Here is a 69,397-nt window from a genome sequence, read left to right as displayed (position 1 = left end):
TGTTTTTTATTATTATTATTCTGGTATAAATCAGGGCAGAAATAATTCCATTTATTTCTGATGGATGAAAAATTTTGGATACACAGCGCATGAAGCAGCGGTGTAGTCTAGGTTGTACTGTAACAACCCCCCATATCTCTGTTCTCACTAATACGTACGTTGCATGTGTTCACATATACAAAGGGGGGAACATTCTGAAAGATTGAAAAAAAATGTTACTGGATTTCACCTCTTTAAACGATATATTATAAGTAACATTTGACATCTTATCATAATGTAATATAAATATATATGGTATGCAAAAAATGCTGTAAATTGAGGTATTGGCGTTTTAAGAGTGGAGTAGATTGGAACTTGTTTTAAAAACTGAAAAACAGCAAACAAAAACATACCAGCTCATCTGGTATAATCATATATCGGCTGGTTGATATTATCAGCATATATTGGCCTATCGCAGATACACTATATTACCAAAAGTATTCGCTCACCCATTCAAATGATCAGAATCAGGTGTTCTAATCACTTGGCCTGGCCCCAGGTGTATAAATTCAAGCACTCAGGCATGCAGACTGTGAAACAAGACATTTGTGAAAGAATGGGCCGCTCTCAGGAGCTCAGTGAATTCCAGCGTGGAACTGTCATAGGATGCCACTTGTGCAACAAATCCAGTCGTGAAATTTCCTCGCTCCTAAATATTCCACAGTCAACTGTCAGCTCTATTATAACAAAATGGAAGCGTTTGGGAACAACAGCAACTCAGCCACGAAGTGGTAGGCCACGTAAAGTGACGGAGAGGGGTCAGCAGATGCTGAAGCGCATAGTGCAATGAGGTCGCCGACTTTCTGCACAGTCAATTGCTAGAGAGCTACAAACTTCATGTGACCTTCAGATTAGCCCAAGTACAGTACGCAGAGAGCTTCATGGAATGGGTTTCCATGGCCGAGCAGCTGCAGCCAAGCCACACATCACCAAGTGCAATGCAAGGCGTCGGATGCAATGGTGTAAAGCACGCCGTCACTGGCCTCTAGAGCAGTGGAGACGCGTTCTCTGGAGTGATGAATCACGCTTTTCCATCTGGCAATCTGATGGACGAGTCTGGGTTTGGAGGTTGCCAGGAGAACGGTACATTTCAGATTGCATTGTGCCAACTGTGAAATTTGGTGGAGGAGGAATTATGGTATGGGGTTGTTTTTCAGGAGCTGGGCTTGGCCCCTTAGTTCCAGTGAAAGGAACATTGAATGCTTCAGGATACCAAAACATTTTGGACAATTCCATGCTCCCAACCTTGTGGGAACAGTTTGGAGCGGGCCCCTTCCTCTTCCAACATGACTGTGCACCAGTGCACAAAGCAAGGTCCATAAAGACGTGGATGACAGAGTCTGGTGTGGATGAACTTGACTGGCCTGCACAGAGTCCTGACCTGAACCCGATAGAACACCTTTGGGATGAATTAGAGCGGAGACTGAGAGCCAGGCCTTCTCGACCAACATCAGTGTGTGACCTCACCAATGCGCTTTTGGAAGAATGGTCAAAAATTCCTATAAACACTCTCCTCAACCTTGTGGACAGTCTTCCCAGAAGAGTTGAAGCTGTAATAGCTGCAAAAGGTGGACCGACATCATATTGAATTCTATGAGTTAGGAATGGGATGGCACTTCAGTTCATAGAATGAGTAAAGGCAGGTGAGCGAATACTTTTGGTAATATAGTGTATATCAGGGTATATATCAGCCATCAGCGGCCACTATGACATTTTGGTTTTATCAGAAAGAATGCAGGAAAGAATGCATGGGATTTTAACAAAGCTTACAGATTCAGTGCTCCAGTTTCATTCTAGACAACGTTTATTGTTAATATTTAGAATGTCTTCCCTCAATGTAATGTCTTTGTTAAGTGTTTAATAACCACATTTGAGAAATTGCTCCAAAAATTGTTTGTATGTTGGCCAATTTATCAATATCATTATATTTTTACAATCTAATATCGGTATCGGCCCCAAAAGTGGTGTATCTGTCAGGCCCAAGTATGCGCGAATGCTTTTATCTTAGCGGCTACTGTGAAGATTTCAGCTTTAAAAATGGCGTTAATAACTTTAAAATCATCAAGTGCCAATCTACTTTAGCTGTTTAGTAGAATGCTGAAGTAGTGTTTCAAGTGGCAAGGAAAGATGAGGAGAGTCTCTCTGCAGTTTGCTGTTACGTCTCACAAAACTATTTCATTTCGGCATCCACGCACATCATTCAGTGTGTACACATCTATCCTAAAGCTTCCTTAGTGGCTGCATGGTATATACTTTGATTTCTTGTAGACTACACCATTGGTTTTTGGATGGTTTTAGTAGTAGGGCTTTAGCTAAAAAGCAAATGATAACTGACAATACAATCTGAAGCTTCCGCCGGTTAAATTTTCCCCTTGATTAAATTTTGGACGAACACAGTCCACAGCCGGAATAATTCAAACGTATCCCTGCATCTCAGCTGCCCATGCTACAATATCCACACCTTTGTGTGTTGATCACAGTGGTAATCAGACAGGTTGTGTTTCATCCAAGTTTCACAGGACTGCAACCATGACTGTCCTTTGCCACTTCTCTGTCTCCTGAGCACAGTCTGTCTCTCTCTCCTTCAGCTATCTGTCAGATAAATTCAGGAGAGTACCTCTACCTAACTTCTAAAGACTTTTTTAGTGCTTGATTGCAAAGTCTTTGCTCAGAGTCTCTATGGTCCAGACCAACTTTAATACTCGCCAACTCCTTCATCTCAAAGGTCACATCAGTATCAACTCCCTCAATATAATGACTCCACTCATTTCCGACCGAGTTCCTTTTGCAACTATTTGAGGAAACAACCTTGGAGTGAGACCTCATTCCAGTCTTTACGGGTTGAATCTTTACCTAGGGAAGCATGCCATTTGAATTAGTTTTGCATTGTTTGACCTTGCAGACATCGTCGGAGCTTAGGGTTTTATACACCCACCATGTTGGTCCAACGCCTCGCCATGCCATATGGCTGCAAATGATCAAAGATCCTATATTTGACTTTGAGATTTCTCCAGAGGAAAGCAGCGCTACATCGGAGAGGAATTCACATTAAAAAGTCTCCAGCTGAATCTAATTGCTCCCCAGCTCCCCTCATTTCTTTAAGATGGAGCTCCTGCCATGCTGTGTGTGTGTGTGTGTGTGTGTGTGGTGGAGTTGGGTATGTGAGTGTGTGTATGTGTGCAAAAAAAGGGGGGGATTCGGGAGGGGGGCTGAGGAATATTGGTCCTATGGTTTGGTGGATATTACATCCCTTAATAAAAGGCTGATGCCACAGGCACAGAGGGGCTGGGCAGGGGAAAAAAGTGGAAAGAGAGGAAACCGATGAGGAGAGGGGAAAACGTTCTTCACTTATAAGATGACTTTGTCTGCTATCACCTGGAAGATAGAAAAGACCTGACAAGAAAAATAATGAAATAACAGCCGACGACGAGATCAGACATCGAAATTAAGTCTGTGATATTAAAATGATTAATTAATTGATTACAGAAGAAACTGGCTCATAGATAAGACAGAGAGAAAAGGGATGCTGTTATTTATCCCACCAAGGAGATTCTAAAAGATGATTTTCATCTTCAGAGTTGGGCCGACAAGATGAGATAATTAATTCAATAATCCTGCAAATGAAATAGTGCTGGCCTCTTCTTATTGCAAACTCTGGACCAAGCTGTCTTTTTTTGTGCTTTGACATAACCATTATTTCAAAACAGGTCACGGGAGCATAAGAGGCAAAGCGTTTCCATCTGCGGATGACTCGTTTCATTTAAGAGACACACAAAACCACTTCAGTGCGCAGATAGCCAATGTTACAGAGGATTGATCAGTCTATCAAAAGGCTTGCATTTGTGTTTCTCTTTGAACACAAAAGGCTTTTGCAGAGAGCCAGTTTAGCTTGAAAATTACAGGAGCGTTGGAAGGAAGTTCCAATTTAGGCATGATCCTAGGGAGGTTGTATTTTTGTCAAGCAGTTGGATAGCTATGATCAGTGCATGTGTGATCATCTTGCACTGGCAAGTGTTGTTATAACTGTCTTCACACCGAGTACAAACGTCAGAACTTCTAACAGTCGGTCAAAATAAATTAGTATTCCTAATGACTGTCATACTGTGTTAACAATCAGATTTTCATCCAGCTGGTCTGATTTGTTGTGTTGAGATAAGAGTCATTTGACACCAGGCTGGAAAGCAGTGACCACACCCAGCATCACTGATGGTGTGATTGGGTGGGTGTACAGTGATCAGAGAGGGAATTCAGACCTGATATTAACAACTCTCTGAGCATCAGTCTGAGTGGTCCAATCACAAGTGGACACCTCGGCCTGTCAGCTCACACCTGAAGGTAACGTGCGTATCCACTGACCACTTGTGATGGGATCTCACCTCCCTGCTCTATGTGCAAATAAAAACATTTATAACTGGACTTTTTTTTTTACCCAAAGTAAGGAAATATATCCATGTGTAACATTTGCTGAATTGACAAAAAGCCCCAAATGGAATGTGGGATCGACAGCGTTTCTCACAAAGTTTATAAAGTTTCTCCTAACTCGACAACTCACAAAAATGAGCATGGGCATCGTAGAAGTAGAAGTAAATTGGTTACCATTTACTGTTTTTGTTAAATTTACCATGTTTACAGTCAATAAAATGTTTTCTTCTTTTATAAAGTTTGTGTAAATGATGAAATCAGTTGAAACAGTGTTCAAACAGCTGCTAAATGTTCCCTGGTAAGACGCGCTTCAGACCCAGGCTGGTGCAGTGGTGCCGCACCAAACTGACACTTTCTACAGGGAAATAAACAACTTAATGAATTGCATTTATAATTTATAACGGATGTTTGAATGATTTAGAAGTTTGTGACATTTCTCTTCACTCAGCATCTCTCAAAATCAAGCAATTTGTAAGGCAGTTTGAGGATATGGAGGTGTCTGACTGAGGGATATTCACACCTGTACTCAGAGCTGTCCACTTGTGATCGAGTCACTTGGGACACATGCTGATACCAGGTTTGGAGAGCCTCCTAGTAAGGTGGTCACCGTAGTTGAACCCTCAGTTGAACCCATTATCACTCAGGGTTACCTCTCAGGATCCTGGAGTCCACATGTGCTTCACCACAGTGAGGTGATGAGTTAAACCACTGGGGTTCAGCAAAGACGAGATATTAGAGATATATTGGGCATTTGCCACAACTTTTGATCCAGTGGCTGTCACTGTCGTAACAAACACATTTTAGTATAATTTAAAACCTGGTAACGTCAATAACAGCAGCAGTTTGAATCAGGGATCAAAGTGTAAGCGTACATTCAGACCAGATCCGGTGTTGTGGCGATACGCTGCAGGTTGGTGCGGCAGTGTGGGAGTGTCCTTCCATGGTCCATGTGTGTGACGTGTTGGGAACCCTGCCGACCAGTTTGCCGAAAGGCGAGCTGCTATATTGTTGTGCTACTAGCATGGTGGTTGTACAGTTTTTGTAGTGACAGCCATGGAATATTGTACAAATGTTTAATCAAGTGCAAAAGTTGAAAATGGCTTTGGTGATCCCCTGACCTTTCCTCCATTCCTATCATGACTTTTCATGAGAGATTTCTTGACAGATCATGAATCTTTGTTCCTGGTGACTTTGTTGACCCTTCTCCTAACTTGCGGTTGACATGTGTGCTTCTGAATATGTCTTGGAAACTGTTGCAACAGACATTAATGTTCCCATCAGGATAAATAGTTTAAACATTCTTGGCTGATCTAAGATTATCGATGCATCTGATAGTGCCTTGTTGGTGCTGTTCCAAGAACATCATACTTGGCCCAGACATGTCTATTATGATGTTCCAGGAAGAATGTGACAATGATATTTGACTGTCATCAGTTCAAATCATTGATTAGTCCAATACATTGGTTTATGACCAAATACCTGAAAAACTAATGACATTTCCCATTAGCCTCATGTGAATATGCTAATCAAATCATGTTAGCATGCTAATACTCAGCTGAGATGCGGGTTATATCTTGGCATTTTCTTTTAGACTCACTCCTCACAGTGATTCACAGTCACAAGTCTACTTTCTTTTCTTGAATACATGTAAAGCCCTTTGGTATTGATTCAAGTGTATGAATTATGCATATAAATACAACTGCTTAAAGGGGATCTGTGAAACAATATCTAGCAATTTACATATATTAATAACTTTAATTATGGCCATTCGCTATCATTCCCCGTCTCTCAGTTGTCTGTACAAGCTGGTGGGTGATGTGTTTAAGTTGTTTGATGCTGTGGACTGTTGAATTCATTGTGAAGAACTCGGGTCGGATTTTCTGCGACGTTAAAAAAGGGAGTGACTTTGTGCACGTTCTCAACGCCTCTTCCTGCTGCGCTACAAGAGAGCAACAGTGGCTAATGTTGGTACAGAAATGCTAACATGAACTAACAATCAGTTACTCCAGTGCAACACAGTAGTTCCACAGAGCCCCTTTTAAGACGGTGAACACATCTGTTAAAGGTCGGGATGTTAGCGTTCCCATTGTGAGCACGTTAGCATGCTGTCGTTAGCGGTTAGCTCAAAACACGCTGTACTGAAGTACAGTCTCACAGGGCTGCTAGCATGGCTGTAGACTCAGGGCTGCTTGTAATACGTTCATTAACCTTGCCGTGGCTAGACATATTTATAATTAGTCTGTGTAATAGAAATAAAAAAATCTTTCCTGCCAATTAATCTGCATTTCTGAATATCTGATATACAGGAGTCAGAGTTTCACTGCCCATCCACAGTCATTAGGTGGCCTGATTAAATTCTGGGAAAAGATTCTCGACACTCAAACATGTTGCACAAATGTTTTGCTTGCTGTAATCAAAACCTATTGTTAGGAATGTAATGAGGCAGAACTGCAGGTAACAAGCGCTCGCATGATGCGCGCACACACACACCGACGCGCCGCAGATAAAAGAAGAAACACACTGATGAGCATCCCGTGTGTCGAGGCTGCCAAGTGCTCACCCATAATTAGGTGGTGATGTAGTGGCTTTTGTTCTCTCTGATTAATTATCAGCAGCTTTCAAAGTATGTGGAAGCAGCCAATTAACTTTATCCAGGTTCTCATTCAATTACTTAGACGCTACATGCAAAAGGTCGGCAGAGGTTGGGCTGGGGTTGGTCGGAGTCAAAAACAAAGAACAAGAGAGGCACTTTTCAGGCCTGTGAAAGGGCACGAGGCAATTTGCTGATCCACTTATCATCACGCCGCGCTGTTTTTCCCATTTTCCACTCAATCTGCCTGTTACATCAATAATAGAGTGCTTGAAAAACAAGCAAAGGCGGCCCAGCGTCATGCACAGTGCAGGAACACATCCTGTGAAGTGACGCGCTGTCAGGCCTTGTTTTTGATGTGAACTTAAAAGCTATTTTCCGCCTGGGACTAAATGGTTTTTCTGTGGCCATCAATTCCACACGTCCAGCACTTCTGAAAAACAACAATTAATACGGCAGAGGAAAGGCAAGAAAACCGGGTGGGAAGACTTTTAATTTTATTCAGTTAATTTTGTGTCCTGTCAGAAACTATTAGGCTGCAGAGGCGCCTGATTGACTGGAGGAGAGACTCTTCGGTTTCGGCTGCGGAGTTAATTAGATAGATTTACTGGAGGAAGGTGATTGTGGCAGACCGAGATGATCAGACCGCTGTCAGGGTCAGTGGTGGTGTTATTTACGGAGAAATGTGTGTGTGCTGGGATGTCTGCAAGTGTGTGTGTGTGTGTGTGTGTGTGGCCGCATGGAGCACAAGGCCCCTCATTACCTCCTCTCTCCAATCACAGGGTGGATTTATGGCCGCCGCGGGGAAGGCTGTGAAAGCGCCGTGCTGAGGTAGTTAGGCGCTCCAACACATCCACAGCCATACACATCACCTTTATGGTCACTCCTGTCCTATTCTGACATCACAGCCAGCCGTAGTGGGGCTCTGAGTGCTTGAGAGCAAACATCAAACGGCTTTAATTAAGGCATCCCAGCCGGATTCGCAAGCTGAATAATTCTGAGGACTATTTTTATGCCTATGTTACATTTTCTGCAGGGGAAGCGTGACAAGAGGTTAGGTCGATAGAGCTGGTATTTCAGGGATCATGCACGGCGGTAGAGCTGAATGTGCTCCATTGTAAATAGAAAAGGAAGAGCCACAGTGGAATCTCCCTTGACAGTCAAGGACTTTAGAGCACCTTGCCGCCATGTGTTAGTCATAGAGAGTCTAAAAATAAAGACACAAACGTCCTCCGACGGCAGTTCGCAGGCGAAGCGCAGGTAAATAAAAAGCACTTTGAGTTAACAGACCCTATTGAGCCGCTTCGACCAGGCCGAAATTGGCTTGCGAGGTTTAGTCCGGAGGAAGTCCTCCAGAGCCACGTGTTCATCAATTACAGTGTGTGCGCGATAATTGTGCCATATTGATCTCCCTGCCTCGTCTACTCTGCGAGCGTCCCTAAGTGTTTTCTGAGGCAAGAACACTCCCCCAAACCCCTCCCCCCCGGCCTCTCCCTCTGCCTACCTCCTGCCTCACTCGTTGGTATCAGACCGGTGAATTACTCGGCCCACGCTGTGACATCGCTGCGCCATTTCGCGGGATCATTTGTCTCGGCTGAGCACAGCACGAAGACAGAGGAGGACGAGGGTGTGGGTGGAAATTTGCCCCCCCCTCCGAAGTGTCACTCAGGGTTTGTCTTCAGAATGATGGACTGTTGCACCATCAGGTATACACAGATTTGAAACTCAGGAAGAGGAGAGCACTTTGGATCGCTAGCTTGCTGCTATAGTGCTCAGCAGGAGACATTTCCATATAGACTGCAGGGAGGAAGTATTCAGAGTCCTTACTATGCTCCATTACAACTGAAAGTCCTGCGTTCCTAATTTCACTTAAACACAAGCACAGAAGTATTTATCATTTATGACATTTTTAGAAGATGCTTTATATGTAAATACTGGATCTGAAAAGTAACTACAGTCTACTGGATATCTGTAAAATAAATGGGGTGGAGTGGAAAGTACTTTACTTCTGTTTGGACTGCAGCGGAGCAAAAATAAAATAGCATTAAAATGGGATATTTGAGTAAACAAAGAGAAAAGAGGAAACGGAGCCCAGAGACACACAGTTACTAATATGAAGCCTGTCAAAGTAGAGAAGCTTTCAGTTTACTTTTGAGCGTGCCGAGAGGAAATGACCTCACTAGCCTGACCTTAGAAGAACCCTCACAAGATGTTTGTCTCATTTCAAACCTTCGTTCGTGTGCACTTTCGGGGGAGGTTGAGTATCCTTGAAAAGAACCGGTGCCGTGGAAAGTACTCATCCAGTCGAAAAAGGACTAGGGAACGCGTTTATGCCTCTTCCAAACAGCCACACTAAAAGGCTTGGCAGACAGTCTGCCTCTGAGACACTGCGAATCGTAAAAAAAAACCTGATATATAAGGGCTCACTTTTGGACAGTCGCTCCCTGGAGAAGTTCAAACCTTGTTTTTTTTTTGTTGTTTTTTTTGTCGTCTCCGCAATCTCCCAATCCCTCAGTGGAGATTTCAAGATTGATTTAATTGTCATTCCACAATACAAGATGGAATAATGAAATGAATCAACTGTTTCTACCTAAGACACAGACACACACAAAAACATGTCTGTCGATCTGACACGTTGAATGAAGCATACTGACTTACTTACCTTTACAAAAACCACAATATGGTATCTAAGAAATCTGACTGACTTGTGAGATTAGGACACAGGGGACACTCCAGCTGAAGAGTCAGATGTGCAGTGAGTTCCTAGCAGCTCTGTTCTTCTCGAACGAAAAAGTGGCTGCCTCATTTGCTCGGCGACAATGTCATTTTTAGCCTCGGCTTTCTCAGACCGCCGCGACAGATTCGCCCCTCCGAGTCTTTCATCCTGAGCGGTGAAAGTTATGCATTAGTATTCAAACGGTTTGCCACAAATCTCCCTCTTACACGCGAGGAGTGATCGAATGATCCGCGAGAATATTCCAAAAAAAAATCCCCTACTCAGCATCTTACTTATCGGCCCCGCCACCTGGTAGATGTCAGCGAGCCACCAGGAGACGGAGAGGGGGGGAGCGAGGGGGGCGGCCGTCAGATAAAGAAGTAAGGAATGGACAGCGCTGCATGGATTTTCAACACTATATTATGAAGACGTATCTCCTCTTCTCCATTCACGTCCCACATGCACTGACACACTGCTCTCTCCACGCACTATCCTCCCCATGGCGTTATCTCTCTCACCCTTTATTACTCTCACACAAAGCGTTCAGCACAGAGCCTTGCAGATGTTCTCTCTCCCACAGGCGGCCCAGCCACGCTCTCACATTTCAGCGAACCAGCCTTATTATCATATTGGGTGTAATTGAATTAACTGAGCAGTTTAAACTGGGGGGTACATTTCTCGCAGTCAAATAAGCACAATCAACACTAAAGTGCTTCTGACGCCTCATATTGAGTTTTTACCCAGCAAGCGGGCTCCCCGGTGCTGTCGGCCTCTTCATGTGCCCCGTGTTATTTTTTTGTGTGGGAGACACGAAATGCACTGAGCGAAGTTTTGGCTTGTTTTTTTTTTGTGTGTCGACCTGCAGAGATCTGAGTCCTGCTTGATGTCTTGCCGGGGATAGACTGATGTAAAACAGGGGATCCATTTAATGAAACCCCTCGGCTGGATGAAGTGAATGAAAAGGGCTCATGTGAACAGTCAAAAGTACATCGCAGCTCTTTCAAATGCAGCGCAATCTGTACAGATGTTGCAGGAAAAACGAAATTTGATCAACGAGCACTGTGTGGGCTTCTCACAACGTAATACTCATTTTCGGTGAAATTGCACTTTTTCAACATCCAGTCGTGCTCGATGAAAACGCAACATGTTTTTTCCAATATTGCTGACTCAGCTTGGATCGGGCAATGGCCACTAATGAGGTCGGGCACGGGAGGTCCTCCTGTTTGTTGATTCACATCTGCTTTTTCTTGATCATTCACAGCAGCTTCAATGAGGGTGAAAAGGGTATTGATTGTCATGTTTATCACATCTACATTAGCAGCTGATGGTGACCGAGCCCCGTGTGCTTCAGTTTTAAAACCCTTCGGTTATACGCCACGCTCGGCTCTTATGATTCCATTACAGAGGCAGTCTTCACTCTGTGGCATTGACTAATGGATAGCCTTTGCTGCTCTGCAAAGTGTAGGCTGCTGTATGATGTGCTTCAGCAGGCCCAGAAATGAGAAAGGTAGAGAACTCACAAAGGAGGGCCGTGTGAAATCCGACTCGATGAGCCCCAGTTACAGCCCTGCAGGCTGGATCTGAGAGCATTTGGATGCTGCCTCTGTGCCACAAATTGGTCCTGTGTTGTTTGTGTTATTTGATACCAGCGGAGAGCTGCAATCTCGCGAGCGGCGTCTTTTGATTCATCTCCGTGCCAGCACACCTGCTGAAGGCTGTGAATTCTCAGCTCAAGGCTCGGCTGAGTGAAGCTCAATCCGGAGCTCCTCTGCGAGAGCATGGATCTACGAGCGACATTTGTTCTTGTCCACTAAGAAATTGTAATAATAGGAAAGCAACTCAGCAGCGCAACAGTTGACTTGCCCTCTCACACCCGTTCTAATAGGGGGAAAGAGCCAGCCTGACAACAGTGAATACCCTATTACTTACTCTTTATTTGTACAACATTGCCCCCTAAAGTTTTTCTCTGGTGCGTCTCCCCAGGGCCCCTCGGGGGCTGTGTCAGAGGACAGCGCAGAGTCGCAATATAGTGCAGTAATTTACCACTACATGCTCCCAGCCAATTGACCATGGGTGCACCTCACCTGTATTACTCTGTCATAGTCACTTTGAGGAAAAACACAGGGGAGCCATAGCTACACACACACACACACACACACACACACACACACACACACACACACACACACACAAACAGTGAGAGAGAGAGAGAGAGAGAGCATTTTAAAACCAAAGGAAGATATGCAGATTCCAGACAAAGGGCAAATGTCAGAGGATGAGAATTACAGCGCGAGGGGGACACAGATGATGTGAAATTATTAATTAATAATTTGTCACCCCACCACCACACTAATAACTGGTACAGTACATTGTTGCAGTACTTAACCGGTGAATGAATGATCCGTGTTAGCGATTAGATATGTCTGAAGATTAAATAAATCCAGTCCTAAACTGATTGTTAATGTATAGGGCTGGTATTGTATGGAGGCTGCACTGGCTCCCTGACTGTATTTTGTGAGGCAGGCGCGCCCCCTGCTGGCAGGAAGTCGCCATTATATTTTGACGTTTCCGTCTCCGGCAGACATATTGCTTACAGGAGCAAATTCTGGAAAGCTAGAAGACAGAAAGGATTTCAAATTGGTTTATATCTTCACGACCTGACACACTCAAACCACATAGGACACAATGGGTAAGCTCTTCGGCAAAACGAGAGTACAGATGTGTGTTCAGGTGGTAGATGTTTCGGCGGTGTCATCGGGAATAAGGATTATGAAATCCTCACCCTGTCACTGTTGTTCAGCTAGTTAGCTAACTCATTAGCCAGATAACGATGCTACGTAGTAAGGCAAGATGACTTGCTATTTTACGCCAGTAAACAAGCAACCTTGTCTCGGGGCAGTGCTTCTTCTACTATGCGATGTTGTACAACGTGTGTCAACATAATTCCAGCTCGAGCAAAACAGTGCCATTTGTTAGCCAACTTAGGGAAACTTAGCTAATGGCTAACCACGTTAGCACCGCGGTGTACCGTGGTTTGTTGGGTGGGAAGGCACAGGTATAGTCTATGTCTAAAGTTAGAATTAGTGTCATATCAGTGTTTTTATATCAGTATATTGACTTGTTTATCGGTTATTGCGAATGAATATTCGCTAGTCTCTCTTGCTCAGGTGTCTCTTTAAGCGACAGATGATTATAATTTAACGTTAGCAAACCGTTGGGGTTCAAATGCAACGCTAGTGTTGCTCAGTGGAGATTTCAAAGGTTTTGCTCTGTTTGGTGTGTATGACGTTTGTAACTTGACACGAGGTTTCCGACGACTCTCAGAAATTTAAGTCATCGCTTGTAAAATGACATAATAAGCCATATAGTCATGCACAGATTTGTGCGCAGTGGCTAGCGCTAACGGTAGTTTTGCTATGCTAGCTCTGTGAGTCAATATTCTACTTCAATCCGATCGAACTACACTGTAGTATTAATATAATTTTAAATTAATCGTTTTGATATAATATTTTTTTAGGGCGGGGGGTGTGAAAATCGACGAGCTAGTAAAGTTCACGAGAAATGAACAGTTGGGTCATGGGACATTTTTGAGAGCTTGCTATCATCAGTGAGTAATAGTTTTGGTATATGTGACGGCGCACTCAGAAATCACCGAGTACATGTGACACCAGGGGTCCCCATGTTTTCCAGACTCTTCCCGCAGAGTATTACGCTCGCTTTGTTTGTCTTATGATGGACGTTTCATTTGTAATTTACTGTATCATTACTGGAGGTTACATGTCTATAAATAGGACTGAAAGAGGGGCTGTTGTATGTGTCGAATGGAAATATTACGATCATAAATCAAACCGGTCCAAAGATCTATGGTCATGAAATTGTGTTATTGTAACAGGGGCTACTGTTCCTCCCTCTGTCAGGCTCCATTAGTTGATTTGTTAGGCTGTTGTGCTTCACTTAATCAGACTTAATTAAAGGGTCAGCTTAGTTCACCAGCATTGGCACACACAAGAAATTATACTATAAAGCTATACTGACAGTTTCAGAGTTATTTGCAGAGGCTGTGATGTGTTTGCTATTGAGATATTTTCCACCATTCTACAACAGTTTGCGATCCACGCCTTAATCCAAAACCTTGATGAATAAACTGAATCTATCAACGTGGTTAGATGTCAGGAAGTGTATGTTGGAATGTGATTTTAGTCACCAAGCACTGCCCACTGCCTTTCCTTGCTGTAGGTACGCTGTCCTCTGACATGCCGATGAAGCGCTCCCAGCGGGGCTATTTCTGTGCCATCCTGCCCAAACAGCACAGTCAGTGCAGTTCACATACAGCAGCTAATCTAGCTGCCACAGTACAGAAATGAAAGCATCCAGCCGCAACCTCTGCTCGTGTGTCATCCACGCCTGTGGCTTTACCATCTGGGCACATTGCACACATGCGTAAGCTTTTTATGAGGCGCGTTGTGCTAATGGCCCCCAAACCATAACATGACCTCAATTTGAGCCACTTGTTCTGATATTTAACCTCGGAAACCCCCGCTGTTATGACGGAGGGCTTTTGGCACAGACAGTTGGCACCGTCCTGCGCCGATGGCAGGTTTCAATGATGTCCCACACCTCTCCTTTCTCTCCCCTGTAGCCCCCGGGTGACTCGGGGATCTGCCCCGTGCCCTGTTCTGGTGGCATGACTGCACAAATGCTGAGAATGGGCAGTTTGTCCTGTGTGGGCACCAATTTATGCTAACTCTGCGATTTAAGTCCTCTGAATAAATACGTTTGTTCTGCCTGCCAGCTGACTGGTTGATGAAGAGCTTAGCTGTGTTTGTTTGCACGTGTGTGTGTGTATTTTTAGGTTGTGTTGTCCAGTTTCTATGGGCATGTTTATACTGGGACATTTATATGCTTATATTCATGAAATTTCATCATCATGACCTATTATTAGGGATGTCAGGGGGAAACATAAGCAAATATCTTGTGCACATCAAGTTCGACTTTGATAAAGCAAGTGTTGCACAACTTTGATTCCTGCTGTCTTATGATTTGTTCACCTGATTTGTCTGTGGCCCATCAGAGCCGTCAGCCAGTCCGGCCAAAGATAACTACAGGATGAACCGCTACAAGAACAAAGCACTGAACCCAGAGGAGATGAGACGCAGGAGAGAGGAGGAGGGCATCCAGCTCAGGAAACAGAAACGAGAACAACAGGTACTACATCAAATTTTTGAACTCCATGTTTGAGATCATATCAGCTTGTAGTCCTTGTTTGATAAAGACTGTCTGGCTTGACTGTGTATCTGTGGGCTCTGCTGATTTTTTTTAATCACAGCTTTTCAAGAGGAGGAATGTGGATGTCCTCAATGAAGAGGAAGCCATGTTTGAGAGTCCGCTGGTGGACTCGTACCTCAGCTCTCCAGTAACAGTGAGTGTTTATATTCCTAATCCCACTCACACAACGTTGACAAAGAGGGACTCTGGCAGGACCCGGCGGAGAGTTATTATTCATTACATTTCTGGGCATTTAACCTTTTGTTGTCCAGCACCATTTTCCAGACTGCAGGCTGTGAATGGAGGACTTAATGCTAAGTGCTTGTGCACGTATTGTTGCAGGAAGGAGTCATCACCCGAGACATGGTTGAGATGCTTTTCTCGGAGGACCCAGAGCTTCAGCTTGCCACAACACAGAAGTTCAGAAAACTACTTTCCAAAGGTATTGCTTGTGTACTGTTAAAGTAACTCTGCATAACTGTGGTACAAAACATGATGTCATCACAGTCCAACCAAAAGCACTTACATTCTCTGTTCATTTCAGAGCCCAACCCACCAATTGATGAAGTTATAAACACAGCAGGAGTTGTGGAGAGGTTTGTGGAGTTCTTGAAGAAGAGTGTCAACTGCACGCTACAGGTCAGTTTGTGGGTCAGGAAATGTCAGACCTTAAAGTTTCAGATTGTCCATTACTCCTCTGTTGTGTGTGTAAACCTACCTACATGAAGTACTATTGTAAAAAAGACTTAAATTGAAATGATCAGGTTGAGGTGACCCAAAGTTCCAAAAAGGATCCTAAAGTTTCCTTTCATTGGGAAAAAAGACATGTAAAAATTTGTTTAAAATGACCTTTTTTCTGTGACATTTGGTGCCCCTGCAGTTTGAAGCAGCGTGGGCACTGACCAACATAGCATCCGGCACATCCCTGCAGACAAAGACAGTCATTGAGGCTGGAGCAGTGCCAATCTTCATAGAACTCCTTAACTCTGACTTTGAGGACGTCCAAGAACAGGTAACTCACAGTGTGACTGACAGAATACATTGTGTCCATCTTGCTGATTGTTATGCTGGTTTGTCCTCCCTAGTTCCATGCTTTTGTACCCACTGTCCACAGGTAACAAATGTTTTCTTTTGTCTCATTTCCTACAGGCTGTGTGGGCCTTGGGGAATATTGCAGGGGACAGTGCAGTGTGCAGAGACTACGTGCTGAACTGCAACATCCTTCCACCATTATTAATGTAAGCCCATTTTCTCTGCCTCTGTGAAGGGAATACTTAATCTGGCCTCTGCCATTCTATAATAGCGTATTGCTGATGCTATCTTATGTGCTGAGTTTTGCTTTCCTTTATTTCATTTCAGGCTTCTGACCAAATCCACTAGATTGACCATGACTAGGAATGCAGTTTGGGCTCTGTCTAATCTCTGTAGAGGAAAAAACCCACCACCTGCCTTTGAAAAGGTATCACCTTGACTCATGAAGTCAACATCACAAACATTGATAGTTTGAGATCTGGCCAGCTGCATTTCTAAGTTTCAAGTGTGGCTGTCAGAACGCTTGCCAAGGTAGTTGGCGTTAACCCTGTGTTTGGACAGACACCAATTGCCTATGATTACTCGACTTGACCACTGTAATTATCCTTTAATTTTTCTAATTAAAAAAAGAAGGTTTGGGCCGCCATTTAGCTCAGTTGGTAGAGCAGGCGTTCCCATAGGCAGAGTCTTTGTCCTCGCTGCAGATACTGCTCAGACTCACAATCAGGTGCAGGATAAAATCTGTTTTTGTCACTATCCTTGCCGTTCATGCAAAACCTGAGTCTACAACTGAAGTTGTATAGTTCTCATTGCTTAACCAAAGAAGATATAGATACATTTGTAAAACTTAGCTATCAGCTTTCACCTCAGCTGAGCAGTTATGACATTATTTACTCTGAAGATCGAGTGTTGCAGTGCAGCAAAAGTGTTGTAACTTTATAGCATTTCTTTTCTTAACCTGGGACCTTTGGGCACCTTATGAAAAAGTAATTTAATGACTTACACACAGCAGTCAGGTTAAACATTCCCTGCGGTTTAGAAGAGGTTCCCACAGCACAGTTTTGTTACCTGTATTTATCTAAATTAACTGTAAGGGTCACAATTATATGTATTTGAATACACCTTCTCTACAGTCTCATAACCCACACTGTTACATTTCTAAACAGTGAGTATATGCTTGAGACTTGGGAATTCTTTCAGTTGGCATAATGAATAGCAATGTACCAAGCTCCCTTTTCAACCAACTGCTGAAAACTTTGGCTCTATTTCTGTGTAATTCTTGAGGTGTTGTTGAATTCCTCCTGTTTCTCATTACACATACGAATTATGTCTGTGCTGTCTAGGTGTCACCCTGTCTGCCAGTGCTGTCCAGGCTTTTATTTAGCAGTGACCCAGACTTGCTGGCAGACGCCTGCTGGGCGCTGTCCTACCTCTCAGACGGCCCCAACGACAAGATCCAGGCTGTCATCGACTCTGGCGTCTGCAGGCGCCTTGTAGAACTACTCATGTAAGTCCAGCAGTAGTACCTGTTGTCTCCGTCACACTAAGTATGGCCTGTAAGTACCCACAATTCTCTCTGTATTAAACCTCCCTTTCCGCAGGCACACTGACTATAAGGTGGCCTCCCCTGCCTTGAGAGCTGTTGGAAACATTGTCACTGGAGATGACATCCAGACACAGGTGAGCATGTGCATCAAACTTTTAGTTTCATAACTTTAAATAATGGGGTGGACAAAATAATAGAAACACCTGTCAGTATAAAAAGGCACAATCCACAGCCAACTTCAACTTGATCATGAGGTTGAAACCACACCTCTATAAAAATATCACCTTCATAAAAGTAGTATTTAATGTAGAACTGTTGTACTAGATAGCATTAGTTTAAGATTGGTGTTACTAATAAACTGGCAACTAGGTGGATTTTATATAAATTTATATAGTGAGTGTAGTTTTTACTCCCACTACTTGGAGGACAGAGGGTAAGTGTAGCTATATTTGGCTGTAAGGAGGAATCTGTTATTTTTTTAGTTTATATACCTCATAAACCTTTCTAGTAAATGTTTTGTCCCCACCCTCTCACTATTTGTAGGTGGTGTTGAACTGTTCAGCCCTTCCATGTCTGCTGCACCTTCTCAGCAGCGCTAAAGAGTCCATTCGCAAAGAAGCATGTTGGACCATCTCGAACATCACAGCAGGAAACAGAGCACAGATACAGGTGATGCAACATACAAAGCTCATCAACTACAGTGACCTACAAAATACCCACTTTACCCATGAAAAATTAGTGCATTTGGTTGAGTCAGTTGCGGGGAAAAAAAGTTAAAATAACTTACACTGTTCTCAATTAACTTCTACATAAAACAGCTGCTTCTTTCTGGCGCAACATGTCCTAAAACAATTGCTGTAATTGTACAGAGACATAGTTTCTTTTTCAGTGAAGGCTTATTACAGATGCTACCCTTTTTATTTCTGCTTGTACATAAACAGATGATATCATGGCCTGTTAACATAGTGACATTTTGCAAACATACTAACTGTAGTCTATGATGATTTATTGTAGCCACAATATAATAAATATTTGCTGCAATTTCAGGCACTTTACCAATTTTCACATGTTCATATCTATAAAATGTCACTGATTTATTACTGCAGTAATGGAGAGTGTGCACCATCAGTAATAAGCTCATTAGTTATTCTTGATACCCCACTATCCAACATTTTCTTCTAACCCCCCCTCCCATCCATGGCATCACAAGTCTTTACTTTTTTACATATATAATTTTCTGTTTAAGAAGAACATGAATTATGGTTTGACCTAATCTTTTATCATCTAATCGGGGTCAGTCAGTGGCACAGGCTCCTATCTTAAACAATTTTGTCACAATAATACAAGCACCGCCTGTCTGATTTCCGAGGTGATTAACAGACCTTGAAATGCAAGAGTTAAAACTAACAGCTCTGTTTAAATGAGTCATTTTGTCTGACAGATCAGTAATTAAACATCATCTAAATACAGGCCACGTAGAGTTTGATGTGAGATCAGTTTCTGAAATAGACACAGAGACTGATTCATTATCAATTTGTCACAGCCCTCACAGGCCTGTGATACTGTAGCTGACAGGACAAGGGCTTTACCCTTTCTTCTAGTGTACTTCTGATCCCCAGGGTTTGGTTTTGTTAGTTTTGAAAATGTCAAAACTATGTTGTAGCTGCTCTAAGGGACATGCCCCTGATGCCGTCTGTTATCCTACTCCACAGACGGTAATTGATGCCAACATCTTCCCAGTGCTCATCGAAATTCTACAGAAAGCCGAATTCAGGACCAGGAAAGAGGCGGCCTGGGCCATCACGAACGCCACGTCTGGAGGAACACCAGAGCAGATCAGGTCAGATTAACAAAAAAAAGAACCTGCAGTGCATTGCAGTATCCTCTCAACTCAAGATTATCTCTTTTTTTCAACTAAATGGGCTGTCAGTTTAACATTATGATGGTCTAGAACCTAAGTGATGATTTAAGTTAAAGATGTAGTGAAATAAAATCTAATGTCATTTTGTGAATAGCCCTTCCTATTATCTGTTAGTTTTTGAAAAAGGTTGATTGGACATTACAAGCCTTTAGTTCTGTCAAATCTGTACGCAGACAGCAAGTTTACAGTTTGCATACATTTGAGCTCTATTTCTTGCTTATATTTGTTTACATTTTGGCAAACAGGCGCCCTTAGCAGTTAATGTTTTCAATGAACGTATCTTTGCACAGACAGCTATTGCTGGATTTTTGTTTTACAGAAGAGAACTTAAAAATTTCTTGGGTCTCAAGCAAGTTCTGGAGTTAAAAGACCTGTCCTTTTTCTATGATCTTTAAGTGGAAAAAGGGACATTTGTTTACATTCAACATCATATGTGGAGTAAGATTAAAAATACACACCAGGGACCAAATCTGAAAAATATGTTTTTATGTCTGTTTGCAAATAGATATCTGGTGAACCTGGGCTGCATTAAACCACTGTGCGATCTGCTGACAGTGATGGACTCTAAGATCGTTCAGGTGGCTCTCAACGGGCTGGAAAACATCCTGAGGCTGGGCGAGCAGGAGGCCAAGCAGGAGAACAACGGCAGTGGAGTTAATCCTTACTGCAGCCTCATCGAAGAAGCCTATGGTACTGTACACAAAGTCATTCCCAACACATGCATACAGAAAGTCTGTATAATGTGGGTTTATATTCTGTAATGTGTATCACACAACACTTTTAACTAAAGTTGATACAGTAATAATGTTAAATATATTGGATCTACAAAATTGCTTCAGTAGGTCTGAGTAAAAATACACTGGTCTAATGTTACTTGTTGTTTTAGGCCTGGACAAGATAGAGTTTCTCCAGAGCCATGACAACCAGGAGATCTACCAGAAGGCCTTTGACCTGATCGAGCACTACTTCGGCGTGGAGGACGAGGACAACAGTCTCGCCCCTCAGGTGGACCAGGCAAACCAGCAGTTCCTTTTCCCCCAGCAGGAGGCCCCCATGGAGGGCTTCCAGCTATAAGTCGGCGCCGCTCTCCTCTAAAACACACCACACCCCCTCCATTCCTCCCATATCATGGAGGGCCCCAACATGCCTGAGTTATACCTTTACACCCTCTCCCCTGATCTGCCACTACTATCACCACACACACACACACGCCCCACCCTTTTTGGAGGGAAGCTAAAACTGTCCCACTCTCCAGCCTAAAAATGCCCATCACCCCTCTCCTCAGCCGGTGGACTGACTTGTTGCAGGGCAGACTCGCGTGTTATCTGGCCAAGGGGAGCAAGCCACACAAACTACATTACACTTAGAAGTGTGAGTCTGCCCTGGCTTAAAACGCACACACAGACATCTTCCTGCCATGTGATAGCCCTTTGATTCTCTCATTGGCAGTAATGGTGGTTTGTTGGTTAATATCGTTATATATACATTAATTTCTTTTCCAATGGGACATTCCTATTTTCAGGATTACCCATGCATCCCCACGCAAAGTCCACAGACTGGGGGTGCTTGAGGTGATATTTGCCTAGTTCTCGATGTCAGTTTTACCGAGTGCAATTCAAAGAAAAAACCTGGTAACAGGACCCATTATTGTTTTATGATTATCCCCCAATCCTTATTTATCTGCTCCTTTTTTATTAGTGCTTGTGATTTTTTTTTTCTTCTTTTTGATTGGCTTGGGGCTGATCTGCTCATGGAAAAAAATCATCTGAGTCTGATGCCCAAGCTAAAACGTGTGATTTATTATATTTTTTTTCCTTGATCAAGACTTTTTTTTCTGTTCCTTTTTTTTTTTTTTTTTTTTTTAAGCAAGACAAATTTCTGGGGGTGGGGGGGTTACAAGACTTGTAAAAAAAAAAAAAAATGTAGAAAACTACCTGAACTAAGGAGAGGCTCTGAGTGAGATATTGGAAAAAAGGATGGGGTTTTAGAGGAAATGTTTAAGGATCTATATGATTAAAAAAAAATAATAATAATCAAGGTTTTGAGGTTGGTATAGTTAGAGATCCAATGTTCGTCGTGTGCTGTGTTATTAATAACGATACATTTGAATTATGAAGTGATCTAACTATTAAACCAGGCCTAGCTTGGGGTTTGGGGGAGACGAGCCAGCAGCAGCAGCAGCAAACTTAACTTATTTTTATATTGAGATGAATTGAAGGAATATTAGATGTCATGGGACATTTTCTAGTTTGAATTTTCTGATTTCAATGAAGCTGGTTGCTACTGGTTTGCTTGGCCCTGTGCTCCTCCGTCCTCAGATTTACGTGGTAGGGGTTTTGCATGGTGTTCTATTACCCTGCCTACAGTCACTGAGTATCCCTGGCCAAACACACATGCACACGGATAGAGAAGATAATACTGTGTGACACAACAGCAGGAAGTGGGCCACAAGTAATTGGTTTGGTGGCGTTAACAGTGATAGTGTAGTAGCGATGGTGGTGTTTCGTATAGTGGTAGAGTTGATATTTAACCTATGGCATTCTAAATCGCAATTTCTAAGGAATGGGAATAACACCTGTTGATGGTTCTGCATGGGTCAGTTGTTATGGTATGATATGTTTAGGTATTGATGTAAATAGCCGATCCTCTGCCTGGCTAAGAAAATCTGCGCCGCTTCTTCGTGGGTCTATAACAAGCAGAGTTTGGCTAGGGATACACGTCAGACAAGTGACGAGCCTAACTGCAACAAAAAATTCAAGTATAACTACATATTTGGATTTTTATGTATTTGCATTATATATGATATATAAATATATATATTTGCGCACACTTCATGCACACTTGCATACAACACCAGCAGACACTGTATACACACCTCACACAGATGAGTGGCTAGAAGCAAGTAAAATAGTTTCCATAGACTTTGGAGTGTAGTTTTATTTTGAAGTTTAGCTTTCCTTTAAGTGTGAAAACTGCCACTTGGCTGTTTTTGTTTTTTTGTAGATCACTTAGTATATTTTCTTTATTAATGAAAGTGTTTCCCTCGGTTCAGTTTTAATCAAAATTGTTTTCTGTTTAATTGAGACAATGAAAAGAGATGTTTCTGGAATTCAGAGGTGATTCAGAGCACACGTAGGTCTTATGGAAACTTTTTTTGTCGTTTCTAGCCACATGACTTATGATGGCTTAAATTAGCCCCGTAAACCCTGATCATGGATCAGCTCCAGTCACGGCAAGAGCTGATCAGAGGTCAGGGTTGTTAGGCTCTGTGGATGGAGCAGAACTGTGGTCGTGTGATGTTTTGACTGACAGGCACTGTGTGAGGAAGAGTTTGATAGACTCTAAGACTATGTCCCCATCAGAGACTGGGAGCCCCTGTTCTGTGGATTACTGAAGCAGCCTGATCATTGAATCATGGAACTGTGGACACAAACATGTTGCAACAAAAATATTACAGATCAGTTGGGTGAATATTTTGTATATTTGGAAAAATAATTGCATAAAAACTTTTTTCTCATCATTTTGGATGGACAGACTTAGTTTTCCATTTGGTTTGTTTTAAAGCTCTTACATAATACTCAGTTTCAGATTATTTTATTTTCGGTGGCTACAATAAAATCTTAATTATCCGTTACTGCAGCACCCATATTCACCCTCTGTCTGAACAGTCTGTCTTAGTTTGTATTGCCCACTTAGTAGAAATGCCCACTCTGCTCTGATTGGCCAGCTTTCACAAGCCAGAGCAGACACCACCCACCATGTCTCTGTGTCAGCTCTACTATTTGTTTCAAGCGCAGTTGTGCTGGGGGTGTGGCAGAGGTCCTGACGGCTCATTTAAAGGCACAGTGTCAGAATACAGGCTGTGTGTATTTCTATTTATATAGCACCTAGACCTTATAATAAGAAGAAAATAAAGAGAAATCATGAAATCTCACTCTGTCCAATTTGATATCACATTTTTACCTCTAAATTCCTTCATCAGCACAGAATATTCTATAACAGGGAAGGCTTTAAGCTTGAATAGACTGAAGAGCAAGAGGTTCTCTGTTTTTGAGTTTGTGATGTTATCCACAGAACACGTGCGCTCCGAGAAGACATAAGAGTTGAAATCATGATTATTGAGCAACAAGAACTTAACCCTCTACAAGACCGATGTGTAGAGAAGCATTTATAACTGAAGTCTTCGATTTCATGGCCAATTCTGTGCTTGGCCTACAAACAATGCCAGAATTGCAACGTTTGAAGAAAAAAAAAAAAAAAAGAATCGGTGCATCAACCAGGAAAAATATTTATATTTCTGACAAATAAAAATGCACTCCTATTCACAAAAGTGCCAATCCGACCAACAAAGACTGGAGGTTTCTTATGTATCTGTCTTTGACTTACAGGTGATTTTTCTTTATATCTTTTATTTACTTGAATGTGCACACATTTTGTGCAAAACATTGCTGCTCTATTTTCCTTATCTTTAAAGTTACATTATTTGCCATTGTTTCTCTCGAAAAGTGGCATTCTTTACTGTGGGCACCTAAATAGGGAATTGAGATAAGGCAGTGTAATTGTCTAGGGGAGGGGGTGGGGGGGATACTTGATTAATTGCATAAAACTGGTCTTTTCCAGCTACCTGTTGTCCATTGGTGTGATGGTCCCCACTATTGCAGTCTTCTAATGGTTTTCACTGTGCAAAACTGAGCTGCAAATGTTTTGGAATCGAAGAACTGATTTCAGTAGAGAACAATATTTAGCATATTGTAGAGGAGGCTGCCTGTCAGAAGTCCCTCCTCAAAAAGAAACTCTGCTGCACTGAGAGAAGAATTTATATGTGGCAAATGATGCAAATTGAGGAACCGTAAGCGACTATCATAGACAACTGCAGGTACTAACCTTATTGTCATAGTTTACCAAAGTTTAGTCATCCTGAAGGCTGGTAAAGAAAAAAAAAAGAAAAAGTTTTTACTGGATGTTTTGTTTTCATTAGTTGATGTAATTGGCTTGTGATGACAGAGTCAGTCTGACTGAGACTGCGTTCCAGGTCATTTAAAACTTGCTTCTTTTCATTAGAAGCTGCAATAGCTCAGTCCCTCTCTTCTCAGTTTTGTTTTTTTTTCCTCAAGTTCAAGTACTGTGTAGGGAGTAAGAAAATCTGCAAAATAATCAAGGAGACTGCAATAACTATTGTCCAAAATCAGGCACCCCTGAGGCAAATACCCACCTACAAACTGCTCTCATAGGTGACACTCCTTCCACTGGGTGGAGCTAACAGAGGCAACTACTTGACTTTTTTTTTTTCTAAGATAAAAATCTGGGATTCAGAAATTGTGCAGTGATTTACATTAAAAAGTATTATAAGTTAAACTATATGTATGTTCTGATACATTGACAGGGATTCAGATGTAATTCTAATCACTTCTGAGAAGTGGAGAAAAAGCCTCATTAGAACACGTCACAGGAGGAAACAAAGACAATAAAAAATAGGAGATGAGGATGCAAGCCTTTTCTGCTTTTCTTGATCTTTTTCCTGATCAGGATATTCTGGGCTATATTTTTGGATAATTGTGTTTCGAGTAAAAGTTTGTCCTAGTCAGGCTGCATGATCAGGAACCTTGTTGTCTAACGGGGAATGAACAGACGTCACTAAATATCTCAAATCTGACTTGTCTTCCGTCCTAGAAGCTGTTCATGTCTATATCAAAATCAAAAGCCATCCTTGGCTTGGTCAAGTAACGTTGTCTACGCTACAGATGTTTACAATGCTACATGTTTGTAAAATACTTTTCATATGCCATCACTGACCAGTCCTGATGTATTCTCTGCTCTGGTCCTCTCTCATTTCTTTTACTTGTATTTATTTTCTCTATTCTTGTTTATGATTTTTCATTTGCTCAAAATTACCCATCTTAAACTGTGACTTGACTTGACTTTACCGACGGTATGAATGAGTGACGAGAAACTAAATACACTTCAACTGAACATGACACACAAACATGAACATGAAAAAAAGAAATACATACAGGAAACAGCAACGATATTAAAAATGTAAAGAAAATATATTGAATTTAAAATTGTTCAGTGGAAAAACTGTACAAAGCAAATAAAGTTATGTTGCAACCCTTTAATGCAAGTGTGTGTTCTTTCATTGTTGTCATATATGCAGCTTTGAACTAAGCCTATTCACATTTGGCTTGGGGAAAAAAATAAGCCAAATATCCACGATCTGAACCAACGCTGCCAAGAGTTGGTCCGTTCTAATTTTTGATTTGGCCTGCCAGATGTTTACAGTGAAAAGTCAGAGTGCCAGCTCTGCGCTGTGGAAAAAGTGTCTGGGAAACATTCAGTGCAGGGCTTTGCAGTGACCTGTCGATGATAAAGAGTAAGTGTCTAATGTGGCAAGTTTGAGGAGGATTTCTGAGGCACAATATAGAAATTGTTTCCATTTAATAAGCAGTTTCTTTCCTTTTTCTTTTGATTCAACCGTATGGAAAAGCTACTACTAATACTAGTCTCTGAAGTGTGTTCCTTTGTCTTCTGGAGTCATTTCTTCATCAGAAATCATACAATAAATTCAACTTTTAAATTAACAATTTCTAAATAAATGGTTTGTGAAGCCTTTTACTGATCGTTGTTGATAGTGAAATAACTAAGAACTAAAGTTTAGTTTAATGTTTGTTATAAAGTGTCAGCGTGGTTTGTTGCTACAGAGCAGCTCTACTTTAATGACACGAGAACAAAGAGCTGCAAACAAATCACTGACATTTAAATGAAAACGTATTAAACAAAAAAACAGAAAAAAGCTTATTCTTATTCTAATGTCTCACTCAAATGCACTCACGAAAACAGAACAATGGTCTGTGTATGAAGGGCTGCAGACCTGTAAATTGTGTAAGGATTGCTCTCTCGAGAACAGAAGCACTTGAAAGTAATCTGCTGGTGAAGTGCTGGATCACTGAATTAACTTCAAGAATCTACCGAGAGGTTCAAGATGACCATCAGTGGACCACAGATCACCGAGGGGCTCCTGCTGTTGGAAAGGCTGACATGTGAAGAGCTTTCACTTCCAAATAAGAAATTCTTCCCAAAACTACAAAGACCACCTCTAACTATTTTGATTTATCCAATTTAAGATGGTTGCATTTTTTTTTAGATTATTTTTTTATCAGACCAACGCAGGTAGTACCGTATCAATCCTGTAGATGGCGGCAAAGACTCAAGCTGGGAAGTACATCACCGATTAATGGATAGAGAAGAAGAAGAGAATCCAAAGTTATGACCGGAAGTCGTTTTTTTTCTGCTTCACGCTGTTGAGGAAACCTGCAGTTCCCAGTCACATCAGCTATTTCCTCATTGAGTCTGAAGGTAAACAACTCCCTAATATCTGAGAAGATGGGATATCATTTAGAAACGATCACTTGTGTAGCTTGTCAAGGTTTTTAGGTGTTTGTGTCCTTTATACACGAGCTAACAATGGTTACTTGTAAGTCGTGCGAGCTAATTTAGCTGCATCTGGCTGCTAGCAGGTGTTAGCATGTGCTAGCAAACGTAATGTAAATGCTCGATAGCAAGTGGTGAAGCGAAAGCTAGTGGGGACAGGGAAAACTTGATAGAAAATATTGCTGTGTTTTTTGTCAGTCGAAATGCCGATCAACAGCTGTTATCGTTAATGTGTGCAAACACGTAGGTTAGTGATTTTGTAAGAAGGAGCTGCTGTTTAAATTACTTACAAGAGGGTGTCCCAGTTTCCCCTGTCAGTTAGCTACTCTTCTGGCGGTTAAAGGTTTCCATACGCATTATCAAAAACACGCAGTTATGGCCAGAAGTAATATCTCTATATATTGCGATTTATTCACTTTCAGCTTTCACCAAACGTAAAAATCGGCATTAGCTCCAACTGTAACTTTGACATTTCAGTATTTCAAAACTGACTCGCCATAAGCTAATGTGATTTTATGCGATATCACTTAAGCTAGACATATAACTTATCGATTTTCTTTTAAAGAGTCGGTCAAAGGTATTATTTAGGGTTATTATTTAGGGTTTCGCTGGTATAAATGACAGTCTGTCTCCTTATAGTTGAGTCTGCGTTGGGCTCAGAACACGCTCATGGTCTTTTAATGGTACAGATGTGCAATTGCCAGTGAACCAAGTCTTACAGGTTTGTCCTCCTTTTTTTTTTTTTTTAAGAGATACCAGAGATGAAAAAACAAGACACTGAAGAGTCTCCCACCCAGGGCAGTGAGGATGCTCCACCAACGGCAGGAGGGACGGAGTCACCTGCAGCTGCTAAAGACAGCTTGGACAGCAACAGCCCCAAAGAGTCTGAACCACAGACGCCACAGACAGACACACCTCCACAAAGCGATGAGGCAGGAAGCGAAGGTAAAGCTTGAATTATATAACAAGGTTAATGATATGTTGAAGACATGACTGCCTCTGTCTTCGTAACACAAGAACCATTAATAACATGGGCAGGATCGAGCAGATTTATTTGTCCGCCTGTCACTGTTGTTGCTTTGATCTGAAGGAATATACTGATTTGTAATTATTTGAGATGTTGTGTTGTAGATCACTATGTAACAACAGCACTGACTTATGTGTTTGTCTGTACACCAAATCCCACTTAGAAACCTGCCATTTTAGTATGATACTTTTCAGCAACCACTGTCTGTGCTACTGCTGCTTCAAACAATTATAATAGTTTGCCATAGTTAAATTATTTAATGGCTCGCTGTGTCTTAGTCATTTTCAAGATTGTTACAGAAATGTTGGTAAATTATTTTCACGCTCTTTAAGGGTTAAGGTTACTCTGTTTGTCTGGAGAAAAAAACTCCACTAAATTACGTCTTGAACGTCATGTTTCTAGAGTTCAAGAAGTCACAAAAGATAATTGCCCAATCGTTAATTTAGATTTAATTTTTTCTCCCTCTGTTGCGTTTAGTTGCAGAGGCAGCGCGGTCTCAGTGTGACATGGCTGAGGAGCTGAGCCGACAGCTGGAGGACATCCTCAGCACCTACTGTCGGACGAGCATTTCAGACGATGCCAGCACCCTGCCCAACGGCCAGTCGCACAGCCCAGAACTTAATGGCCTGACCAGGGTCGACGGCAAGCCAGAGGAAGGCAAAGTAAGCGGCGGAGTGGAGAAGGAGCAGAAGAAGACTCAGGATAAGAAGAAAGTGAAGGGTCTGGGTGAGGAGTGATTTACTCTTATTTTTTTTGTAAGACTCTCTGGTGAGTCTTTGTTTCCAGTTTGCTGAACAAAAAGCCTCACGTTACACAATGCTCACCTGAGAAGAATGTAATTTCCAGACTATTGAGCGCACCTGAATATAAGCCGCACCAAGTAATTTTAAAAAGAAAAAGAAAAATGTACATATGTAGGCCGCACTTGTCTATAAGCAGCAGGTGTCCATGTTGTAACATGAGATATTTACACAGAAAGATGGTACACAGAAAGATTTTTAAAAATTTCTAATTAAATAAATGCTCTTTTTCCGAACAGTGCCTGTAATACGGCAGTAACACAGCAGTAACATAGCAGTAAAATGACAGTAAACAGCTGGTTGAAAAAATAACCAGCCTACCATCCGTAAGCCATTAGCCTACCAGAAAAGTCACTGAAGTCACTGGAGGCCATTACCCTGTAAAAATCTATAGATTAGCCGAATCATTGTTTAGGCCACAGGGTTCAAAGCTTGTGAAAAAAGTCGCGGCTTATAGTCTGGAAATTACGGTATTTGTATTTTTATAGATTTGTGACTGTGCTTTATACAGATGCCAAAACCAGCAAGAGAAGAATGGCATCTTATATATATTAAAGTTTAGTTTGCTGAAGAAACTAATCAGCAGTGCAGAAGTGTTTTCTAACATCCTCGCTGATCCTCTGCTGTCTGTTTTCTTTGTTTATGCAGGCAAAGAGATCACTCTTCTCATGCAGACTCTGAACACATTGAGCACCCCAGAGGAAAAGCTTGCAGGCCTTTGTAAGAAGTATGCGGAACTGGTGAGTGTTTCCCACGATGTAGAATTCTATTCTCAAGTCTGACCTGGACTACACATGATCCTGATCTATTTGAATGTAACTCCATATAAATTCTTCATTGGTGGTTTCTGCAAAGGGCTGAATTAAACTAGAACAACAGCCCAGGGAACATGCAATCAGTACTGCTTGAATTGACCAAACACAATTTTGTTTATTAACATACACTCTGTAAATATTCTCATATATCCTAAAATAGGTGACCTGAGTACGTCTCAGGTATGTGGATGGATGTGCCTGGTTTGTTTACTGTCTTAAATTCTGGGCAAAGAAGGGTTCATGTTTTTCTAGATGTGACACCAGAAGCAAACGTTGAGTGTTCTTCAAGATGATGCAGCAATCTATGTTAAACAGATACAGACTGGTGCAATGCAGAGCTCCATCCTATGACCTCAATACAAGCCAGGGTATTCTATAGCATTTTGCAGCAACAGTGATGAACTTGGATGACCTGCTGGGGCTGTGTACCCTATAGGAAGTTTCTATCTGGACCGTGTGAGCTGGAGAGAGCTTATGTGCGTCATTTGGCAGTGTGTCAGAGCTGATAGAGGAAGATTGTTCTGCAGTGTTGTTATTGACTGAAGGAAGAAGCAAAGTCTCTGAAATATCATGGCAGCAAAAAGAAGTTATTACAGTGTCATATCTGCATGAGCTATTGTCATGTAACACTACAGTTTTTAAAAGATTAGCAAAGCAGTTTATTACATACAAAATGAATATTGTTTTAATTAAAGTAAGCCTAATTGACAGTTATTTCTGACCCCTGAAACATCAGTAAGATACAAACTTAACACACAAATGTAATCAACTAAATCAGTCATCGGCTGCTGCTGTAAGAGTAATCTATCTCACTTCAACCGCAGAACCCCTCAAACAGTATGTGTGTGTTTGTGACAGCTGGAGGAGCACCGTAACACCCAGAAGCAGATGCGAGTGCTGCAGAAAAAGCAGAACCAGCTGGTCCAGGAGAAAGACAACCTGAGGAACGAGCACAGCAAGGCCATCCTAGCTCGCAGCAAGCTGGAGAGTCTCTGCAGGGAGCTGCAGAGACATAACCGCACACTCAAGGTACAAAACACACTCCGGTGTCATCAGTATAAATCCCTAACTTCTGCTCTGATGTGATAAATGATATCTTGTAACCATAGCTTCTCTGAAGTCCAGCATCTTCATAATTCAGATTTTATTTAAATGTGGTCTTGACTCTCTGACTCTTCAGATTAGCTGCCCTTATCTCTTCTTTAGAGAGCACCGTGATTTTGGTCAGGATCAATTATAATACACTACATGTAGAGCATTTGCTGTGAATTTTGGTCAGATTGTGGAAGCAAGAAACATCAATATGAACATTCCTTTGGTACACGTTACATCATTATGTTCCTTTCTTTCCTTCTGCAGGAAGAAGGGATGCAGAGAACACGTCTGGAGGAGGAGAAAAGGAAGGAAGTGACCTCCCATTTCCAGGTGACACTGAATGACATCCAGGCTCAGATGGAGCAGCACAACGAGAGGAACGCCAGTCTGCGACAGGAGAACACAGAGCTGGCTGAGAAACTGAAGAAGCTCTACGAACAGTACAAACTACGTGAAGAGGTATCAGGGCAGGTTTTTTTCTTTCCATATGTCACAATGTACAGTATATGTATGTATGTACAGTATGTTTAAAAGGTGTTTTGTTTCTCTGTGAACTCCCACCAGCACATAGACAAAGTGGTAAAGCACAAGGATCTGCAGCAGCAGCTGGTGGATGCAAAGCTTCACCAGGCTCAGGAACTGCTGAAGGAGTCAGAGGAGCGCCACGACAGAGAGAAAGAATTTGTAATTACACACTGAGCAGACACTCGTACATGTGCAGAATACAAGCAGTGTGTTTGGTTCAGTTGTTTTCTTCAAAAAATGTTAAGTTACTCTTCTTTTTCTTTCATCTCCTCAGCTGCTGAAAGAGGCAGTGGAGTCTCAAAGGATGTGTGAGCTGATGAAGCAGCAAGAAGTTCACCTCAAACAGCAGGTCTCGCATTTCTCTTGACTCTTCATGTTTTATAACGCAGCTGTGATCGATTCTACTATGAAAATGTTGTTGCAACAAACACCTTTTATATGATCAAACTTGTGTTGTTGTCCAGCTGTCACTGTACACAGAGAAGTTTGAAGAGTTCCAGACCACTTTGTCCAAGAGCAACGAGGTCTTTACTACGTTCAAACAGGAGATGGAAAAGGTGAAGTGTCTGTGGAACTGTGAGGCTGTAAGATAAAGAGAATAGATTCATCTTGTGATGGATGTGACAGTCTTGTGTCCTTTGTGTTACAGATGACTAAAAAGATCAAAAAGCTTGAGAAAGAGACGGCCATGTATCGGTCAAGGTGGGAGAGCAGCAACAAGGCGCTTCTGGAGATGGCAGAGGAGGTAAAGCAGATTCTTGTTCTTATTGTGGACTGTCCTTTTACTCACATGGCTGAAGTCCAATCAAAAAAGTACCAAAAAACATTTTTTTTGTACAATGTAACACATTTTGTGTGTTTTGTATCCAGAAATCTGTGCGTGACCGTGACTTTGAGGCACTTCAGGGTAAAGTCCAGCGGCTCGAGAAGCTGCGGCGGGCGCTCAAAGTCGAACGTAACGAGCTCAACAAGAAGGTTCAGAACCTCAGTGATCCCCACAGTGGCGCCACAGGAGCCCCCACCTCTGACCCAGGGACTGACTCCCCCTCTCCACCACCTACAGACTCTCTGCTGGAGCCCAGCAGCCACCCTGTCCCAGACCCCGCCCCCTGCTCCCAGTCCTGCCACTGTGACCCTGAACTGGAAACAGATGCCCTACTAGAAGGGGCAACGGCTCTGCCCATCGCTGCACAGGAATGAAGCAATGCTGCTCCCCCTCCTCCTCTCTCCCCTCCAGTATCAAGCCACCAAACAATAAGCCACCAGCATGCAAGCCACTACTCCTCTGCTGGATGAAGCTGATGTGAAACACTGGTCCAGATAACAAGTTCACTTGTGTCCTCCCAGCAAGCTCTTTAAAAGGAAGATTGTGTCACGCCTGTCAGTACATTTATTAGCACACCATAACTCAGTTACTGTGAATAACCTGATTGAGCAAATAGTTTAATTAGATGGTTTGTTATAACCTAATTTTCTCAGTAATCACATTTTTACGATTCATCTATTAGTGTGGCTAATTTCTCCAGGCAGCCTGCTGAAAACATATCAGCACTTAGTAGAGAAGGACAACTATGAGTTATTATAGGGATGTTGTTAAATTTCCAGATTTATATATAATAACATGTGTAAGTCTTAAAATTAGCCTATTGGTGGTAACACCCCAAAAATCATGCTGCTATCAGTCCACAATCTCACTGGCACGTGCCCTGAATCAAAATCCAGCTGTTACACGTGCTTGAACTTAACGACCTTTAATAACGTGTGTGTGTAAATGTGCAGACTGCCTCTGTGTTGTTTTACCACATCCAACACAGAACTGCATGTCAGGATGAATAACAGTGCTGCTTGGGACGACACAAGACAAACAGGTGTATGGCAAGAGGAGTCATCAGAGACCGTGTGTTGTGTGTGGGTGTGTGTGTGTCGACTCAGTCTGTCTAACGTGCGTCTTCGATTCATAGCTTGCAGTATATAGAAGGCCACTTCTCGTAAGTTAATGTTTATCTTTATCTTTACAGAGATATCAAACACATTTTTTGTAGCTCTTAATATCATAAAAAATAATATAGATTTCTGCATAATTATTGAAGGAAATGTTCCAATTTGACTTTTTTCCCCAGTTTTTTTTACACATGCTTAGACGTTCCAAACACTTTCCAATATTAGTTTCCAGTTTTCCATTCTACTCTTAGACCAAATGTCTCTGTTTTCTTGTTTGCATTACACCGTTTCTTTTGTGCAGTGTTTCAATTTTTGTGGTCTGTATTTATTGTTCGAATCATAAACTCTGACAATGAAATGTATGTATTTTACAGAGCACCACTATAAAAGTAAATCAGATTATTTTTTATTCATTTAGAAAATGTATAAAGGTGTAACTTTTATGATCAAAGTTTCATTCCTAATCTCTGTTGAGTTACTCCAGTTTTGTTTTATGATTTTCAGTCTGCTTGTATTTTTTTTAATGATCACCACTTTAAACTTGTTTTCCATTCCATCTTTGTGTGTGTGTGTGTGTGTGTGTGTGTGTGTGTGTGTGTGTGTGTGTGTGTGTGTTGCTTACATGGCTATGATTGTCTCCTCCCAGCCCTGGTAATTGCAGTAGCTTGTAATCAGGTTTTAACTAGAGAATGTTCAAGGACCTCTATGCAACGCTTGCCTCTTGGTTTTATTCTGTGGCAGTCTGAACTGACAAGCACTTAGCTGAGAATGTATATTCATTATATCCACTGTCCCGCATGGTATTGTATTAACAGACAACATATCTCACAGCAGAACTCTATTTTTGCCTAAGTTTCAACCCTGTTAATTGCCTCACAACTGTTATTTGACATTGAACGTAATATTGTGCATCTCCCTGATGCTTTTAAAAGGTGCAGTGACTGAGCCGGGTGGGAATAAGGAGGGAAAATTAGAGAAAATGTTAATGGACTTTTGAATTGTAGTTTCACTCCCAAACATGTCATTTCCCCCTTCAGACATTCTAATGTACTACTTGATATGTAGCATTGGTAACAATGTGTCAACTTACAGAATCAGTCATTTTCAACTTGAACAGAAATGGCAAACCTAATTTCTTCCATAGTCTCACAGGACAGACTCATTGCAGCCTCCGGTCCAGTGGTGGATATGGAGGTTCATTGACCATGAGAAGGAACCAAAGATGTTTCCTTTTTTGTCTTTTGCAGTACTTTTATCTGGCCCTGTATATTTTGTTTCTTGTTAAATAAAAGATGTAACAGTGTATGTTTGAGTTAATTGTTTATTGACCTTGTTTTATTCAGAAAGAACTAAAGATGAATGCAGCATCATTTATTCTACTCAAGTTAAAAATGTGTTATTTTTTCACATTTGAAAGAAACCAAAGAATTTAATTATCAGTGGTACATTTTCAAGTCGGTACGCAAGTGTTACGCTTTGCAGTTCTTCTATGTATTCATTTGTTTAGTTGTCAGGGACAGTTCACAGCATCTTAGTGGTATCAGAGTTAGCTAGCTGCACTCCCTTTTCCTGTTTTCACCTGTTTTGTTTCAGTATTCTGAGAGACAATATGGGATCCAGTGTATCCAACGAGTCCACCTCAATGAAAATATATTAACATCATTTTTTTTTTCTTTAAGTGGTGGAGACGGGCTTCCATAGGATGTTGCATGGTCATCCAAAAGCCTCTCTCCCTCTTTTCTCTCGTTTATAACTTATTTATTGATCTTTGCCCTTAACGTTCATTATTTTAAACCCCCACAACCTGAAGATTATACACACGACAATCCCACATTTTACAATAAACTTTATGGCATGAATGAAGTTACACTATTGGCATATTTAAATGATATATTATGGAATGATGACATTTTACACAAGTAAACTAAATACATTAATTTGCGGCGCAGAACCTGCATGGTCACGCACACGCACGTAAGCACGCACGCATGCACGCGCGTCACTGAAGGCCATGGAAACAGAACGTTGACCAAAGCTATAAAAGCTGCCGCCATCATTTCTTTCTCATTCGCACATTAAACTTTGACAAGTTGACCTACTGCGGATTTATTGTTGGAAAGTTGCAATCTGGGAAACCCGATCGACTGGAAAACTTTTACTTCAAAAAAAAAAACCCTGAGGACCTGAGGACTTCATCACAGACTGACCTTTTTTGGATCATACCTGTTCACCTGAAGTCCTCATCTCTGACGAACCTTTTTTTTGGATTAAACCTGATCACCTGTAAGGCCTCTTCTCAGACAAACCTTTTGGATTATACCTGACCACCTGTAAGATTCTTTGCAAACAAAGCTTTTGGATTACTTTGCTCTAGGACAGCTACTGCCAGAAGTAGACCATCTTTAACTTCTGGAGAAGTGGCCTCCGGTTGACCCCCTGGGGCGAGGCAGCTGCTGTCCTGAGTCTCTACAGGTAGGACTTCTTTTATTAGCACACCAAATGTATTTATTCATCTTCTTGGACGTTTAAAAGTGGGTTTTGGTTCACTATGTGCATATACTCCTGGTAAACTGTTGAATTAAAAGATTGGAAATTAATAGCATTTAAGCTAGCCTTTAATGAAAGTTTTTTTGGGTGATACTTGATACTTTTCTCTGTGTAAAATGATTTTTAGAGTTTAAGAATGTGCCGAAAGTCCCGCGACAGATGAGGAATGTATTCACGGTTGTTTAGTGATTTTTAAATACTGTTATTTTTGTTTGAGGGATTAAATGTTTGGGTAATTATGGTGGAAGATTTAGGGGGAAAAGATGGCGACCGGGCCTTTTTTTGAAAAACAACATATTTGTCTCGTGCACCATGGAGATGATTGAACGTTAGGAGATGAGAACGTTCAAGTGTAAACACACCAGGCCGTCTGTCTGTGTCCAGTTGAGACAGCTGCTATAACTGTTGAAACTGAACTTAAAGTGTAACCGGATTTGTTGTCTGAGAGGGTTCAAGTTCACAGTTTCAATATCTATATTTGAAGGCCTTTTCACTGTTTGACTGTCAGCGCTTAGAACTTTTACTTGACGACGTGTTGGTATTGAAAAGGTTGGGCAGAGATGAGAGTCACGTCCAGCCTCCATACCACCGTCTCCTCCATGAGGCATGACTAGCGACTAATAAACAACATATTGTCTTTATTAGTTTTCCGCGCTGAGAAAAACAGATTATTGTGTGCTTATTTTGGAGAAGTCCTGTTGTAAACTGCGTGCGTTCTAATCAAGGCAAAATTTAGTATGTTCTGAATGAAAATCTTGAACTGCTTCTGTCTATTCAAGGATTGTTGGAGAATCTTTACTTCGCCACTGCCTGGTTATTGCTTTTTTACTAGCTGCTAGTTGTGTTTGTGGTAAATAACTGGCCATTCTTTCAGCTCAGTTGGTATATTTCCCAAATAAATAACAGTGACATTAAAATCAAATTCTGATCTCTGTTACTACATCTTTCCAGTAGGCAGAGATATTGGACACACCCGAAAACGTTACCACACATTCTCCAGCAGTGACCATGTATGGATTTGTTACTGCAGGATTGTTTTATTCTGGGAGTCATGAAAAACCAGTACTTTTAATTAATTGTCTAAGTCTTTTGTAATATTTCTGTGTTTAGTTCCTTTTCTCAATTTCGCTTTAACATAATCGGTGTCATTCCCTTTCTGCCTCTGAAGACCCTGGTTTAGTTTAGACATTGTTTTTTGTGTTTATAAGCTTGAATTAGGACATTTATCACTGCATTACCCTCCTTGGAGAATTGGTTTTTAACTGTTTCTAATATAAACCTCTTATTTGTAGATACCTGTAGAAATCAGTAACATTTAGTGGAAATTCCCACGATTTTGCTCAGGCCTCAGACGACTAGATGATCACTGAAATGTGGAATATTAAATAAATACATGATTGTCTTTGTATTCTGAAACGTTGTTGTGGTCCTTCAGAGGGAATGAAAGTTACATTTCCTTTCTTCACCTGTTTTGTTTCAGTATTCTGAGAGACAATATGGGGTCCGGTGTATCCAACGAGTCCACCTCATCTTCCGAGATGAACCCCGTCCAGCTCCCCAGCGAATATGAGGTTCTGAAAGTTCTGGGAGAGGGCTGCTTCGGAAAGGTGTTGAAATGTTGGAAAAAGGACACCGAGCAGACTGTGGCTGTGAAGATTCCTAAATTCTTCGACCAAGACACCATCAATGAGGTGGGAGGTGTTGATTTTGTTCTTTACGGTTCTACAAGATATTGTATAGTAAGAGGTGCAGAAGGTGCCTCATGCAAACAAGCAATTTTTTTCCTTTTATCTGATCCTTTTACTTAAGCTACTTTAAGCTATATAACGTCACTACATAAAGATATAGTGATTACCTGAACACTAACTTTTAAGCAGCGCATTATAAAGACTTCACACCTTAACTGACTTTAATAAACTAATCATGTCAAACTTGTCGTGTCTCTCCAGGTGTCCATGCTGAGACTGTTCAAACGCCTCAACCTCGACAAACATAACATCGTCGAGTTAATCGATTACTTTCAAACCAAACATGGAAAGGCAATCGTGTTCGAGGTGTTGGATATCAGCCTAGGTGACTACCTTGAAATGACAAGTTTTGCGCCCATGCTTCTGAGTGACATCAGAAGCGTCATCCAGCAGGTACAAACACCATCAGCACCATCAGGTGGAAGCACTGTCACTTTTAGGCTTTGGTACATTCTTACTGACCTTGTACTCTCAGATGGGGACAGCATTTGAGGCACTGAAGGGGATCGGAGTGATCCATGGTGACGTGCACCTCCACAACATCATGATGGAGAATCACCAAACACGACCCTTCAGAGTCAAGCTCATTGACTTCGGTGGTGCCATTTCCAGATCAAAAGCCACCCAGGGCACGCTCCTACAACCACTGCTTTTTAGGTAGACTTCGTTATTTGCATTACTACACTGGACTGAGTTAATTGTTTACAATTCATGGCTCCCTTCCCATGTCTGACAGTGTAAACATTGTGTGTAATGTTTCTCCTGCACATTCAGGTCTCCAGAAATCATACTGGGCTGTCCATTTTCTGAGGCCATTGACATGTGGTCCCTGGGCTGTCTGATGTTCATCATGATCTGCGGCAAACTACCGTTCTGTGGATTGTCTGAGTATGAAATAGTAAGTCACCTACAATATTCAGACAGTTTGTCAGTTACTCATACTTGTGTGTCTTCACTCGTGCTTGTGGTTTTGCTCTAATTAGTGCTCTATGTACAATAATGAGTCATCTAAAGCTGTGATTGAAAAGGACATTTAAAGAAAATAGGGAATGAGAAACCATCTTGTTGTTTTGTTCAGACAGATGAAAAAATGCTCTAAACCTACTTTGAGTGTGACAGAAAGTACGTAATCTGATGTTTAGTGGTTCAAAGAACTTTGTACCTTAGCTACGATGGGATGCGTTAGCATTAGCATGTTGTCAAAGGATGACTTGCCCTACTTTGCCTCTGATTGGCCTCTGATCTAATTCCTCGTGATTGAACTGAACCAGCTGACGAGAACTGGCCATTCTGATATGGCGATGCATTACTTTGCCCTCCTGAGAACAATACTTCCTCTTCCATATTTTGATGTAATGCTGTGTTTAATCTCCAGCTGCGGAGCATCATTGATCTTCTGGGTCGGCCAGAAGACCTTGTTCTCACTGCTGGTCTAAGGTCAAAGAAGTACTTTAACTGGAATGAGTCAAACAGCTGGGAGCTCAAGGTACCACAGTGAACCTTCTCTGACATTTACTCTTTTGTTAGAATATTTTCTTGTTAGCATTTCCCAACATTTAACTGAGGAACATTGATAGAAACACTTTGAACCTTCTTTCAGACACCGTTTGAGTATCTCAGATATCATCTCATCGGTGTCACCAAGGACCACAAGTTCCAGTCTCTGGACGATCTCAAAGTAGTAAGTGTGAAGTAACTTTCATTGTCACTGTGATTGATTGTCTCCTCTCGATGGGGGATTTGACCGTTATTTCCTCAACTAGATTCGTCTAGAGGAAAATAATGAAGCTGAGGCTGTAGAGCGAGAGCAGTGCATCGAGCTCCTGAAGGCCATGCTGAAGATGGATGAGGATGAGAGGATCACTCCCTGTGAAGTCCTCATTCATCCATTTTTCACCAAAGACTACCCAAAGTAAGTGTGTATGTGAGATGTGAGTTCTGTAGGTGGTGCCTTGTTAGTCAGTGATGATTTATGATTTGATCGGTGTCCTGTCCTGTCTCTGGGACATCGGTATAACAGTGACTGTGTCTTTTCATAGCAATGGGGCTTTGGCGGCCGCATCCCCTTTGGTTCGATGGAAGCCAATGGAAAATCTGGCCAGTGCACTCGGTGAGCCTGCTGCCACTCCTCTGATGGATGACGAAAGTGTGTTCATCCAACCAGAAGGCTGCACGCCATCTCCAGAAATTCCACCAGCAGGTGTGATCCTGGTTCGACCAGCGACAGCTGAGAACACACTGCTGCTGGAAGGTCAGGGGAGCAAAGTCAGGTGCGATATCTTCCTCTGGTCGAGACAATCATTTCTCAGATGAGAAAACAGTTCAGATCGTATTCAGAAATAATGGCAGAGACATGATTCTTGAAGATGTCAATAACAGGATAATCATGTGTGTGTGTGTTTTCATGTTCAGTGGCAGGACTTACATTGTCAAGATCGCAGGAAGTTCGGCCTTCACGTCCGTGTTCTCGAGTGAGGACTGCACTCCATCTGACACATTTCTACCATCAGGTGTGATCCTGGTTCAGCCTGCGACAGCCGAGCGCACCGTGATGGAAGATCAGGAGAGTGCAGTCAGGTGAGATGATGAAAAATAGTATCAGATCATTTTGCCTTTGTTTTTCACTGACTTCCACATCAAATCCACATGAAAGCTAAATCAAGACTTACAACAAGAGGTTTTGGTCCACAGGAGCCTCAGAAACAACAAAAATGAAAAGTTACTTATTGCAGCTTTAAAATGTGATGACAGTAACAGGATTGTCAGTCTAACTAACTTTTTTGTTGTGTTTTCAGTTTTCAGTCTGGCCTGTACCAGGCATCATTGTTAGTGAACAGCATTAATAGTGGCATGGAGTCCCTCCTATGTGAGGACTCGGGCTCATGTGGTACGTAAAATTCACCTCTACTTGTGTGTGAACTTTTGTGCATTTTGGAGTATGGCTGAGGTCTTTAATGTCCTTTGATTTTCAGAAAACATGAGGGCAGAGAAGAAGCCTCAGAAGAAGAAGAATCGCTTCCGACGCGTCTTCTCCTGGATGAGGAAGACCTTCAGTTCATGTGTAACCTCTGTCAATGCTTCGGCCTGTCACAGCTGAGAACATGCTGTCGCTGGAAGGTCAGGGGGACAAAATCAGGTGAGATGTCTTTCTATAATCACAACACCCATTTCTCAGATCAGGCAGTAGTTCAGCTCACCAGAAATAATAGCAGATACATGGTTCAAGACATTGACAGAAACATTGTGTGTATGTGTTTTCATGTTAAGTGGCAGGACTTAAATTGTCAAGACCTCAGGAAGTTCAAGCTTCACTTCCTTGAATGAGGACTGTGACTGTGAGCCTGCTGCCCCTTCTCTGATGGATGATGACGTCAGTAACATCCAACCAGACCACTGCACTCCACCTCGCACAGTTCTACAATCTGGTGTGATCCTGGTTGAGCCTGCGACAGCCCAGCACATGCTGCTGGAAGATCAGTGCAGTCAGGTGAGATGATGAAAAATAGTATCAAACATGTTGCCTTTGTCCATCACACACTTCCATATGAAATACACAGACCAAAGAGACCAAGGGGGGCAGTCATGAGTAAGAGACACCCCGCTCTTCCTACGACACTGCCACCTTCCACTTCTCGCTTCCATATGGAATACACAGGTGGTGCTTTGTTAGTGATGATTTATCATTTGAGTTCTGTTGTGTTTCCGGGACACTAGTGTAACAGTGAATATGACCATTTTGTAGCAATGGGGCTTTAGCAGCATCATCCACTCCTTGCAAGACAGAGAGGTCCGAGACGAGCCGTCGTAAGATGATGAGCAAAAAGATGGCAGTCATGAGTAAAAGATACCCCGCCCTTCCTACGACACTGCACTCCATCTCCCTCATTTCTGTCTTCAGGTGTGATCCTGGTTGGGCCTGTCACAGCCCAGTGCACACTGCCGGAAGATCAGGAGAGTGCAGTCAGGTGAGATGATGAAAAACAGTATCAAAACCCATTGCTCTCACTCACTTCCACATCAAATCCACACAAAAGCTAGATCAAGACCTTTACTACAGGAAGTTTTGGTCCGCAGGAGCCTCAGAATCTACAAAAGATGATGAGATCACAGGTGGCAGTCCAGAGTTAAAGACGCCCTGACACCGCCACCGTCAACTCTTACTTTGGTTCTTCCTGCAGCAGCCACGCAGCCAGTGGAAGTTCTGAAGAGTGCACTCAGTGAGACTGCTGCCACTCCTCTGAAGGATTATGAAGGTATCAGTATCCAACCAGATGGCTGCACTCCTGCTCCTGCACACACTGCTCACAAACGCATACATGTTTACATCACACATACATCGCTAGACAATAATCACTGCAAACAGTTTTTATTGGCTGATGTCAGATGGAAATTGAAGAGACATGTTTGTTTTGTGTAGGGCAAGAAGAGGAAGAGGGAGAGCAGAAAAGCTCCTAAAGTGACACTGAGGTACAATGGTTCCTGGTGCAGGATCTTTAAAGGGGCAGTATTGTTAATCAGAAAGGAAAGATTTTCACTGACTGGGTTTTTTATGCTTACAAACTTAATAAACAGTCTCTCTTTGTTGTCATGACTGAATAAACAAAGTGAACTTAAAGGACAACACAATATCATACTGTTTTACTTTGTTTATATGTGGCAGACCCTGCCACCTTTCTAGCCTTAAACAGTATTACGGTGACTGAATTGTGCATCTTTACAAAAGTTGTAGCTCGCAAATTAATGTCATTTGATCCAATATTAATATTCAGAAGTTTACAGCAGATATAAGATGAGGTAGGTTTAAAGTGTTTTTAAAGGTTTAGAAGATTGATCTGTGTTTCTGTTTGTTGGTGTGGCAGTGTCAGTGGTGGCATCCACCTCACGGGCAGCTGTGATGGAGGCCTCGACCTCTCAGGGAGCTGTGGAGGAACCACGTCCCCCGCAGACAGTCCTGGTCCTGTCACAGCACACATCATTGGACAGTCGTGGTGCAGCTGCTGCACACAGACTCCAGTGACCGCGCATGTGAGTGATATATATCACCTGCCACAGGAGTACTTTGTAAGCCCCGCCTCCTGACTACATGATCTTGAAACAGCAGTCACATCTCTGTCCTCCTCTGCAGGACTCACACATAGTCCAGCCAATCAGAGGATGGGGAGCATCACCTGGTGATGGAGCAGCTTGATCCTCCGCCAAGTCCACCCAGAGCATCAGCTGCCCTCCTCTCTTCACTGTGGACTTCTGTGATGTCATGCAAATGGATCAATGGATGTGAAGATAGATGTACAGATAGATGTTTAGATAAATGTATAGATTTATGGTTAGATATATGTTAAGATATATTTCTAGACTGATGTCTAGAGAGATGTAGATCTGCATGTACATCTTGATGTCTAGATAGATTTATAGATATATGTATAGATATAAGTATGAATTGATGTTTAGATATATGTATAGATTGATGTAGAGAAATATGTGTAGATAGATAAGACCTTTTGAACTATATTATCCATCTCATGTATGATTCATTTCTGTAAAATACATGGTAAATACACTTAAACCTTTGAGCATTACACTGACTTATTTCATTGTTTTTTCAGAATTTGTATGTTTTCACAGTAGAGTTCAATTAATTGATAACTACAGGATGCATAAAGCTGTGTTTAACATAATTAATGACTTGATACATGAGACAGACACAAGAGCCAAAGCTCAGTACACATAAAGTATCACAAACCACAGCAGGCTTTCAAGTCCATAACTGCAGTGGTTCATCAGTGGGAAATGTTCCTTATACAAGGTAAACAAACAAAACAACAACACAGACAAACAATACGTCAGGGTGCCAATTCTAGCAACTATGGATAGGGTGTGGTAGACACAACTCCACAAAAAGCTGTTTTAAAGTGTTAGGAGGATCTTTAATAAACATCACATCCTGGTTTACTTCAAACCTACCAACACACTGATGCAGAAACTCCATGTAAAGGACATAGACATATAGAGAGTAATGTAGTTTATGCTGCTCAATGCGGGCAGGAATGCAGAGATTTGTCTATGGAAGAGACAAAACAATCTCTCCTTAAAGGACAACACAGAGAGGCCAACTCCTCAGGTCAAGAGTCTGCAGAGGAGTTTGCCTTAACATTACTTATCGCCCACTTACAGTGCTGTACTGAGACAGCAAAACAATGCTATTTTCCTTCCTACATAACAAAAATGCTGAAACCTATTTAAATACATGTCACAGGGCAAGACTCCCTGGCAGTCCCGATAGAGGACGTCAACCAAACCACTCAATGGCACCGCAGCACAGCAGTCCACTGAACTCACTGTGTCGCCATACTATCTCAATACAACTGGTTTACTGTCACAATCGATAAAACACTCACACATCTGAACCAAACCATCTACCGTGAGATGTTTTTAACCTCACTGATGTTCATGTGAATCGTGTGAATCAGGTGCATTGTGGTCTGGATCAATTTGTAGACACTCACTTCGTGGTATAGTGGGGCAGTAACGTGAGAGGGCGCCCTTACGCCATCTTGCCTTTTGACACAGGAAGTACGTCACCTTCCTCTTCCGCCGCGGCTCCGGCGCCTCAAACACGAGTGTTCATCCTTTCTCTCTTTACGGGAGGTGCACTGAATATACTGGACTGAGTGGCGACACCTAACCGAGAAAAATGGTTCGTATATTCCTCGGTGACACTCTGCTACAAGTTATATCTTATTCAGAACAATGCTCCTCCTCTTGTCGAGACTGCGAGCTCCAGTTTAGCTAGCATCTTTAGCTACAGAGCTAACGTTAGCTTAGCTTCCGAGTGAGCCAGCGTTAGGCTACTGTTAGCTGCATTATGTGGGTGATGTAAGATACCGGTGCCTGACAGCTGTTAGAGCTGGCCCTCTGTGCCTTCCTTCAATGGCAAAGAAGTAAACCTAACATTAACAGCGTATTTTACATCACAGACCTCTTCACCAAAATGTTTCCTTGTTTAAAAAACGCCACAACACTCCAGTGAGTGGACTGCTCAGTAGAGAGCATAACAGATGTCGCCTCTAGTTGACCAAATCGGTAAGACCGTCCAGATGTTGATGTGCACTGTTTCCTTTCCACAGAAACCCATCCTGCTCCAGGGCCATGAGAGGTCCATCACCCAAATCAAGTACAACAGAGAGGGAGACCTGCTCTTCTCTGTGGCTAAAGACACGGTCAGTTTATGGTTAACAAGATTTGACGTTTTGACTTCTGACTCCTTTTTATTTCACATTTAAGATCGTTTGGTATTAACTAATTAGTCGTGAACGGTGTAATGTCTTCTCCTGTAGGTAGCCAATGTGTGGTACTCTGTCAATGGCGAGAGGCTTGGCACCTACAATGGACACACAGGAGCTGTGTGGTGTGTTGACTGTGACTGTATCCTTTTTGAAGAAGTACTTCGTTTTATCTCAGGCGAATAAAATGGCTGATCTTGCATTCAGTTGTCTGTGCTGTGTGTTTTGCTGGTGTCATACATGTTGGCCGCCTTAACGTTTGCTCTCTCAGGGGACACTAAAAACGTTTTGACAGGATCGGCCGACAACAGCTGTCGACTTTGGGACTGTGAGACAGGTAGGTAAAGACCAGGTGAACAGTCTGTGTTATGTGATACAGTTAGTTAGAGTTAGAGACTCAAGGAACAGGTTGGGGTTGATCCTGCATCTACTGACCTGTGCCTCTGTCCCTCTGTGCTGCACAGGCAAACAGCTGGCCCTGCTCCACACCAACTCTGCTGTCAGAACGTGCGGCTTCGATTTCAGCGGCAACATCATCATGTTCTCTACAGACAAACAGATGGGTTACCAGTGTTACCTGAACTTCTTTGACCTGAGGGACCCACAGCAGATTGGTACATACCGCACAGACTACTCTAGTCAGCTGCCACTTTAATTTGTTGAACAGGAAGTTGTTGATCAGAGTGCAGAAACATGGCAGTCGCATCTGGCTTTTTTCAGCATTTGCCTGGAGTTCATTACAATGTTAAACGTGCATTAGATCAATTTGGTAACATCTTTTTTTAACTTTTCAGATCATGTACTATAAAGCTTTGATTGCTCTTAGTTGCAATTAAGTAGTGACTTATTTGTGGCTATGTTTTGGAACAAGAAATGCATACTTACTGATCCTAATTCATACAAAGTGGTAAATATCATACTTTTGCAAATGTGTAATTCATCTTTTTTTCCTGATAAAAAGTAAAATATTTCTCCTCAGAAATCATCATGATTTGTTTTGTTGCACTAAACTGAGCCAAAATGTGTTTACCTCTGCACAGCTGTCAGAGAATATGTTCATCAGCAGTCTCCTCTCGGTGGTATAATAAGGGATTTTCTCTGTTTCCCTCGGCAGAGGACAACCAGCCCTACCTGTCGGTACCCTGCAGCGACTACAAGATTACCAGTGCTGTGTGGGGACCTCTGGGGGAATTTGTCATCGCCGGCCACGAGAACGGAGAGATCAACCAGTTCAGTGCCAAGGTGCCTATGACTAGTAAAACACATCTGATATTGATTATGAAGCCCAAAACAACACATCAACTAGCATGGGAAACATTATTAGTTTTGTAGCAAATATGAATCGGTATACTAGAGTGACTGAATACATTAAAGCATGCAAATGTGAAACAGACGAGTTGATTGATGTGCCTGTGTGGTTTCTGGACAGTCTGGAGAAATCCTGAAGAAGGTCAAGGAGCACACCAAGCAGATCAATGACATCCAGACATCAGTGGATCTCACAATGTTCATCACTGCCTCCAAGGACAACAGTGCCAAGGTGAGACCCGTCTACTCTGCTGGTCCTTTGGCACAGCCAGAACCTGACAGCTTGCCAGTAGATGGCCGTATTTGTTGTATAAAACGCTAGTAATAATTTGGTGTGTATTTATAATCCACGTATTCGTAATCAGATTTGTATTGTGATCTACTCTGTATTAATATCATACTGTGCTGTGTGTCTTGTATTTCCTCTCAGCTGTTTGACTCTGCTTCTATGGATCACATCAAGAGTTTCAAGACAGAGCGACCTGTCAACTCAGCTGCCATCTCCCCCATTATGGATCACGTAAGTGAAGACTTGCACAGTAATGCATAATAAAACCAGTTGGTGCTAAGCATGTACACATACACATTTCTTTGCAGCTTAATATTTCCCAAAGGCAAATTGCATCTCCTCACTAACTTGTGAACTCTTTGTGTGATTCAGGTGGTGATGGGAGGCGGTCAGGAGGCCATGGAGGTCACAACCACGTCCACCAGGATTGGAAAGTTTGAAGCGAGGTGAGGAAAAGTGTATCTTAGGGTTACTAAAGGCCAATAAAGTACCCCCTCCCCACATTAAGTTAAACTTTATGCCTTGATGCAGCAGTGTTCCATTATTTTCCATTATGCTTTGCACAGGTTAGATGTAATTGTATACTATGTATACAATTCTTTACATTAAGAGCCAACATTTTTCAGGTTTTAAAGTGGTAACCTGACTTTGTTCTCTATCCTTAGGTTCTTCCACGCTGCCTATGAAGAGGAGTTTGGAAGAGTCAAAGGTCATTTTGGCCCCATCAACTGTGTGGCTTTCCACCCAGATGGCAAGAGGTAAAAGATGAGTGCACTTGCACATTATTGTGTAATACACTGCCCTAAAATGTACTAACAATGACTTATTATACATCACTGTTAACTTGTTGTTCTGTGGTTATTGTTTACAGTTACAGCAGTGGAGGAGAAGACGGATACACTAGGATTCATTACTTTGACCCACAGTACTTTGACTTTGAACTGGAGGCGTAAACCATCAGGCTCCCACAGCCTCAACTAACATCACACTCTGCCCAGTCAGGAAGAAGGAATAACGGACTAAAGTGTTTTTCCAGTCGACTGACCACCTCACCTTCTTCCCGTCATCAGATCTGATCTCATATCAGCATACAGGGCAAACTTAAAGATTTCTGCTGCCAGTGATTAAATTTGCCCTGTATACTTGTCAAACATTTCTTTTAATAAAGGAATAGTGGTCAGAAGAGGCGACTAAATCTCAGTGACACGTTGTTTTAAAGTCATTTTTCTGACCACTTGGAAACTGTTGGTGGGATCAGAAGCAGGTTTTTTTGTACCCTGGATCATCAAAGCGGTCTGACTGGACTCAAACACCCACACTTCCTAAATCCTGAAGTTTATTTAATCTAATTCTACAAGTCAATTTTCTATTGTAAACCATTCCACCACAACTTACAATAAAATTACTTAATCCAAGTCATGTCTGCGTGATCTGTGCAATTCTCATGCAACAATTCATAATTTGGTGTGAAAACCAACACTGGCTAGAAAAAAAAAATAGCACAAGCATTAAATTGGATTTTGTTGATGGTAGGATTGTTTAATTTAGCCAGTTTGTGATGGTGTAAATTCTTTGATACTTTGAAACAGTTTACTGTTTGAAACACTTGATACCAAACATCTCAAACTATCACTGGAAAATACAATCTAATAGAAGTACAGTTTTACAACTACAATATTGTATAAAAGATGACCTCATGAGAAAATTAAGTTGATCAGGTTTTTATTTTTATATCAAAGTTATGATAATGCACATTTCACAAGGATAGAACTCCAAACAACCACATACAGAGCGCCATTTAACCAGCTCACTCCATCTTTATGTATAATGGTACAAAATATCTAAAACAAGTCATTCACTTCCCAACAGAGGCTCACACCATTCATTCATACTTCATACAAACAATGCAGGAAGAAAACACTGACCAGATATCCATAGCAGGGTGGGTTAAAGGGACATACTGTGTCTTCATGATTTAAAATAACTTACTGAGCTGAGATCAGGGACTGGAATATGTACATGCTAAAGGCGAGATCATTCTAAACATGCATTCACTGATAAATTAACACAGCAAGCCGAACAGCAGTTTGCTAGTTATTCTAACAGTATCATAAAAAGAAAAGCCTTTTTTACATGTGAGCACTGGACTTAGAGGTCATCTACGTCTCTGCAGGTTTTGTAACACGTGCCCCACAAACATGTTTAAATGTAAAATGCCATGATAGGAACAGTAACAACTTGGGTGGCTTTCTTCACATTAAAGCAGACCTGGTTCACACAGCAGCTGCAGAGGATTCATGGCATTTATTTTTAATGCTTCATTAAAGCTCCAGTTGGGTGGAGTTTACTCTCGGCTAACAGATCAGAAACAGAATTAGAGCCGCATCTGTGCAACAACCGCTCAACTGGTGCTTCACTGAGCTTGGAAGCAAATGCAAATAATACAGTGTAAGCCAGGTTTGCTGATAAGAACACATAATAAAACAGGAATACAAAAAAGGTCCCATTCTTCGCAGCAGGACAGTTAGAGGAATCAGTGGGGCTTGAGGACAATAGTACAACCATCCGTTTCTCCTTGTGCAAGACCTCAAGTTGTCTTCACCTCTTCTTTTGGTCTGAAACACAAACAGTAATGGTAATTTAATTGTTTTCAACAGCTTTGATCTTGAAGGTTTTACAGGACCCACGCTGGTGCTTTGACCAATCCTACAAATATCTCAGTATTAACCATCTTATCAATGAGTCTCTAATAACATAACTATTTTATACCCACCACTACAACAGCAATGAGTCCTTGTCAGTTAAGCTGATTAATGGATTAGTTTACTGATTATTGATAATTATTGATTAACCTCTTAAGTCATGTAAAAGTGGCAGACATCTGCACAACGAAACAAGTCTTTGGGTTTTGGACTGATGGTTGGACAAACTCAAGGCTCTGGTAAATTGTTAAGAGCATTTTTCACATATTACAGACTAAATTATTCGATTAATCATGAGCATAGTAAGCAGGCTAACTGATGAAATGAAAATAATTGTTAGCTGCAGCCCAACACCACACACATAAGAAGGAAAGCCAGCAGGGAGGGACAAAGGTCCTGACACAAGGGATTACTGAATGCAATTCTCTTACCCTGATGTGTCCATCTTCTCTTCCTCCTTCTCCTCCTCTTTCACTTCTAGGAGGCAAAAACAAAACTTGTTATTATGAAGATGTTTGGTCTTATACAAATAACAGCTCTACTTGTGAACAAGACTTGCCTTTCTTTTCCTCTCCTTCCTTCTCGTCCTCCTTCTTCACTCGTTTTGCCTTCTTGTGGTTGGCTGCGTTCCTGCGGCCTCCTCCCTGGCCCTCCGCCTCATCCTCAGAGTCAGAGAACTCCTCCTCACAGGCTATCCTCTTATCGTGGGCCCGGACTGAAACACACAGCACACAACGTTAACAAAGAGGGACAGTTCATGAACATCCCTGGTCTCTGTGTGTGTCTGACTAAATCTGTACGTCTCTTACTTGACACGCGTTTGTCGGGGTCCTCCTCATCCTCGTCTCCGCTGTCAGGGTGGGGAGCGTCCTCGGGGATCGCCTGCATCTGGACGCCAGGGGCGTGAGGCAGCATACGGAGGTTTTCAAAGAGACGCTGCTTGATCTTCTCCAGGTATTCGTTGGTGTTCTGGTTGGTCATGTTGGATGGGCTGATGTGCAATTTGAAGTCAGGCCCAAAGTACTCAAAGTAATCATTGTAGGGCAGCTCGTTGGGGATGGAGCAGTCCAAGGCTACTGCGGTTTCGTAGGTCCAGCAGCGTGCCACGTTGCGGATGGTGTAGCCTCCACCACCAAGCATCAGCAGGGGCAGGTTGAAACTTTTGATGTACTCGACACATTTGGCGTGACCTTGAAGAACACGCACACACACACATTAAGTTCTCTAAAGAAGAGAAAAACTTTGAGCATTGTTGTGGAGAGTGAAATGTGGTTTTACCTTTGATGGTGAGGTTGAAGCAGCCCAGTCTGTCTCCAGAAAGAGAATCAGCTCCACACTGGAGCACAACTGCACTGGGCTGGTACATCTCCATGACTTTAGCCATGATCTAACACACAGACACAAACACACATTAACAACACTGCTCTGAAAGAGGTTGATTGTGAGGATTAGACAGTTCTTAAAATTAAAAGCACTTACAGGTTTGAAGATGGCTTCATAGGACTCATCGTCAATACCGTCTCTAAGTGGGTAGTTCACTGCATAGTATTTGCCCTTTCCAGCTCCGATGTCCTACACACATTACAGAGCTCACTCAGTAACATCCCAAACACACACGAGACACTCCAATGATCTTAAAAAGAAAAAAGAGAACAAACTAACGAACCCTCAGATCTCCAGTGCCAGGGAAGTATTCCCCATACTTGTGGAAAGAGACAGTCATGACTCTGTCGGTGGTGTAGAAGGCCTCCTCCACTCCATCACCGTGGTGGATGTCAATGTCTATGTATAACACCCTCTGGTGGTACCTAAGAGGAAAGAGAATTCAGTTAAATGCCAGCTTAATATTGATTCAATTAAACGTGACAGGAAAATAACACCAACAGAAATCTATATATAATCTATACTATGTAATCTTTCTGTCAAAGATGCACCAATTGTGAAATTCTGGAATGATGCTGATGTTAAATTTTATGAATTACGGTGTACAGTGTTCTTTAAGATTTTGTTCTGAAAGATTTTATTTTAAACTAACTGAGTCGAAAGCCCATTTAGTCTGCTGTATAACTACCCGCTCAATGATTGGAATTTCATAACCTACATTTGCAGGAATGTCACAAGCCAACGGTTCATGAATGTGCCGGCGCAAATTGATGTGACCCATCAGATTTGAAAGGCATCTGAAACTGTTAATTTGTGAATGTCATCTCAATTACCAATAGGTTCACAGCAGATAATAAGGCCAATATTGGTTGAGACTGACATTCAGCAGATAGATCGGTGCATCTCTACCAGAGATATATCTGAGTAGAAAACAGTCAGCTGATATGACTTAAAAGGTTAATCAGCTGAAATAAGCACTTTAACGAAGCAATTCAGTCTCCTTTATGTATTTTTTCCATACATTAAAATGGATGAGACAATTAATTCCTGGTATATAAGAATATTTAATGCATTTAATATCTACTAATCCAAATAACAGCAAAGTGGAAATGTTGTGTGACCATTTTAAACCAAATAAATGCCCACGCAGACAGATGAAGGGCCCTGTGATTTTCGCGATCACAGACTTGTGGACAGAATCACGGAATTGGCTGATTAAAACAAGAAACTCGACATTAACCTCTCAGTACAGAGCCGAGCAGTTCCTGAATGACTTGTGTGTGTCAGGTGAATTTGTTTTGTCAGTTGATTGGAAGCATAAAAATACATACTGTCCAAAACCCATGTGAGAAACAAGGAAAGAGAACTGATGCAAGAGATGGTTCAGTCATGGATAACATAATTTTCTACATGTATAACAATGTAATAGGATAACAGAATATTGGTAATTAAGAATAAATGATGATTAATAGCTGATGGACCAGAGTCAGAAAACAACGGGGGAATCTGGCTGACATGCATGTTCAACGAGACTGAAAAGGATTACTGTCTGGACATGTATATCAAGATATCAAATTGTAATAGAAGTGGAAATATTGTCCATTTCCTATCTGTACAGCCCCACAATATATTATTGTTTTTACTATTGTTGTTATTTTCACTTACATCAATAAATGAAAGGGACATTAAAACTACATGTGCAAGCTAATGTTTTTTTCTTCTTTTATCAATAATAATCTATAGTTTCTATCTAATTTGTGTACATTTCAGTCATTTACATTAAAAACACACCATTTTTGGTAGTACAATAAAAGTCCAAGGTAAAAATTTTTTTTTTTTAAAATGGGATTCCCAAAAATTAAAAACAGAAAAAACGGAAATTGGGAAAAAAATAAATAAAACTGATTTTATTGGGCCCTACAAATGGGCAAAAGCTCAAACATAAACCGACCGTTTTGTTTAGAAAAGATACTACTGACTGATTAAAAAGTGAGCATAACAAGTCTCTAATTAGCATCTTTAAAAAGACATCAACACTGCAAGAATATGAAAAGCGAAACAATACAGAATTTGGCCTGAACAGACACGCTTCACAAATAAAGCTCCATAGCAGATGCAAATGGAGTCCGATTAATCCCCATTTTAAAACTGCGCTCTAAATTTCTCTCAGGGGCCCGAAAGAACTAAAACCTGCCAGATGGGTAAAAGGCCTGATGGCTAAGACAGCAGCAAGATAAGTCAGCAGCTTACTTGAGCAGCTCCAGGATGGCCAGGACGATGTCGTTGACGTAGCAGAAGCCAGAGGCCTCCGACTTCTTGGCGTGGTGGAGTCCGCCGGCCCAGTTGATGGCGATGTCTGTCTGCTGCTTGTTCAGCTTCAGTGCACCAGCTACAAGACGGAATGAAAAAAGCACAATTACAACAGGAGTTCAATGGATTTTGGCGTGTTGATAGAACTATGGTTGTTTCCCATTAATTAAAAATAGTAGTGGAGATCATTTGTATGTTTTTGAACATTACATTAACATAATGGGCCTCTTGTAATCCAGTACAGCTTTTCTGAGCATCTTCTGACATATTCACCGCTGAGAAGACCATCACAGGGCAGGAAATCATTCTAGTTTGACTTAGTCAATAATCAAAAACAAACTCATCAAAATTTAAGACATTTTGAAACCACTATTTAAGACTGAATTATAACTACACTTCAGATTCATTTCCAGTTCCTGGCCTTGTATCATAAATGTCACTCCCTATGAAAGTGGTGCAGCTGGAGCCTTATGAGCAGCATGGTTGGAATGACATACCTACAGATCCACCTGTTGACAGCTGGCAAAACTCAAACAGACCATCAAACACTGGACAGTCCTCTCCGACATTAACTGTGAGCATAAGAACAAGAGGAGAAGATTAAATAGATGTGGACAGTGAGAATACTTCAGTGTACATTGAAGGAAAATCAGATGACACTCACATCTCTGCATCTGTTTGCTATACTCAGACATGTTGTCTGGTCGAATGGACCTCAGGAACTTAATATAGTCATCACTGTGGTATTTCGTCATCTCTTCACCACTGGCTTTGTGTGGTCTCTGGAAACAGAAGGAAAGATAATGATGGAGAAAGTGACAGCTGAAGGGTCGCTCTTTATCAACTAATTGAAACGTCTGTCTTATTAGTCAGGTCTAAGACAGCCAAACAATTATGAAAAACTCCTATGTGATAGTCAGCGACTAAGAAACTGTCAACTCTTTCAGGGTGGAAATCACACTTCTAAATGTATGTTCCGTACATGCAGACTATATTTAAACTACGCTTCTAGTAAGACTTGTACTTAGTAGACCTCTGGGCTGCATCTGAAATATGTTGCATACAGACCTCGACAGCCTGTGCCAAATAGGTCATGATGAAAATGCGTAACATTACACACCTAAGCAAAATAAATAAATCCAGGACCAGGAAAACGGTTTCAGTCAAAGATTAAAAAATGATGGTGCAATTTTCTCTTGTGGCAGCATAGTGTCACATACAATATCTGTATAGAGTGGAGTGTAGGGGGTTTGTATTCAGTAGTACAACTCACATAGATCTCCATTTTCCTATAAAGTCCATAGTTGAGAAGGAGGTTGTGTGTCATGCGGATCCTGTGGGGTTTCATGGGATGGCCCTGGCCATAGTAGTAGTTCCCCACATCCCCTAGGAAATAAAAAGATTACCCAGACAATGTCACATCACATCATTGGCTCAAAAACCCTTCAGTCATGATGCATTTTGAATATGATGTGTGAAGACAATTTCATGCTAAACTCCATTCAATTTTCACAAAGTTCTCAGTTTGCCCTTCATCTAATGCACGTCAGTTTTTGACGCAAATTGTTTCACACATTTTTCACTCAATGTCCAACCGCATACTACTCATAAGATACCAGAGCTACATAGTCAACAGCATACAGGGTCCAGATGTATCATTGGATTTACTCTCAGTGACAGAAATCAAATAACAAAAAAAAAATACATTGAGAAAAAAGATGCAAATAACTCGACCATCTAATTTGTGATTTCTACACTTGCATATGTAGCATTCGCTTTTTTATGCACAACAGAAAGGGGGGAAAATCATTATAATCTAACAGATTCACCCATTTGCGCAACAATATCGCTAAATAATCAACCTGTCAAAGGTTGCAGCGGTCCCCACTTCTCGGAAGTTGATATGAAGTTGGGGGGACACTGGTGTGATTAGCACCGGTTAGCTTCATGGCTCCTCAGTACCCACAATGACCGAACTACCACACGTGCACAAATCCTAAATAGTTTCAACGTAACGTTGACCGGTTTTTGCATACACTAAAACGGAGGTGAACTCCGGGCGATGTAACCCTACGTGCGTGTTCAACCTGACATCTGGTGAGCTCAGTGTAGCTAAAACAGGCTAGTTAGCCGATCGGGCAAGCTAACGTTAGCACGCTAACACCGGCTAGCTAGCTTGGTCGCACGGCACACTTATGGAAGGAATACATGTCAAATTTCCTCGAACGTCTTCACGCACTCGAGACCACACCTGTCACAGGTAAAATGTGCAGCACACGTTGGATATTTACCGTCATAGTAATAGCAAACTTTTTTCTTTGTTCCTTGAGACAGCGCCATTTTACACCAATTACCCCACAGCTCCGTGCCCACCGGTTCCTCTCTTGCACCACCGAGGAGCTCGCGTTGAGCTCTTCTCAGCCAATCACAGAGGCTCTCCCCGCCCGACTGGGATGTGCTGGTGTTACAAACCAGCGACCGCCGAGGTTGCAGCTACAACCAGACAGTGTCTAGACTGGTACAGCTGCACGGGTGCTCTGTGTTTCACTCTGTCGTGTAGAGGCGCAGTAAATAGTTTTTAGGTCATTTCACAATTGATAATTAGTTTGTTATCAGTTGGTGACATATTAACAACTTCTTCTGTGTTGCCCCCCTCTGCAGGGAGGTCACAAGTCAATAGAGTTCATTGTCAAGTCCATTTGATTGTGATCAATGATGATGCTCACTTTTATGTTGTATGAAAGTTATTCAAAAGAGAAGATCACACTTCCACAGGTTGTGGAAGCAGTAGCTTCTTCCTGCAGCCACACCTCACCAGTAACACCATTATTTATTTATTTTTGTGATTATTATTATTTTTTTTTTTATCATTTATTTACTTATTTGTTTTAAGGGGCACAGTCTTAGTTGAATATGACTGTTTTCCATAAGTGAATAAACAAGCTTTTCTCAGAGGGAAAAAAGTCCCCAGAACACAGTTTGAAGCTAGAAATGTGGCAGGGTCCGCCACATATAAACAAAGTAAATATTGAATTGGTTTAGACATACAATGTAACTCAATGCAGGTCATTTTTTTTTTAACCCTAACCTTTAAATTTTACCTTATAATTGATGCATGATAACTCAAAACCACCAGCAGTTTGATACCGCCTGCCATGCCTATAATGCATAATTTGTCAGCCATAAAATATAATATATCAGGTTTAGATGGATTTCCTCCCCATTTACCGATGGTTTAGTGGCCTAATGTAATTTAAGAATATGTTCATCTAAGTCTGGATCACATCCTCTGAGATCCTACCGACATGTGCCGTTTGTTGTTTCATCTTGTCGTCACAATGGGACAGGAAGGAGCCAGGTGTAGCCCTTTGAAAACAAAAACAGCATTTTATCCCTCCTTCTCCATTTTCTCAACTGTGAATGATTTCAAGGCCAGTATGCATGTACAAATGCATTTTCTAGCAATTCTATACATTTAAAAACACACTGAAAAACACAATTTGAATGATGCAGACAATGTAAAAGTGGGTCAAGTCGGCACTCTTTGTCCTGGCTGACACTGCTGTGCACAATGAGACTGATTATGCATATTGATGCAGCAGGCTTAGCAATCAGCCCAGTCTCTTCAAAATGACTGGAACAAATTGGGAAACCAAACAAAAGGTGATGAGCTTGGTGGAGTTCCACACATTGTCCACCAGAGGTCAGTGTGCGCTCACTGGTGTCTCGCTGCAACTTCCAAATCTCTGCAGACCCTGTCGCTGCTCGATGAGAAATGCTGCACCCCTGAGCGGATCACTCACAGGATCTCATGTATAGTATGTCGTGCGAAACAAAACAAATGTAATGAATGTACACTGGAAAGGTTAACTCCTTGTGGAGCAGACATAAATAATTCACAGTTTACTGGACCTGCTGCTGCCAGCGTACAATGCAAAGACGTGGAAGATGTAGGTGTGGGTTTGGCTTCTATTGATTTTGCTTGTCATTTAAAGACACTTGTTATGAAATAAATCTGTTTGAGGTTTAATATTCATCTTGCTGGAGAGCAGAGAGCAGTATCAATCTGGAGCTACAGCTTTCTTTAAATAATTCATAATTGTTTGAAGGCCGGGTCCAAATGTAGCTCAGATCTCAACTCATCAAATCACCATGTGAACTAGGTCAGTTCGCCCAGAGAAGGACCGCTCCTCTAAATGGAGGGAATACTGTAGATGTGAAGGCTGAGAGATTGGTGGTGGTGGTGGTGGTGGAGGAGGAGGGCGTAGGTAATGGTGCTGATCTCAGACTAATAGAGGGCCAGGGGTCACTGGAGCTAACACAGTAGTGTTGGTGTGTTCAATTACCTCCAAGCCAATCAGCTTGGAACAAGTGGCCGTTTATTGTCACAGTGTGACCCATGTGACGTGTGGAGGGAGCGTCACTGAATCTCACACGGATTGCGCTTTCATTTTTTTGCTGTTAGTGTCCTTTCATTCGTGTGTTTGCAGCTCAGCCAGTGTGAGTACCAGACCAATAATGGCTGATCATTACACAAATTAGTGGAATAAAACTTTATTGTTGTCTAAGTTTGGCCTATTTAGATTTTCCGGGATGTAACTGATGCAAATACAGCACTGAAAAAACATATTACCCACACTGTAGTGTGCAGGTGTCTTGCCATTTACTGTAACCACATGAAATTCAAAAATGTCTTAATTACACGTATTGAATAAGGATGATTCCTTTTGTTTATGATGTCATAAACTATGTAACGTGTGCATTCATAACCACAGGTGACCATTGTGATATAACTGCAGTGTGTCAAGTGGAAAACTGAACTCTGAAGTGACACTTATATGGCAAAATTGAGTTTAAGTTTGCTATTTTGCAACAGCTCATACCACACCAAGGAGGCTGTAGTAGTAATACCCCAGTGTGTGCTCAACTGATAAAGGGTGCATTGTATTGCATATGAATTAAATTAAACCATTCACTTGTAAAAATAACGTATTATTACATCTTTCAAAAGTTTAATTGTGGCGCTTGAGGTTGTATTTTCAGGTCAAATATGTATGGATCTGCAGTAGCTGCACCAATTTGTGTTCTTTCTTCATGGTTTCATTTGTCCCATAAATGCAGACTTTAAAACCATGTAACCTGTCAGGGTCAATGGAGTATGAGCCTTTAAAGTGTCTCTTCAGTTTCTATCATTACAATAATTAGATGAATAAAAACTGTGTATCCCTAATGTAATAAAACTCCGCTGCTCCTGGACCGCTGCCAATGCGTGTTACTTGACACTATAGTGCTATAAATACTTGGAAACAGGCTCCGGTCCCTCTCATTACAGAACACTGTGTAACACAATGTGATGCATGATGTGAATAATCATAAAGACACATGAACGGGCAGGTAACCAACATTTATTTACCATTATCAACTTTACAATAAAACCAGTAACATCTGTCAACATTAGCAAAATAAAGAACAGAAATCAGTCCAATGTATTTACAGAGACAAAGCAGATTCAGGCTCACACACGACAGATAAACAACTCTGCTTCATATCAAACCGCAACAGTGAACATAGCAAGCTTAAGTGTTCTTTTTTTCATAGTAAGGTAAAAATCAAAGTTGTCTATTTTTTTTTTCTTTAAACAAACAAGTAATAGCTTCTCTGAATCTTTAAGATGGTTCTCTATAATACACCACAAAATACTTCAAATTTGGGTTAAAATATAGGAATGTAAAAAGTTGGCGAGTCTCTTTAATTTTCTGATTTCATTTTTTTTTTTTCTATTCAACAGTCATTTCAAGTGGTGGTGGTGTCCTAGTATCTCATCTAGCTTCATTCCTTCAGCAAGGAGGCATCTTGATCTGCAGATTTTTAGGGGAAAGATGCTTTGACTCCCTCCTTCTCCATCCATCCTTCATCTGTCTATACTTCATGGTGTCATTAGCTCGCACTCTAGCCATTAAAATCCATTTTCCACATGGCGACCAGCCCACAGCCTAAAACTCAGTCCAGGTCCAGATGTCGCGCAGTAACCAGGGAAGTGATCTAGTGAATCTAGTCTGTCGTCTTGTTATCATGACGAAAAGTGGCACGTCAAAGGAGTCTCTCACATACATGTGTATATATTTACATATACATATATCCATATACATATGTATACATATACACATATATATATAAATATATATATATACTCTTAAATTTTCTCTCTCTCTCTTGAAAAACAGTTCACCCAGTTCATTGTGAGCTACAGGTACAATCACTCTTTCTTTTCAGAGGGAGCGGGGGTCGAGCTGCTCTCCTCTGTTGGTTTCGTGGCCTCAGGGGCCGGAGCAGCTGCCTCCTTGGCCTCCTCTTTGGGGGCCTCCTCTTTAGCTGGTGCCTCCTCTACCTTTGGAGCCTCGGCTGCGGCTGCAGCAGCAGCGGCAGGCTCCTCCTTCACCTCCTCCTTTTTCTCCTCCTCTGCAGGAGCAGCGGCTCCATTCTCGGCGGGCTTCTCCTCGGCTGGGGTGGCGGCGGCAGGGGTGGCGGCAGCCGCTTCCTCCTTGACGGCCTCGCTCTTCTTGCTCTTCTTCAGATTCAGTTTGAAGTTGAAGGACTTCTTCAGGGAGAACTTCTTCTTCTTCTTCTTGGGGGTCTCCTTGGTGGCAGCTTCGCCCTCAGGTTTGGCCGCCTCTCCATCAGCAGCAGGCGCCGGCTCTATAGCGTCGCCACCTGCAGCCGCTTCAGGCTCCTTGGCTGCCTCAGCGGAGCCATTGGTGGCGGCAGCATCACCATCAGGCTTTGTAGAGACATCGCCATTGGTTTTCACATGTCCATTCTCCTGGGGAAAAAAAAAAAGAACAGGTTTTCACACAATGAGACGTGGGTTGGCAAAGCTTCGCCTTCTCACACAGAAAATCAAGTTTACAGTCAAAAACCTGTCTGCACATGCATGAACTACACAGAGAATCGATTTTAGATGCACATTACTCGTTTCTTTGCAGAGCATCGTCGTGCTCATCAATTAACCACCGTGTCGCCCCGGCTCGGAGGCGACGCCTTGCAGTACCCTAATCAGGCGATAGGCGGCGGTAGCGCCTCACGGACCGCCTAAGATACCAGACAGACGTCGGCTCAACAAAGACTGAGACTGGAGCCCATCGACGGAAGAATGAAAACACTCGCAATAGACGGTTTTCACTCAAATAAGCAGCCTAAAAAATCCAATTCCTCCTTTGGTACCCAAGTGAAGTCTATTTTCTGTCACTTGATGTGTGTAATTAACATATAATATCAACTTGCATTTATAATGAGCCACTGATGGACTAAAGTACCAAATATGTGACTAAGTGTGACTCATCCCATCAAATGCTGTATTTATAAAGCAGGTGACAGTCGACCGTCGGGCTCGGGTTTTAACAGGGAGGAGTAGTGGACTGAGTGCCTACGTGCGCCCCAGCAGCCCCCCTCCCCCTTTGAGCCCTGCCGCTGTCAAACACGTTGTGCGGATTTTGGGTGAAACCTCAGTCACAAATAAACACACACTGGCTTTTAAACTTGAATGTCAAATAAGAAAACAAAACAACAACAACAACAACAACAACATGTTAGCTCATTTTAGTAGTTTTTTTTTTTTGGAGGGGGGGAACTTGCTCAGTGAGCAGCACCATCAGCGGGAGGCAGCGATGCTACGAGCCCCACCTGACCTGCCCAAAACCAGCCTCACAGTCAAGTTTCATCGATTCGGCGTCGTCTGAATTCAGTTTAAACCAATGTTTCGGGACAAGAAATTAAACTTTCGTCAATTTCAACTCATCCCCCTTCGTTTGAAAAGCGTGAAAGGGACCTGGCCGGGTGTAATTACCTGTCCGTTGGTCTTCACAGCTGCAGCATCAGCGGCAGCAGCGTTTCCCTCCGCGGCCACATCTCCCTTGGATGCCTGGGATCCCATTGTCTTCGGTGAGTTTACGTGTCTTCTAAAGCAAATGAAAAAGAAAAACTAAAAAAGAGTGGTTTCAAGTTAATCCAACCCCAGGTCGAGTTACGTATCCAGCGGTGAAGCGACGAAAAGTGTGGCTTTTTTTTTTTTTTTCTTCTAACGGCAGATACGTCCCCTCGGTGGCTCCTATGCTCAGACTTGTCACCCCGGTAGAGAGAGACCCTCTAAACTCAACACTGGTTGAACGCAACCCTTCAACATACAGCAGGTTCAAGGCGCCACCCGTGGGCGGGACCTGCCGACGTCTGACCAATCACCGCGCAGTCTAAGGGCAAGTCTAGCCAGCTCTGGCCAATCACCCCTGACTCCCTAATTGTCCCCGCCCCTCCAGCGGACCCCCAGCAATGAAACCAATTTAGCTCCACTGAATTCACTGTTTCACAGACATGCCAGTGAAAAACAACACTGGCATGGCATCAGGATAACAAGTGAACATGTTTCACATCAAATTATATTCTCTCCTTCTATCAATGTATAACTGTATGTGTCCATTTCTTTCTATTCTGGTTGGGTGTTCAGTCAAAGACGAGGAAGCATCTTGCTGTTAATAAGTTAAGAAAGAGGACTAATAAATAGTTAATAATTACAGTATCTGCATGCGTGGCTGTGTAAGTGTGTGTAGAGGACCTGGATTTCCCCTCTACACTCTACATGAGTAATATTATTAATCATAGAAGGTGGTGTAAACACCTAAATCTGTAACAGGAATTAATGAATCAATTTCAAAGCTTGGTCTGTTTACTCTAACAGTTCTATTCACTGAAGTAATTACTGAGACAGCATCCAGAGTGACTGACATCTTGTGAAAAAAGTAATGGTTATATTAGCTATCAACTCAATTCATTGACTGTGTTTTTTTGATTAAATGATCCTGTTGTTTCACCTGTAAAATGTCGGAAAATTGTGAAAATGCACGTTGAGCATTTTCTTAGAGCCTCACCAAAAGTCCCAAACTTCCCAAACAATATTCAAGAAAATCCTCAAACAGTCAGTAAGCCCTCATCTTCTCTTCAGGCCAACTGATTTCCTGTTGATTGACTAATCGATTAGTCTGCGGATCATTTTGGGTTTAGTCCCCTGTGACTGTCTCACTTCAGGGCATGAAGTAATGCCCTCCACTGCAACAGTTTCACTTTTGGGTATTCAAGCAAGCATGGCCATTCCAGAGCGAGACTCTTTTGGTTTCAGTGTCATGCAAGATGCCAACAGATGCACATTTTAAAGTGTCTGATTCAGAGTTTCAGTCAAAATCTATTGCAACAGCCGTGATTCATCCTCATATGACAATGTGTCGTCGATGACATTAACATCCAGTAACATGTCTGTGACCTTTTCAGATAAAATGTTGAATCTTTTATGCTCTACCATGCTGTTTTATCAGCAGTAGCTTGCCAGTTACCATGGCAATCATTTTTAATAGTAAATTATGATGATAAGCAATTTCTTGCATCTACTTTCTCCACAGGCAAATCTTCCCCTCACTGTCCATCCGTCCCCGCCAGTAGGAGCAGCTGAACAGTAAAATGGACCTTCTTTTGTAGCACAATGGTGAATGCCGGTTTAAATCCATTGTTCAATGTTGTGCTCTGGTTGTGGACGCGGGAACACATTTTTGTGGTGGTCTGACTGGAGAACAGGATCTGCGTTGGGACTAACAGCGTGTCACGCTGTCTCCTCATGGCCTCCATGACTAGATTTGTTGTTCACTTCCGCTTGTCAACAACATACCAGGAGCAAAATATGTCAATGTGATGAGCATGCACATTCCACCTGATCATCTTCTCCCACACACATTCCTCGCAACAGCTGTTTACGCTACGCAAAATCAGTTATGGGAGGAAAAGACTTCAGTGTTCAATGCCACAAATGATCTTTACTGCGACCAATCAGCAGTAATTGATTTTGCGAGACTCGGGAACATTGGAATGCGTGTCAGCAGCCCATCTTGATGTTGAATCCATCATCTCTCCGCATGTAAGTTAATCAAGTTCATCTCAACCAGCAAGAGCTGAACAGAAGTCACTCTTCACATCGGAGCCACATTATACAATCATCAAAAATGTGTTTATAATGCAGTTACAACTTCCATATGAGTATTACGCAACCTGTGTGATGTTTTCTTTCTATATGGTAAAGACTGTGTAGTACATACTACTTTATATAAAACTGTGAATGCCTTATTCACGTGGCTTATTAATGGGATTGTGTACTATGAGCACAAAATAGGTTTTTGCCTGTAACATTTTTGACAGTAGAACATTACACCCATGTGTTTTTGTTGAACATCTCATACCTAAAACACTCATATTAAAGGAACAATCTGCTTGAGTTTGAAGTTTTTGCTTATCTGCTTCATTACCACAACTTAGATGAGAAGATAAGACTTAGATAGACTCCTGTCTTGTGTCTTTGCACAAAATTTGAAGCTACAGCCAGCAGCTGTTGGGTACCTTAGCTTAACATAAGGAATGGAAGCAGGAGGAGACAGCCAGTCTAGCTCAGTTAATGCAAAGATACCCATCTCAACCTTTTACTTATTTACGTCAGGTTATGTTTCTTTTGTTAACAACAAGTTATGGCGTCGGGGGGGGTTTTGTTCGGGACTTTTTTCTGGCTGGGGGCGGTGACTTTATGTATTCTCAGCTGGTTGCTCATCAGCCCCACAGCCATGATGGAGTCACCACTCACTTCTGGAAGGGAGATTTTGTTGTCTTTGACTGAGCTAGGCTAGGTTTTGTTTTATCCTAACCTGAACTAAACTTGGTTGTAGCTTTATATGTAACAGACAGACCTGAGAGTAATATCAGTGCTCTCATCTACCTCTTGGCAAGGACTTACTAATGAAATTATGTTCTAAGTTATAATATCAAACTATTCCAATAATATATTGCAAGAACAGCATCCACTCCTCTGAGAAGTCAAACCTTAAGAGTCATTTTTTCATGGATGTAGCTAGTATGAGAACTGTCATGTCGAGGGTCAGACAACACCAATTGTTCATATATTATTCACAACATCCTGTAATCCTTTACCATCTCCTACAATTGAACTAAGTTGCAGCTAATCACTGATGCAAACAGGATTATTATGTTAGGCTGGAAGTGATTTTATTGCTGTTTTTCCTGGACTGACTTGTTTTAATATGCATCCAAATGTGATTAAAATCAGGGCAATATATTGAAACTTGCTTTTCATGTTCACATATTTCATTGCATCAGAGCCTGGTTTTAGTTCCCCTCACCGTTTGTTACTTTGTTGTTTGCCTCGGCTGTGCTCGATTCATAGCAGTCGCATTGAGAGGACAACCTTTTCTCACATACGTATCACGCTGTATCTATCTAGCTGGCCTTGTAAATGTCATAATAATGTGTCCACTGTGTACTGTGGAATGCCTGGCACGCAGGCCCTCCCGTCTCCTCAAGCCATCTTCCACTGTGAATGGGCTTCTTCAGACTGCCTGAGGTAACTCAGCCCCGGGGGGGAGAGGCAGTGAGAGAGACGCCATCATGGTTAACTTTTACAGATGGTGCTACATCAAGTGCTCCTTTCTCCTCCTTCCGTTTAAACCCAGACCCTGTGCGATGGTACTGACGACAGCGTTTGAGTGCAATGACGAGGCGCAGGGCTCATCATCTCCTCATCAGTGCACTTGACGCTTTGCTCTGTGCGATGTGTGTCTGTGTGTGTTTGCACATGTGCATCTGTGTGATATGTGCATATAAGGGAAGCATTGTCATGGGACCAGTGAGCGTCAGGGGGTGAAAGGCACAGAGAAGCGATCCTTCATACATAGACACACATTATGCACCCTCAGACACACACACAAAGCAAGGAGGGCATCAGCTGTGACAGAGTTCATATAGATGTGCCGAGGGTTGGAATGCAGAGAGGAGGAGAAGAGAAGAGAAGGGGGGGTTACAGATCCGTATGATATAGCCGAGGCCTTAGATGGAGAGAAAAGGACGGTGGGGGACAAAGATGGCAGGCAGAGGGAGAGGCTGTGACATTACGTGCTGATCACTGAGTGATAGCATTAGTTGTGAATAGGTGATGTGATAAGATGTCATCAAACAGCTGTTCGCCCCCCAGCTACAAATACAAAACCTCCACGAGAGAGATGGAAAACACAAGGTGCAAGACGATGCAGTGATGGAAACCGGGAATGGAAGAGTCACATTTAAGGATAGAGGGACTGCTAGCTCGACTCACACAGGCGATTTAATGAAGCAGGTTGCAATGTCAAAACTTAAAGGGGCTCACCAATAAAAATGAGAAAAATGTTGAAAGGGGCCCTATGTAAGAAATCAAAGCAATTAACATGCATTAATCAATCATTTATTGGCCATATGTGAGCCGATTGTAACATGATGTAAAAAAAAATCTGTCTCTTGGTTGCCTAACTAAACCTGTGGATGATTATTTAAAGTTGTTTTAAGGTCCTATTTGTAAGAAATGTTGATTTTTATGTCTCATTCCCAACTCATCAAATACTGACACAATGGGATAGCTAACCCGTCCTACAATCCCAAAACATCTGCATTTGACGAATTGGGAATGAGACTAGAAAATCAATCTTTGGAACTTTAATGCTGCTGGACTTTGGATTTCTTTGTGAAGGACCAAGGTTGGATTTTCCGCGACAGTTCAAAAGGATACGACTTTCTGCATGTTCTTGAGTGCCTCGTCACAGTAGCTCTTTCCGTTCCGCTAACAGAGAGCAACAGCAGCTAACGTTAGTGTAGAAATGGAGTTGGCCAACACTGTCAAACTACTGGCTTCCAAGCACGAAACAAATGTCCAGCAGAGGCATGTTTTTTGCCAGTAATGTGTAAGTTTTGTCCTAAGGCAGGTTTGAAGCATTGTTCAATCAAAATGACACATTTAACAGGAAGTTACGGTATGAGCCCAGCGATATATTAAACTTAACTTCCTGCTTAATTCTTTTTTAAAGTAGGTGTTACATTGTGGGTGTTAAATTTCATTTGTATATGGTAACCATGGAGTATCATGTGCGTTCAAGAGTACATGGTTTAGCGTGCGAGGGAATTACCTGATTATCCTAATGTAACTGACACCAGGCTACTTAATCATTAAGTCGACCATTATCAGCATAACATTTTACCATTACAGGTTTTTCTTTTTTATCATGATTTGTATTTCTGTGTTATTAAACAGCATTTCTGTCATAGTTTCTAGCAAGCTAACATTAGCGTCTACAGTTGGCTCAGTTAGTGAGCTATCAGTCACATGTGGCGGTGACTGGGTGTAATTCTTTAGTTATGAGTTGTCTCTACATGAGAACTAGTTTGTGTGGTTCCGTCTGCTTGATTTTCACATGCCTGTGTGGAATCTGATCAAACTGTGTGGTCTCCTCACATTGGTGGCTTCCAGTCAAGGTTAAGGTTCAGCTCTATTGTCATTTTACAACACAGGATTGCACAATAAAGCGCAGTGTTATATCACTGTTCATTCGAATCTACAATATGTGCAGTGTCAGTGTAATATGCAAGGTACAGCGCAAAAAGAAACAAGAAGATGTCATCAGGCGTAGTTACACGTCATATTTTTGTTATCATCAGTTCATCCTTATATGATTTATGACATGACTGTTGAGGACCACTGCATGAATCATAAACACATTTGTCAGTGGCACACCATCAACAATCAATGGCATTTAACTTTCCTCTGAGGAAGTCACCTAACACTCTCGTGGCTGTGTGTGTTTTTTTTTCACTGAGTCAGGGTGTGCTGGTGCTTTCCCATTCAGGTAGTGGTGTCATAGTGATCACGAAGGTGGGGAAACTTGAAAGTATGAAGTCATATTCAGCCACCCATGTGATTTACATAACAAGACTGAACCGGTATGTATTTCATGGCCGTGACACCGCATAGTATGATCTGTAACTGATGGTCCAGGCTTGACTGATATGCAAACTGTTCCCTTGGGTGCCCATGTTTTGCAAATCTAAACACATAAACTCCAATAAAGCTTCAAAGAGCAGATATAAGATGAGTTCCTCTGCCCGATCCAGTCATTCGTCACCACCTCAAACTGTCTGAAAAACATTATGAGGAAATTGGGTACCTCTTGAGTCAAGTCTAATTGAGCCAATCATGCCCTTTAACGTTCTCAATTGCTTGCTGTTGCTCCATGTTAAACGGTTCAGCCTCAGGGGGATACGCCAAGTTGTCTCCACCCTTTGACTCGACCTACTGCTACTCTTTGATCGCATGACTAGAGGTCGTCACCCGAGGTTCGTCATACAGCTTTGGCCTGATCGGCGCAGGAATGCTGACTCTGTCTCTGGGGCAATGCTACCTGCCCTGTGCCTTTTATCCTGTGGAAATTCATTTTCATGTCAGCCCACCACACAGCTACTCCTTTTTAAGCTATGTATGATCCGAGACCGCACCCCCTCACTCTCTTTTTGTCTGGCTGCAGTCAATGAAGCTTTGTGTATGTATTCCTAGATGTTGGGCTATGGATGAGCCTGATCTGCCAAAGAATCCATTATTTTGTGCTTCATCACCATATGGATGAGCAACTGGAGGGGGAGAGAAGAAGTCGCAGAAGGGTTTTTGGGTAATAAATCAAGAGACACTGAGCTGATAAATGAGGAGAGAGTGCTGAAAGAACTATTTCTGAGTGTTTTCGTCATAAACAAACAAGGAATTGAATGTTTAGATGATTAAAGGTGCACTATGTAGTTTGTGGGAAGACACTCAGAAAGAAATGTGTTTTTTTGCTCCAACAAACAAAATAACTGTTTAGCTGCATGGCTAACTGAGCTAACTGGCTAAGGGCAGCTACAGTCCACAGCAGTTAGCAGTTATTCGGGTGATTTACTGCCCCGTTTTTTTTTTTAGTATGTTTTATCAAGTCAATTCTTACATATTGCATCTCTAAAGGACACAGTTGCATTCTGTTTTTACTTTGTTTAAATGTGGGATACCCTGCCACCTTTCCAGCTTCAAACAGTGTTCTGAGGACCTTTTTTCTTCTGAGAACAGTTTGTTAAAGTGGAAAATATAATGTCTAACAAAAATGTCTGAGTTTGTGTTAGGGTTAGAGAAGAGGGTTAGGGTGAACATTACAATTCTGTGTTATTACAATTCTTCCTCCAAAACAAGATAGTAAGGCTTCAAGTCAGTTTTTCTGAGCAGCATTCAGTCCCTGCCCTGGATTCTAATCAGCCATTTTAATCAAAGTCAGCCTCGCTGCGGTCAATATCTCTTAAGTGCTCGCTCAGTCGTATAAGCACTGATTGCCAGACCTCGTGGAGGGACAATAGATAGCATATGGCTTAGCATTTGAGCTGACAGATGTCCACGCTGGACAAATGCAGAGCCGAAACAAAATAATCATGACTTTAGCTTTGAGCTGACTGAAGCGGCCCTGGGGGTCATAGGGGGTCAGAGTCGGGGGGCAAACAACAATGGCGCAAAGGAAATTGGGAGGTGGGGTGTTGGTGTACTCCAGTGCTGTTAAATATCAGCTAAGTAGGTCACTGTACCATGTTGAATGGAGCAATAAAGAAGAAGCTTGACTTTACAGAGAAGGACTTTGGTTTACTAAGAGCTAATCTGAAACCAAAAAAGTTCCAGGGAAGTGTTCGGGCTTTCCATTTACAACCAAATACTATCAATGACCCATTTAGACCAATGGGTTACCCTTCTCAGCATAGGCACATTTTACTTTCACTTTCTGTCCACTTCTTCTTTCTCTGTTGCTCATTGATTTATGGTCAGAGAGGGGGATTCCCTGTGGGGAATTCCCTAGAGAAGATGTGTCTATATCACAGTGTAAATGCTGTAATAGAGAGGAGTCGTGCCTGGCTTTGCCTGAATGATGGTAAAGGTTTTTTGTTTGTTTTTTTTTCAGCCATATGAAAATTTCCAGTATTTTTTCTAGTATTGCTATAAGGTTTGGTTTTGAAATATGCCCACGTTTTCAGGAAATATAGCGCAGTTTGTCTTAAACGTGGAATTTCACCCATGCAAAGAAATAACCAGACTCAGCCTCCCAGTCTGTCTTTGTGTAACGTACTGTATACACACACACACACACACACGCAGGCAAACATACATACACACACACGCCTGGCACATGCAGCACTGGAAATGGTGTCAGCCCAGTATAAATCCCTTTTGACATATGAGCATGCCAGTGACCTTATTACCATGACAACAGCTTCTACAGGATAATAACATTGTGGCAATGCTGACACAATATGACACAACAGCACGGACACTTATTGTACAATGTGTTGCTGAGAGGTGAACCATTCGCTTTTTATTTGCCTTTTTTGCTTTTCCCCCTCTTTTTCCCTGCCTCTTGTGGTTCATGTGTTTTTTTTCTTTATTTGCCCTGATTTTGGTGTGTGTGTGTGTGTGTGTGTGTGTGTGTGTGTGTGTGTGTGTGTGTGTGTGTGTGTGTGTTGGGTAACGTGTAATGGATTTAGAGAATTCAGGTATATGGAAAAGTCTTTGAGCCAGAGAGGAAAGCATCCTTCCAGCAGCTTTCAAAAACAAGATTGATATAAAGGTAGGTCAGGCTTATCTCTGGGCTTGTGAGATCTCACTTCCCCAGTGTGTGTGTATGTGTGTGTGTGTGTGCCCGCGTGCGTGCGTGTGTGTTTCAAATTTGTGTACACCCACGCAAGAGTCCTAAAATAAATGCTTCTTCTTCT

At 41.9% G+C, this 69,397-nt stretch overlaps 6 protein-coding genes across 29 annotated transcripts; 4 read left to right on the top strand and 2 right to left on the bottom strand.

Moving 5' to 3' along the window:
- Positions 1-12,299: 12,299 nt before the first annotated feature.
- Positions 12,300-25,647, top strand: kpna6 (karyopherin alpha 6 (importin alpha 7)). 2 transcript variants are annotated; one of them, XM_037092993.1, is made up of 14 exons: positions 12,300-12,456; positions 14,839-14,972; positions 15,094-15,186; positions 15,375-15,474; positions 15,577-15,671; positions 15,913-16,044; positions 16,182-16,270; positions 16,392-16,491; positions 17,408-17,571; positions 17,666-17,744; positions 18,154-18,279; positions 19,323-19,450; positions 20,037-20,221; positions 20,418-25,647. In XM_037092993.1, the coding sequence occupies exons 1-14, from the start codon at positions 12,453-12,455 to the stop codon at positions 20,603-20,605; spliced, it is 1,617 nt and encodes a 538-aa protein (XP_036948888.1). In that variant the 5' UTR covers positions 12,300-12,452; the 3' UTR covers positions 20,606-25,647. The 2 variants fall into 2 exon arrangements, with proteins under 2 accessions (XP_036948888.1, XP_036948889.1); XM_037092994.1 differs by lacking the exon at positions 12,300-12,456 and adding an exon at positions 12,690-12,822.
- Positions 25,648-26,789: 1,142 nt separating this feature from the next.
- On the top strand, positions 26,790-34,467 carry txlna (taxilin alpha). Its single transcript, XM_037093596.1, has 11 exons — positions 26,790-26,884; positions 27,712-27,904; positions 28,464-28,712; positions 29,435-29,526; positions 30,460-30,630; positions 30,961-31,155; positions 31,261-31,380; positions 31,496-31,570; positions 31,686-31,778; positions 31,871-31,966; positions 32,092-34,467. Exons 2-11 carry the CDS (start codon positions 27,721-27,723, stop codon positions 32,419-32,421), a joined length of 1,605 nt encoding a protein of 534 aa, XP_036949491.1. The 5' UTR covers positions 26,790-26,884; positions 27,712-27,720; the 3' UTR covers positions 32,422-34,467.
- A 678-nt stretch (positions 34,468-35,145) lies between these two features.
- On the top strand, positions 35,146-43,417 carry LOC119016665 (homeodomain-interacting protein kinase 1-like). 22 transcript variants are annotated; one of them, XM_037092746.1, is made up of 19 exons: positions 35,147-35,634; positions 37,190-37,400; positions 37,659-37,850; positions 37,933-38,114; positions 38,232-38,355; positions 38,833-38,943; positions 39,058-39,138; positions 39,221-39,369; positions 39,497-39,727; positions 39,870-40,034; positions 40,253-40,344; positions 40,430-40,593; positions 40,725-40,944; positions 41,015-41,112; positions 41,200-41,422; positions 41,636-41,710; positions 41,875-41,924; positions 42,317-42,482; positions 42,583-43,417. In XM_037092746.1, the coding sequence occupies exons 2-12, from the start codon at positions 37,206-37,208 to the stop codon at positions 40,552-40,554; spliced, it is 1,647 nt and encodes a 548-aa protein (XP_036948641.1). In that variant the 5' UTR covers positions 35,147-35,634; positions 37,190-37,205; the 3' UTR covers positions 40,555-40,593; positions 40,725-40,944; positions 41,015-41,112; positions 41,200-41,422; positions 41,636-41,710; positions 41,875-41,924; positions 42,317-42,482; positions 42,583-43,417. The 22 variants fall into 22 exon arrangements, with proteins under 22 accessions (XP_036948651.1, XP_036948641.1, XP_036948630.1 ...); XM_037092735.1 differs by having other exon boundaries at positions 41,532-41,710; XM_037092733.1 differs by having other exon boundaries at positions 35,147-35,445; positions 35,537-35,634; positions 41,532-42,482.
- A 577-nt stretch (positions 43,418-43,994) lies between these two features.
- Positions 43,995-47,749, top strand: eif3i (eukaryotic translation initiation factor 3, subunit I). The gene is made up of 11 exons (XM_037092759.1): positions 43,995-44,151; positions 44,582-44,674; positions 44,792-44,879; positions 45,009-45,074; positions 45,202-45,351; positions 45,852-45,979; positions 46,167-46,277; positions 46,476-46,565; positions 46,707-46,780; positions 47,000-47,092; positions 47,206-47,749. The coding sequence occupies exons 1-11, from the start codon at positions 44,149-44,151 to the stop codon at positions 47,285-47,287; spliced, it is 978 nt and encodes a 325-aa protein (XP_036948654.1). The 5' UTR covers positions 43,995-44,148; the 3' UTR covers positions 47,288-47,749.
- Positions 47,750-48,039: 290 nt separating this feature from the next.
- Positions 48,040-56,198, bottom strand: LOC119016666 (probable histone deacetylase 1-B). 2 transcript variants are annotated; one of them, XM_037092758.1, is made up of 12 exons: positions 56,031-56,198; positions 54,003-54,115; positions 53,394-53,511; positions 53,227-53,301; positions 52,670-52,808; positions 50,703-50,844; positions 50,516-50,608; positions 50,315-50,423; positions 49,846-50,226; positions 49,596-49,751; positions 49,468-49,513; positions 48,040-48,949 (listed from the first exon to the last, which is right to left on the bottom strand). In XM_037092758.1, the coding sequence occupies exons 1-12, from the start codon at positions 56,053-56,055 to the stop codon at positions 48,922-48,924; spliced, it is 1,425 nt and encodes a 474-aa protein (XP_036948653.1). In that variant the 5' UTR covers positions 56,056-56,198; the 3' UTR covers positions 48,040-48,921. The 2 variants fall into 2 exon arrangements, with proteins under 2 accessions (XP_036948653.1, XP_036948652.1); XM_037092757.1 differs by lacking the exon at positions 56,031-56,198 and adding an exon at positions 55,021-55,245.
- A 1,916-nt stretch (positions 56,199-58,114) lies between these two features.
- Positions 58,115-60,891, bottom strand: marcksl1b (MARCKS-like 1b). Its single transcript, XM_037094035.1, has 2 exons — positions 60,573-60,891; positions 58,115-59,549 (listed from the first exon to the last, which is right to left on the bottom strand). Exons 1-2 carry the CDS (start codon positions 60,657-60,659, stop codon positions 58,986-58,988), a joined length of 651 nt encoding a protein of 216 aa, XP_036949930.1. The 5' UTR covers positions 60,660-60,891; the 3' UTR covers positions 58,115-58,985.
- Between the last annotated feature and the right edge of the window lie 8,506 nt (positions 60,892-69,397).

This window comes from Acanthopagrus latus, chromosome 3 (assembly GCF_904848185.1).
Source record: "Acanthopagrus latus isolate v.2019 chromosome 3, fAcaLat1.1, whole genome shotgun sequence".
NCBI lineage: Eukaryota > Metazoa > Chordata > Actinopteri > Spariformes > Sparidae > Acanthopagrus > Acanthopagrus latus.
This window is presented reverse-complemented; position numbering and strand designations above follow the sequence as displayed.

Excerpts from the sequence above, each read along its gene's own strand:
- LOC119016665 (XM_037092733.1), top strand. The coding sequence starts at position 37,206 with ATGGGGTCCGGTGTATCCAACGAGTCCACCTCATCTTCCGAGATGAAC. Across the intron at positions 39,370-39,496 it reads TTCACCAAAGACTACCCAAA|CAATGGGGCTTTGGCGGCCG; the intron begins GTAAGTGTGTAT and ends GTCTTTTCATAG. Across the intron at positions 40,345-40,429 it reads TGAGGACTCGGGCTCATGTG|AAAACATGAGGGCAGAGAAG; the intron begins GTACGTAAAATT and ends TTTGATTTTCAG.
- txlna (XM_037093596.1), top strand. The coding sequence starts at position 27,721 with ATGAAAAAACAAGACACTGAAGAGTCTCCCACCCAGGGCAGTGAGGAT. Across the intron at positions 31,779-31,870 it reads TCAAACAGGAGATGGAAAAG|ATGACTAAAAAGATCAAAAA; the intron begins GTGAAGTGTCTG and ends TTTGTGTTACAG. Across the intron at positions 31,967-32,091 it reads TTCTGGAGATGGCAGAGGAG|AAATCTGTGCGTGACCGTGA; the intron begins GTAAAGCAGATT and ends TTTTGTATCCAG.
- eif3i (XM_037092759.1), top strand. Across the intron at positions 45,075-45,201 it reads ACTTTGGGACTGTGAGACAG|GCAAACAGCTGGCCCTGCTC; the intron begins GTAGGTAAAGAC and ends TGTGCTGCACAG. Across the intron at positions 46,278-46,475 it reads CCAAGGACAACAGTGCCAAG|CTGTTTGACTCTGCTTCTAT; the intron begins GTGAGACCCGTC and ends ATTTCCTCTCAG.
- marcksl1b (XM_037094035.1), bottom strand. The coding sequence starts at position 60,659 with ATGGGATCCCAGGCATCCAAGGGAGATGTGGCCGCGGAGGGAAACGCT. Across the intron at positions 59,550-60,572 it reads CTGTGAAGACCAACGGACAG|GAGAATGGACATGTGAAAAC; the intron begins GTAATTACACCC and ends TTTTTTCCCCAG.
- kpna6 (XM_037092993.1), top strand. Across the intron at positions 16,045-16,181 it reads TTGAGGACGTCCAAGAACAG|GCTGTGTGGGCCTTGGGGAA; the intron begins GTAACTCACAGT and ends CATTTCCTACAG. Across the intron at positions 20,222-20,417 it reads CCTCATCGAAGAAGCCTATG|GCCTGGACAAGATAGAGTTT; the intron begins GTACTGTACACA and ends TTGTTGTTTTAG.
- LOC119016666 (XM_037092757.1), bottom strand. The coding sequence starts at position 55,069 with ATGGCGCTGTCTCAAGGAACAAAGAAAAAAGTTTGCTATTACTATGAC. Across the intron at positions 50,227-50,314 it reads CTTCAACCTCACCATCAAAG|GTCACGCCAAATGTGTCGAG; the intron begins GTAAAACCACAT and ends GTGTTCTTCAAG. Across the intron at positions 49,514-49,595 it reads GGAAGGAGAGGAAAAGAAAG|AAGTGAAAGAGGAGGAGAAG; the intron begins GCAAGTCTTGTT and ends TTTGCCTCCTAG.